Source organism: Ammodytes marinus (assembly GCF_949987685.1).
Source record: "Ammodytes marinus genome assembly, chromosome: 10".
In the NCBI taxonomy this organism is placed as follows: domain Eukaryota; kingdom Metazoa; phylum Chordata; class Actinopteri; order Uranoscopiformes; family Ammodytidae; genus Ammodytes; species Ammodytes marinus.
The window spans coordinates 20,493,496-20,565,160 of NC_137214.1; the positions used below are offsets into that span (position 1 = coordinate 20,493,496).

The following is a 71,665-nucleotide window of genomic DNA, read 5'->3' on the forward strand; positions in this document are numbered from 1 at the left end:
TTCATGTTATGTAGTGTGTACTGATTTCAGTAAAACCCTGTCTGAGTGGTTGCCCTACAACATGTTCTGCTGCTGCTGTTTTCAGGTTTATAAAAAGACTTCCGCGGCTGTCTGCGAGCGTCCCCGGGGGTCCTGAACTTTGGACAATAAGCTCTATTGTCTCGTCTCCTCTCTCCCACAGTCTGACACTGAAATAACAGATGTCCAAAAAGTTGGCTTCCTCATGCAGTGTGTGAAGACGTTGAGCTGGGCCAGGGCCTCTTGCTGGTTCCTTCTCAATTTTAACTCTATGATTTGTGATATTCGGCTGCTATTACGTTCCAGACTTTTGGGTTTGTACGTGGCCCTCCCCCTTTAGGGAGAATTAAGGTTTTGGGGTTTGGAGTCACAAATCTGACAAAAGCCCATGACATGCAGGCCAACTGGAGGGGAAATAATCTCTAAAACAGATACCTCAAGCTTGTCATGGTACTGGTGTACATTCTGTAGGCCTACACAGAAAACATTACCTAACATTGAAGCAGTAACAAGTGGTCACATATGAATATAACAACTTATACTACTACCAAATAGCACTCTCCTCTAGCAATAGTAAGGAAGGCAGCTAATAATGATGCTCTTATTTTCGGATGAACTTTCTCATCGATTCATCTTCAAATGAACAATTTTTTTTAAGACACACGTTAATTAAACTACAACAACCTAACCATATCTACAGAATTGTGTCATCCGAGTTCGGAAAGTCAATACGCTGCTCAAAGAATGGGATGCATAAGCGCTTTAGAGCTCCAATGATTTGGTCTATTTTCACTATACTTTGGCCCGGGTACATCCCTTTATCCTTTTTTAATTACATTAGTTTTATATGTACAGCAGCAATGAAACAAGCTCTGTTGTTGCTTAAGTGACGATTTCCAAAGAAAGCAATGTTTGTTTACAGAGCTCCAAAATAGTCTTAAAAAGTCATTTGACCTGTGTTTGGTGTGGTTCAGCTCCAATTCAGTCTTCACATTACTGTTTTGTGTTTGATGTCTAATGGAGGCTTTTACCGCGCTTCCTGGGAGCTGCGGCCCCTGGCTTTGGGTGTTGACAAGCGGACAATGTGCTGGTGCTGGGACGCCCTGGAGGAAGGACGCTGGGTCTTCCTGAAGAAGCTCGAATCCTCCTCCTCTTTCCTGCAGGAAAATGGAAGCTATTACCACATCCATTTATATACTGTGCTGCCGCCGTGTGTGTGTGTGTGTGTGTCTGGCACAAAAGAATGTCTTGAGCCAGGAGGGACAAGGAGGGAGGGGGGGAAGCGAAACAATGGTTTAAGTGTCTGTGCGGGGATGATGACGGAGGTACGAGTGGAAAAGTCAATGGCACCCACAAAAACATTTCAATTTATATTTGAGGGGTGACACATGATCAAGGTCAAATGCTCCCCGCTGGCCAATTTCAGTTTCACTCATTGTTTTGCTCTCAAATATTTGCAGTGAAATCAATGTGACGTCAAACTCAACATGTTTTAGGAATTAATCATCGGCGTGGAATCATTCCTGAATGATCAAGTGATAGGATGAGTATATAGGATAAGTCTGAGGATATTCCATAATATGTTTTGAAGATTACTATGTCATCTTAAAATTAAATTAATAAACATTCAGTAGTTCCAGCTTCTCAATTGTGACCACTTTATACATTTTCTCTCAGTGCAAACTAACATAATGAAGAAAAATTATATAATGTTGCACTGCTGATCAGACACAACAAAGATCGCAGTATTGTAATATTTGAAAGAGGAATGGAGAAGGACCAGGCAGTCTGTTGGATAATCAGGTTAGAAACACACAAAAAGTCCACGGAATACATTTATTACAATCTAATATTACTTTTCAAATAATCAATACAAAATGAACCTATCTATACATATTGTACGTATTCAGCAGCATAAACCAACAGCATCTTCCATACTGTGACTCTCTGACAAACATCCTGCTGCTTGGTGATTGCTGTCACTTTCAGTTACAGTTAATGATTCTCATCAATTATCATTTGTTCTGGGCAGTGCACTTCCTGTGTGGGCCTTTGTTGAATTACACTGCAAGTTATTATGCTTTTAATTTGATAGCTGAGGCGGATAGACAACAAACAGTATCAAAATAAAAGCTCCTGGAGCTGTAACTACTATCCCAGCTTCTCGTCCACTAATTGAGCCAGACAGCCCTAGGGGGTGATTGCCTCTCATCGGGATGCAGCTGGCATCAGTCCTGAACATCACTTTGCAGTTTGCATTCCCTGAATCAAGTCATTACCCTTCAGCTTTGCAAACATTTTCTCAAATATGTCAATACTGCAAAACATAAAAAAGCTTGTGTACAGTCTCTCTGGGGTATGAACACAAACAGCCCTCTCATGCCTTTTTGATAGAGTCATCAATAATGTTAGGGGGTGAGGACAGGCTGCATTTACCTCCGGAGGTCCTCCCTTGCTGAGAAGTCTCTTTTGTGCCTGGCTAGGTATTGGATTCTTGCACTTGGAATGGCTCCGAGTGCCGAGGCGGACAGGGGCCATATTGGCTCCTGGTTGCCCCAGCTCAGTTTCTCACTGATCGATTGAAGAAAAAAAAAAGGTGAAAAAGAAAGTTTCCAATGAGGAGCTGCATGCCAGGATGAAAATGTCGCCGTAGGAGTACAGAGTAAATGTTTTTCCAAGCAGGCAATTTCCTAATGAAAGATTGGTACTTTCAATCAAATGCAACCTCTGTTCATTTCCCCCATTGTTATTTTGCCCCTTTTTACCGCACGTCTGAAACGTGCCAGGCATCTGTCTTTAATTATGTCGTTTAAAGAAATTGCACCACACCGAGGAAATACTGACCACAGAGGCTCCTGAATTCTTGGAGTCAATTTCACAACTGGATCAATGAAGCAACATGCAATTGTAACGGCTGGAACAGTGCAACAATGGACTCTAAAGCCTGGGCCTTTCCTTTTAAGCAGAGTTTTCTGTGATACTTATTGTGGTACCAAAAGGTTCTGTTAATTTTTACACAGGCTATACAGTACAAGACAAAATCTCATTTAATCAAGAGAAATCAGCTACTCACCAAGGATCCGTGGCCCAAACAGTTTTTGAGGTTGTGTGCTGTGCAAGATCCAAGATTCTGCCAAAAAAAACATAACATTCCCCAGAAAAAATACAAATCAACGTTAAATTTGCGTGCAACTCAAGAGACTTTGGTCCAGGGGGAACATGCAATCATTGGGTGGGTTTCCTGCCTCTGTTGAGGTTTTTTCTTTTCTTTCTGGCCTTACTCTTCAGTTAAAAAGTTGGCTTCAAACTCTAAACCTCATTGGTACCACTAAACTCAAAGACACAAACGAAATTCATCTGAGAGTCAAATACATTTTCATGAAATAATTTTTTCATTTTGCTTGACTCGCCGAAATAGAAACCTTAAGATTTTTGGGATTTTAAACATTTTCTTTATTCCACAGTGAACAAGGAGCTATAGACATTTTAACACCAAAAAGAGGTCAAATAAACCATTTATAACACATAATAAGGTCAGTATCAGCAGACATAAGGACATTTGAAGTGTCTTGTTGTACAGTGCAGTTATATTTCACCTTATGAAGACATATCTTTATATAGTTACTGTTTGTGTCGCTTGTCATGTTTATACTGTATAGCAGTATCCGTTTAAACAGTTTGATGTAGGTTGAGCCATAGTAGTTGCAACTAAAACAAGGAAAAGATTATTATATATTAAAATAATTATGTTATATGTTACCTCACCTTTTTGAAGGAACACATTTGGACTGAACCCCTGCAATAATCAACAATATAGAAATTCAACTGAAATTGTAAGACTGCACAAATGTGAAGACTGTCTTTGACTGATACAAAATTGTTAAGGTTTACCTTGTTCTCCAGACACCATCTCAACTTGCAGGAGCAGCAGTAGGCTGGATGTGTCAGCCTGTTAATGGTGTTACAATATTATCCTGCTGTTGCTCTGGAGCCAGGAGTCCTTAGCAACCAACTCCACACCTGAGGACTCCTTGAAACTGGAGTCCACACTCAACCCCATCCATCCCGCTTTCTCTTAAGACTTCCGAGGCATGAAGTTGATACGTCTAGGTCAGCGGTGGAGTATTTCTAGAGAACTGGTGTTGTATTTGAATCAGATTCCACATATAAATGTGCCTTGATTGCCTGACGTCAGGGTAAATCAGGAGCCATGATAGCACAAGATTCACATGGTAAGTTGACATGCATTCCCAGATAAGCTGTTATTATTTTATCCGCAGAAATGTGAAGCCGCAGGGTGTCCTCATAAGACTTCTCTGTCTACGGAGGATCATAGGTTCAAATCTCACCAGTGACACTGACACCACAACAAGTCACACCAAACAATTTAGTGGAAACAGTTTATTAAAGCATGACAAAACTTTGTATAAGGCTGTATGCAACTCTGTATGAACCTGTTCACACACTACCGTATGATGGACAGGTTTGGATATTGGAATAAAACAAAAACATATGATTAATTTAACAAAATAATTGTCTTTTAAACTAACATTCCTCAAAAATCGTACATGTGAAGGCCTTGCACACATCACATTCATCCCAAAGTTAACAGATTCCACTAAATAAAACAGTCTTTAGACAAAATAACGAGGAGCTCATACCTGTGCTGAACAGCAAAAACACTATCGAAAGACCAAAAAAATAAGAATAACAGGTTTATATTCCCTTATTTTTAAGGTAAAGTCAAAACACTTATCAAAGCACTTAGCAATTAACTTGTTTCATAAAAGCAATACAGTATTTAAAGCTGTATATCGGAGTGGTATGGTGTATGAACTAATAAAGCAAACAGCCCTTAATATGCACTCAACCAATTTTTTATGTAGACATTAAATACTTGTTAATTTGAACAGTTTTGATATTAACAGGCCACTGCAAAGCTTTTTCACCAGTTTCTAAAAGCTGTAATAGTCAGGTTTGCCTGAGGTCACTGTTGGAAAATTTAAATAACTGTAACATTTACCATCACTACTCTGAAAGCAGCAGAATCTCCCTAAGTTTTGTGTTTTTCTTTAAAATGTCAGCCACTGCAAAGACTGGACACATGGTAAGTAAATGTAATAGATCCTTATCAGTGGTAAAATGCACACAGTAACAGTCACCATGGTTATAAATAAATATTTTTTTCCTGAAGATCAAATTTGAAAGCAAGATTTTAGGAGTGTAGTTTTACACCTTCACATTCCGTCTCAAGCAGTTTCATAATCCTAACTACACCGTACCAAAACAACGAAGAACTTTTAACTTTCGAAATAAATATATCAAAGAGATTCAGCCAACATGATGTAGTGAAAATTAACCTTTAAAAGTGCAAAGTAGAACCTATTAGATTTTTTAATCAAAAACACATGATTAAGTGACGGCCACCCATCCGGTGTTCTTATCTGCCGTCACTAACCATCTGGATGATCATGTCCCGAGCATCCTGAACACCTGAGCTGAGCTGGGCCTCTCCCTTAATCACATGGGTGCCGATGAGGAACAACTTGCGCCCTCCGATCTCAGACAGTGACAGGGCTTCGTGGAGGTCTGTAATGCCACAGGCTCCTGGAAGGTCCTGGAACCACAAGCACGAGCATGAGGAGACATTACAACATACCCCAGCCCAGAGGATACTTGCTTTGTAGTTTAACCTCTAAAGATTCTAGACAAAGTGCTCCTGAAAACAGCATGGAAATGTTTTTTGGTTGATGTCAGTAAAGCTGGCTTGTCCTTCCTTTCAAACGTGCACACGTGGGACTCAACAGTACCTGCTCAGTTTTTTCGGAATTTTAGATGTTCCTACAAACTGAACTTTCTTATAAGCTATTGTTGGATAACAACGCCATTCTGAATATTTACAGAAGCTATGGTGGCCTTTAAGGACAAGAAGCTAGTTACTAAAGATGGCTTCAGCCACCACTGCCTAAAGTTGTTACACAATATCAAGTGATGAGGTGAAGATGTACAGTATTTAGTTATTTATTCTAGTACTCATTATTCGTCTTTTCAAAGGGTGCATTACTGGCGGATACCCAGTCTACATGTATATAAAAACGCAAGGCTGTTAAGTGTGTCCGTTCTGTGCTACTGTAGAAATATGGTGCCGCAACATGGCACTGCGACCTGCTACAATGTAGTTATAAAGGTAAAAAAATTAAATAAAACATATTTTTTAAGCTAATATATACTAATGAAAACATACTAAAATGACAATAATTCTAACCATCTGTAAATAAAAGTTAAAATTACAAGAATGCACAGACTAAAGAGATTCATCGATGAGTCGAGAAAATAAGACCTTGCAGCCCGTCTGTAAATACAGTGTCTAATTATAAACTGGGCAGGTTTCTTTGAGGACAAGAGGCTCAGAGGCTTCTGTTTTTAAAACAGTGTGGAGTGTTTCTGTCTGTCATGCTCACCTGTTTGTTGGCCAGTACCATTAAGGGCAGACGGGGGTCGGAGGCCAGCAGCTCATGTAAATGCGTCTTGGCGAGGGGGAAACGCTGTGGGTTGGAAGAGTCCACCACAAACACCAGCATGAGAGCCTTGGACGTGTACTTCTGCCAGTACGTCCGCAGCTCCTCTTTACCTCCGACTAACAGACATAGAGACAGACAGACCAACATATGACTATGACACCAACTCAATGTGCAGAAGGCTCTTTTGTTTTACTGTCAGGCTCAGGTGTTAGTTCAGTACTGACTTTCTAGGAACTCGATGTTCATGTCCTCTCTGTTGATGGAGACAGCGTTGAAGCCCTGTGTGGGCTCGATGTCTTGCTCCTGTGTGCCGGTGGCCAAACGGAGCAGCAGGCTGGTCTTACCGGCTCCATCCAGACCCAAAACCAAAACCTTAGTCCCCGCTGACTCCACAGACTTGGACTACAACACACACACACACACACACACACACACCAGCAATGAGGAATAAGACAAGACAACATTTCCTACAATTATCTTTTTTTTAATTAAGAAACACAAGCTTAAGAACAGAAATCATAACAAACTCTAGGGGACAGTTTTGCAGACATTAAGCATAGTTCTAGGCTAACTTGTACTTTCAATGGACAATCTCTGAAAAAAATCTATTTAGTCGAGGACTTGGCTTAATCCATGTCTGGCTTCAGCCACCAAATTGTCCATCATATAGGCTAGGCCTATTCAATGACCACAGGGGATATAGGCTATTCAAAATAGATTAAAGCCAAACATGCAAAACTTACTGTCATTTAAAACAAAACAAACAAAAACATAAAACATTCAGATAAGAGGACGAGAACGAGTATAATGTGTGCATTTTCGCTTGAGAAAGGGGAAAAAAAGACACAGGCGATAGAAACATGTTGCAAATTAATTCCTACATTTCCCAAAATTCCTCACAGCAGAAGTTGCATAGCTACTTGTAGCAAATGAAGGGTAAGCTATTTACCTCGTTTGAGAACATTTCGACTGATACAATATCAAAAGGACAAAATATTACAGTGCGAACCGTATGTTTGCAGAAAAGTGTGTCCGGTGAAGTCAACGTTTTACCTCGGATACTTTCGGAGCCTCAACGGCGACTACAGGCGCAGCAGCGACTGCCTCCACAGTTTGTTTAACGATAACTTCTCTCTTGTCTCCTTTCTCTTTTTTCCCCTGTCCCTTCTGTCTGGACCTATTATCGTCTTCTCCAGGCCGTGTTTCAGGCTCCGTGTCCCCGGTAGAGGACCATGAAGACGCCGCGTAGTTCCAGATAAGATAGGCGAGTCCCCCAGCAAGAGCGACGGAGGCTCCGAGGACTCCGGCCTCTCTCAGACCAAACATGGTGCTCGACCTGCCGCTTCTTTATTTACCCGACCGCCTGCGACATTGTCCGGCGTTTGGTTAAGATTTAACTTCTTTTATCCAATCTCCTCGTCTTTCTCCTCTCATCAACAAGTGGATTAGACAGACAGGAAGCTCCGTCTCGGAGGAACGGCCCCAAACGAGATTTCCGGGCTGTTTTTGTTGATGCAGTGGAGTAATGCACCGCTGGATGGCGCCATGATTCCAACAATATTTTCATGACGCTCACTCTTTTACCAAATGTGGACGAATAAAGGAAAAACACATGTCCAGGTTTTACATAAAAACAAGTAGCATAGAGCCTAGTATATTTAACTAGACTTAAACACGCTACAAAAAAGGATAAACATTAGTTAAATGCTTTAAAAAAACTGCTGTGTAAAAGTAGGCCTGTTACAAAATCTTACAGTAGGCCTATGCCTACATAAAGTAGACTACTAAAAGTATGCTATTCATTTAGCAAATTTTGTCATTTTTGTCAATTATGTCAGAGTAACATTGTATCAATGTATATTATTTAGCATATAGGCCTACTGTAGGCCTAGGCCTATGTCTAAGCATCCTTAATGTTGCACCTGGGAAAGGCCGAGCTCATTTTAGCAACTATACATTCAATACACTTTCTATTTGAGCTCTTTACCTGACACCCAACATGTTACAGGCAAACTCAAGAGCAATGTTTCTCGATGAGTAAATACTCTTTGTTCAGTTCCAACACACTGTACAAAGGCATACAACGTTGGGACACTCTGGAAAGGCGTGTCTATGTGAAGGCCTATCCTTGGCAAATTGCACATTAAATATTTAAATTAGGCTACTAAGATTTTATTTTTGAATATTTTGCACTGATTAAGAAAACCTTTACCGTCACAGATACTCCTCTTTTGGCCCCAAAGGCAGGAGTGAAAGCAAGAAGGCTAGAGGCAAGACAATTGTGAAAGATATTTATTAACAAATTAAAGGATTTATTAGCAAATGAAAGGATAAGCCTCCTAGGCTACTAAATGATTGGATTCATATGAATGCATGATAAGTGGAAATCAAAATCAAACTGTTTGTCAAACTACATAATCATTTTCCATGTCTTTTCCCCCAAATTTCTTTCTAAACGTTGCACAACCAAACCAACATGAGGGAACTTCTTTGCATTGCACAATAAAGTCCTCCTTCTTCTCCTCGCATCATGGCTTGTACGGAGCATTCTGGTAGACCCTCTTCATGGGCACCCTCTCCTCTTGATCGGGAGCGCTCAGTAGCCAGGCCTGGAGCTTGCTCTCATCCTGCGTCACCCCAAAACTCTTCCAGGTGCGAGCCCGCAGCGAGAGGAACTGCTTCTTCTTCTGCTGAGCGGAGGCCTCCTGGTCGTGATGGTGCTCCGTCCCTGAGCTTGAAGACACCACCGTCTCGGACTGTCTGTGCCTCCTGGCCTTGGACGCCTCCTGGAAGCTGCTGTAGCTCTTTTGCTTGATGGAGGACAGGAGCCTGGCCCTTCTGCTGCTGGAATCGGCTGGTGTCTCCTCATCATCACCACTAACATCTTCCTCCTTGTCTTTGTTCTCATTTGAAAAAGTATTATGCTGCCAAGTGACAAACTCTGACACGCTGTCTTTCAGGTGTCGGGTTAGGTCCCGATGTGTCATGTTGGTGACCTTGCTTTTGACCTCCGCCGTGGCCTCCTTCATCTTCTCGTACTGGCTCTGGATGTTGCTCAGCTCCTCCAGGATCTCCGCTGGGAGGAGCTCCTGGACGGCCTTGACCCTGCCGAGAAACCCAATGCACACGGCTTCCTGCTTGGGCTTGTGCTGCTTTTTGAAGGTGAGAAAATGCGGCATGGCGGCATAGTGTATGGCTTTGGCAGCCTCCAGCTTCCCGTAGATGTAGACTATGTCGTGGTGACCGGAATCCACAGAGTCCTGGAGGAACTTCTGAACGTCATCGTAGTCCCTCACAGCCAGTCTGATAGGCACGGGAGTAACACTGGGTTGGGTGTGGTAGAAGGAAAACATCAGATACAGGCCTGCCACGCGAATCTGGTAACTGTGCGGAGGCAGGAAGTACTTGACAGCCGTGGCCAGAGTTATTCTGGTAAATCTCTTCAGTTCGCCAATGCTGTTCAAACCTATAAAGACGTCCGAGAAGCCCATCTCCCTCCAGACGGCTGAAAAGACCTCGAACCGGACCGAGTCCGTGTGTTGGAAACGAGCCAGTAGTTCCTCGACATCTTCTGTCAGAGGATCGTAGAATAAGTCAGGGTAAATAGGCAGCAAACGAGGCATCCTGTCCACTGTGTACAGACCTCGGATAACACTTCCAACTCTCAAACCACTATCAAAGTGCTCTGGACAGATTCACATCAGGTGAAGCTCGTCATTGGTAAATTGCATGCAAACTGCAACCACTAGTGGAAGGAGTGGTTATGTCGATTAACCAATCAAAACTGACGGTCTATAGGCCTAAAGAGCTCCATGGAAGAATGGGGAAATAATGTGGTTGGTTGATGGGAATTATAATGAACCGTCAATGCAGAATCATTGTTCTGGTGGATAATACCTGTATACCTATAGTTTTTCATTCTGCTAAACTAGTTACACGAAAGCACATATTAATTGGTTGCATAAGTAGGGAGCCTGTCTTTGTATCCTGCGCACACTGGACTGAAATCATTATAATCTCAACCAATAACATGTGAATTGGACGATTGATTCCAAACCTTTTCTTAGTGTATAACCCCTTGTTAATAAAGCATTCACTATTTTTTTATTCCAGTATTTTATTTTTAAATTGATACTAAAAAAGATAAATCAATAATCTACCCTTTTATAAAAAGAGATGGATCAAATTCAGTTAAAAATACAGTCCGTCCAGAGATCCCAATGCATGTCAAATAGCTATGTCAAATAGTAGGAGCCATATAATGGACTCAAATTTATGATTAAAAACAGGGGTCATGTGTTGCTGCCAAGAATTTTATTAAGACTCAACAAAACGGGACTTCCTGGAACATGCATCTGGAAAACTAAGATTGAAGAATTTCAAATGACTTTCTTGAACTGAGACCAACACATGGATCCAAAAATAAATAATTATTTAACACTGAATCTTTGCAGCTGATCTGTTTTCCAGATCTCAAAGCATTTAACGCTTTTACCAAAACTTTAAGTTACCTTGCTGAAGCATTTTTTTCTTACTGTTGGAACTGATATGTGTAAGAAGTCCGTGTGAGTGATTCCTTGCTATAAGAAATAAATGCAGTACCAATATGACATTTCCTAGTGCCTACAGTAAAATGTATGGACATTTAATTGACGGTTCATCTAATAGAAGTTGGCTGGATGAACCCAACAATCTATTATCACATTTTATTATAGTAATGTACAGTTGTTTCTGAGTGTAATGCCTGGGAAAACCTGACACCTTACAGAGAGACACATCTGCGTCACTTCAATGAAAAAATACATTACATTTGGCATATGTCAATACACCCATAACGGCACAGAAAAGGCATTTTTCAATTCTCTGAAACTTTTAATGACAAAATGTAGCAATATGTGTTTTTGGGGTATTTTTTTACTGTAACCTCAGATAAGGTCACAAATTAAAACAAAAGTAAAAACAGAATCAAAGAAACCAACAAAAAAATAGTTAATTTCAGTGGAACTGTCCTTTAAATATTCTCTATTCTGTACTGTTGAAAAGACCACAAATTCATGACGTAGAAGGAGAGGAAAGGGAAGCTTTTGGTTTTACATATTTAAATGAATGGCCAAGACATTAAAAACGTGAACATAAACACAGAGAAATTCTTATGCTTTCTTGTGTCGGCCATCAGTTTATCCCACGCCCTACCAGCCTCCTTTGCCACTCTTCTTCTTCTTCTGTGGTGCCTTCTTGCGTGTGGCCCCTGGAGCGGCTGGTTTCTGCCCTCTTGGTGGGACCACGTTGCTGGGTGTGGCTGTAGATGAGCCGGACGCAGAGCCTGGTCTAGGGGAGGTAGGGGGGCTGCTGGCTGTCTTACTGGCATCGCTGCAAACGGAGGAAGAAGCCAGAATAATACCATTAGAGATCGCTCCATTTGTTCACCTGGGAAACATTTTGCACCTAAACCTCACCATTAAACCCTAACACAAACGCGGAAGTAATGTGTTCCATAGGCCTATATGTGACCCGTGAGCAGTCTCAATGTCTGGTACATGCTGGTAGTTGGTGTATTATTTGCATTTTGGACAGGCCAAGCTAGGCTAGCTGCTTCCCCGTTTCCAGCATTAATGCTAAGCAAATGTCCCTCTAGCTTGAGTGCTATACTTGTACAGACAGGATAAGCATATTTTCAAAAATGTCAACTTAGGCAATTACTGATTATGTTAGACAGTATTTACTTTATAACAGTCTGAATAATTTCTATGGTGGCTTTATTGTCCAACACCTAAAAATAAGTATTTGATCTGCAATGCCATTAGAGTGAAAAAAAATAATAAGAAAGCAAATGAGAAAGCAAATGTCTGGTAGTTTAGCTTGAAAGTTCAATTGATTAATTAATTAATCAATCAATCAAACAGTAAAATTACTTTAAAGTATTTTTCTATCAATCCCCTTGCCTATACACTATTTTCCAGCAATACTTTAAACATAACATTATCATTCATGTTATACTGCCTCACAAGCGTTTTTCTGATTTCTGAGCACATGGACTTGTACTTCTATTGTTCTGCTTTATTCTGGCCGTTTGGTCTGCACAGCAGCTGGATGTCTCTCCACTGAGGATTCATTGGCAGGGACACAACAGCACAATCTCACAGGTGCTTTCCCCCCCATTAATGGAGTTAATTGCTTGGATTCAAGGACAGGAAATTGCAACCAGACCCAGACAGCTCAGGTGACGTGTGTTGTGCTTCTGGAGAGATTGTGTGGAGTTTACTTACAATTCGGCTGAAGCTGCTGCCGTTGCTCCCTGTGTGCCTTTTCCTATCTGCTCCTTCTTGTTCTTGCCCTTCTTCTTGCCTCTGTAATAGGTGCGTTCCCTCATGGGCATCCACCGCTCTATATCAGGGGTCGCCCCGGGGTCACAGTTCTTGGGTAGTTTACCTTAAAAAGTACATCAGGAATTAGCTTAAATTGTTGAATTGTTTAAACCATTAAAAGCCACTGCAAATATGAGTGATTGAGTCTTTGTGACTATGACTGGGAAGCCATTTGATGTGTTTTTTTCCAGTCTGTAAAGTGTCAGTATTTATTAGTTGCTGTTGCAGAAGAGCAAATAATAAATACTGATGCATTTGATTTACTGGTGATCCATAGAAACAGAATGCATTTTCATTTATTTATTTAATTTTTTTTTACCTTTACCACTTATAACATTTTGGAGAATAAAAAGCAATTTGGTATACCTTTCTTTTTCTTCCTCTTCTTTTTGATATCGCCTTGGCTGTAAAGAAAATGCAGGCATATTAGCACAAAATAAGTTAAAAATGTAGCCCCCTGGGGGCTCTGCTTGATACGTTTCCAACAAGTTAATTCAATAAAGGAAATGCTCTGAACATCATAATGCTGGCGTGGTTTACCCTATTTCTTTGGGCAGGTTTTCTCCGGTGACCTTAGCAGCTTTCTTCCGGACGTTGGTCGCTCCGTGGGAGTTCTCCAGCTCGTCCACGTCCACATTCAAGGCCATTGTGTCCGAAGAAGGTAGGTGTTTGCTCAGGCTGGAGAGGAGGGCTAAGGACATACCATATTTGCATTGGACATTTCCTATGTACACCTTCATTTGCACCATCATAAGACCATCTAAGAATTTTGCCTTACTCATTTCCACAAAGGTTTATTATGGTTAGGAAGTCAATGGTTTACAAGGGTTTTAAGCGTTCTGGAAATAAAATTATTACATGGCTGATGATACCTGATGGAGCTAAAATGCTAGCATTCTGTTGTCTCTGCAATTCGTTTCATATCAGTCTAAAGCACATTTTATTATGTATCAGCAATGTCTATGGTCATGGGCAAGTTTTTATTCACAACTACGTAGGCAATAAAAATAGAAAAAAAGAACAGTAGACAATATAATTTCCCAAAGATCAAGATAGCTACTTCACATTCCTCGTTTTATCTGATCATTGATTCAAACAACAAAGATATTCATATATAAAATGCCTAAAATAATAATTTACGAGCTAAACTAGAAGTAAAGATAGAATAGCTATAGAATATTCCATTTCAGTAGGTGCAAGGATACGATTTGGCCTTTTCCGTGTCCACCAGGGAATACGCCGAGATGAGCTGTGCCAGTGTGTGGATATCGTTGGGGTTTTGCCTGTTTTGGGAAAAAAATCTAAATAAGCTTTATCATCGTAAAAGACGGAATTCCAACAAGAGTTGCAGTAAAAACGACCATCTGGACATCACCTGAAATGGTTACTGGTTGTTCATACACTTACAGATGTGCTGCATAAATGAAATAAACATCATAGTAAGTATAATATGTGTTAACCAAGCTTTGTAAGCACCCTGTAATGATGCTTCTCAAGCTGTTTCAGAACTGAAATAAATAAATATTTGAGCTACAGAATCAACAGTGAGACCTCTCAGGAGCACATTAAGTGTTTTCTTTCTCTCTTTTTTTTTTACCCCAAAATACTCAACACATGTTGGAGTGGAGTGTTTTGCAGGGCTGTAACTCACTTCCACAGCTGCTCCAAATCACTAATGGCTTCTTTTTTCCGCCCGTACTTTAGTTTGAAATTGGCAGCTTCTCGTACCAGGGCCAAGTGTGTAGCGGATCCGGGCTGTGGAAGGGAAAAGAGCAGGCTCATTACACAGTGGAAAACACAGTCTTAACTGTGACTGCTTATTGCCAAGATTCTTAAAAAAAAAAAATTCAATCTGACTTCAACTTTGTTTTGACTGTTTTCTCTGAAACACTCAACATTTTACACATTACATGCAGATTACCCTTTAATGACTAACATAAGATATTGTTGTGACATTGCAAATTGTCCCCTGAACGTTCTGCAGCTATCTCCGGATTTCGTTTGTGAGATCAAAACTAAACATCAGACACTAACCTGTTGAGACTGGCAGTGCTCGATAGCTTGTTTGAAAACGTCAATAGCGCTGTCAATGTCCTCTTCGTGGGAGTACATCGTCACCAGAGCTGAGATCTGAGGAGCCAATGACAGTTTAGTGTTTAGAGTTGACAAAAACTAAACTAAAATGGTCACAAATCCAAACTGAGTATCAGTTGTGGACAGCTTCAGTAAATTAGTGTTTTCATATTAAACTCACCATTCCCGATTTGTGCTTGAACTCTTCAATGGACCTTAAGACGTCACAAGCTTTTGTTACATGACCTGAAGAACATGAACCAACAAAAAGCTTTTATTATTTTAGAAACACAAATGTAGCGACTTTTTTCTAAAATAAAAAAATAAAAAAGTAAATTACAAAGTTAAACAACAAAATATGCTTCCATTTGACAAAGACAGGCACGTGTTTATTAAAGTGAGCTAGTCACTGATCACCTGTCCTGAGACAGAAGGGTCTAACTGAACGAATCAAACCATAATCATTGTAAAAACATGACAGTACCTTGTACTAAATACAGTTGTGCCATTGTCAGTTTGATGCCAGACGCACTCTCTGGATGTTGGTCGGAGAATTGCTGGAACATGAAAGAATAGTCAGTTAGCATGGTCTAAGAAAATACAAAAACAGAGTCCTAGAGAGAGGAGAACAAAAAATCTTGGGCTCATGCTTAAATGACTTACTCCATTCAGGTCTTACATTAAACATTACCCTACATACAGTTACTTACTCCATTCAGGTCTTACATTAAACATTACCCTACATACAGTTGGCACCAAAGTGGAATAAGCCTAAAATTCATGAGTGGTGTAAACGATTAAAGGCCACTGCAAAGATGTGTGAATGAGTGTGTGCCTGTTATGCCCTTGCTCAAAACAATATATACATACATTTTTAGCATTGACATTTAAAGTGCATAACCAGAAACAAAGCAGGGGGGGGATTGTGTTTGTTTTTAGGATGTGATTCAAGACTTGACAACAAGCAAGGGGCGCCCTTAGCTCAGTCGGTAGGGCATCCCCCCCATGGGCCTCGGCCAGCAGCAGACCCGGGTTCGATTCCAGCCCGCGGTCATTCCCTGCATGTCACTCCCCTCTCTGCCTCATTTCAACTCTGTCTCTACACTATCAATAAAGCATATAAATGCCAAAAAAACATCTTAAAAAAAACAAAAAAACAAGCAGCAGTGTTGGTCCATTCAATACCTGCAGCAGCTCTATGGCTTTGGGGTGCTGCTTCTCTCTGCACAGCTGAGCCACCTGGATGAGGACGGGCCGAGGGTGACCCGGGTTCTGGGACTGAAGACTTGATGACAGTTTCCTGCACTGGTCAGCCTGTTAACCAGCAACACAGCAACAATATCGTGATCAGCTATAAACTCGGGTGTGTGAAATTTGTTGCTGTCTTTGTTGTTGCTGCTGCTCCTACAGTACCTGGTTGGTGTACATGGCCAGGAGGGCTTTGTTGAGGTCAATGGCCTGCAGCTGCTTCTTCGCCAGCTTGTATTCAACGCCTTCGGCATTCGTCAATTTCACCTTTTTCTTGGAGTCAAACACGTTTTGGTCCTATGAAAACAGAGCAGAGTTTTAATGAATGAACACATACAATCCAGTTGGGAGTTTTGCTTCAGGCACAATGATGCTTTGATGAAATATGTTGTAATTGGTACACCCACCTTGTTTATTGTAATGATATTGTTTGCGGTCACAGCCAGCAGCCCCACATCCGAAGGCCTGCATTTAAGAATATATTATGAAATATCTATTTGACATCTGCTCCGCTGAGACACGGAAAAAGTACACCTTGGGTATTTGTGGCCTTTTGATTGCCTGATAAACATTTTCCCAAAAGGTAAACAGGTACTATCACACAACAAACTTAAAATAACATAAAACAAAAAATGTTCAACCAGTGCTACATTGTCTAGTTTTTAAAGTAAATCTAATATGATAAAAACTGCACCCACTTGAGCTTGATGACCTGGTTGTAGAGCTGCAGCGCCTCGTCTGTCCGACCTTGTAACTGCATGACATACGCCATCTGAGAATGAATGACGGCCAGCTCCGACTCGATGTCTTCCTCAGTCACATCCTGAAAGAGATAAACCAGCAATGACTGAATTGAGACAAATATAAGTTTTGAAATCCCAATGTTAGGGCACTCATGGCCTAGTGGGTAGAGCGTGTACCAGATAGGCTCAGTCTTTGTCGAAGCGGACCCGGGTTCGAAACCAACCCAGCCATTTACTAAATGTCATCCCCCTATAGCTCCCCAGTTCTACTCTATCTGCTCTTCAACTGCCAAATAAAAAAAGGTAGGTATACACCTAAAAAAAAAATAATAATAAAAAATAATAAACCCCAATGTTGACAATATATTTGAGGAAACTGAAGACGTTGGTAAATGTTCAGTAAGAATAGCACCACTTTACTTTCCACATTAAAACTATAAACAAGATGATTAAAGCATCCATAATTGTCCTGCCCCATTCAAATCTACAAATGGCACTGTACTTCTTTTCAATTCATCCCGTCATTATTTTTTATCTTGATCTTTGAGGATAAATTCGCAAAAATCTAAAGTTCCACAAAGTGTGCATCACATTGTCCCTGAAGCATCTTCCACTCTCTAACAGGTGGAACAGTAGCAAATTACAATACAGCCAACAGGATGCATAAATGTTTTAAAAGCAACACTCACCGAATCCTCTGCCAGAGAGACTCTGCAAAGCTCTGTGAAAGAAAACAATCGGGCAAATTAAAAATGGATAAAATATCAACTTGACTTCTGGAGGAGGCAGAACAAAAGTGGGACTGACCCTCTGCTTGTTGTAGTTTATCGTACGCCTCTTTCAGCTGTCCTTGGCCAATCAGAGAGCAGGCAGCATTGTAGCACAGCTCATACGTAGACTCAGGAAGACCTAGATCTTCCTAAAAAAGGAAAAAAATGTCAGAAGGAAAACTGTATTATACTATATTGTTTATTTTGTTAGGCTCAGCTTTCAAGTTGACTCTGCTCATTCAAACTTTCTCCAACAGTGGCAGTGCAAAGCAACTGTTTGTGTGGCAAACATATTCATTTTGTGCAAGGCGTGCTTACCAACGGAGCTTCCTCCCACTGACTCATAGAAGCCACTACAGCAGCCAGGTTGGTTTTCCTCTCTTCCTCGTACTCGTCCTGGGAGTTCCTGATCAGATCTGTGTACACGGACTTGCAGTCGTCGTAGCGCTCCAGTCTGTACAACTGGGAAAAGAGAAAGGGATCCGTTAGCTGGTGTCTTTCAATTTGTAGAAACATACATATCAAACTCCATAAGCTTTAAAGGCGCACTATGTAACTTTATGTGTGTCTGAGAAGTGAACAATTTCTAATGTTTATTCTCATACCAACCTTATAACAAACACGCTTCCTCACAGAAAAATTTAAGTTAGAAAACTACCATAAAAGTTACTGTTTCACTGTTTACAGAAGCAGGGCCCACCATTTTTACCACGTTTAAAAATATATTCTAGCCTTAAGTTTGGATCAAGTTGTCTTAAAATAATTTGATTTTGATTTTCTTTTTTTTCTTTTTAGATTTTTATGCTTTATTGATAGTGCAGAGAGACAGAGGTGAAATGGGGCAGAGAGGGGAGTGACATGCAGAGAACGACCACGGGCGGGAATCGAACCAGGGTCGGCTGCTGGGCTCGGCCCGGGTGGGGGGACGCCCTACCAACTGAGCTAAGGGCGCCCCTGATTTTGATTTATGATAATACAATTATTCAATACTAAGAATTACATGTGGAGCATATATGTTTTGTTAATTAACTGCTGGCCCTGCAAGTGTAAACAAGCCCCCATCTCCTAAAACCGCAAGAGATTTCAAAGGTTTCTTGTTGAGTAGACTGATGCAGAAACGCGTTCAAATCTTAAGCTGACCATGACCATTTATCCCTGTCCGCCCTAATGCATCGCTGACCAAAAAATAAACTGGTCATCTATGAGACAGTAATGCCTTACCACTTGACCGTAGAGCTCTTTCAGCTTGTCGGTTTGTTCGGCAGCACTTTCGATGGTCTTCAGTGCGCTTTCCACTCGGTTCAACCGATACTCACAGTACGCCTTCTCAAACACAACCTCACTGAGAAATAAAATAAATGAAATCTGTTTTCAATGTGGGAAGCATAAGCACTGCATTCAGTTAGATTGTAGTTTTGATGACATCAAACTTAAAGCATGGTTATTTATTAGTAGAGGGCTGCAACAGACTACAGACTATTAACATTAATAATTTGAGACAATAACTTCATCATATCAGATAGAGCTTCAATGCTTTGAGGTGTGAATACACAATAGTGTCTATCTTGTTGAGTAAAATTCAAGCAATTTTTGTTTTATATGCTTGGTATAAACCTGTTTCCAAAATGATTTTCTATACTGTAATTTCTGATGTACACGACTGGGCACTACACATGTCCTTAAACTTGAATAATCAATAAATCATTTAGTCTATAAAAGGACAACATGTCATAAGACTTTGTCTGTCCAAAACCCAAATATATTCAACTTACAATGACTTAAACAGGGAATAAACCTTAATATTTGAGAACCAGAGAATGTTTATCATTTGTGCTTGATATATGAAAATTGAGCACACAATCAGCTGATTACCTGCCGAGCAGCTTCGAGTGGGTGTTCATGACATTCAGCGCCTCTTTGAAGCTGCTGTTCTGAACAAGGCACACTATTTTACACAGATAGGCCGTCACATCCTCCCTGTTTTCTTGCAGAACTGCGACACACACAAGAGAAACTCATTAATACATACATATTACAGAAAAAGACAGTAGACACGATTATCAAAGGTATTGTCAACAGTAATCAAACTCGTTGATTTGCTAACAGCTGACTGAAAGCTGATTGGTTGTCAGCCATAGTAAGTTAGCTGTGGGGCTAGGGACACGTCACTAATCGGGAGCTATAGGAGCATTTCTTAGGCTTAATATTGTTTAATTACTTGGCATACAACCTCCATGCACTAGCTGGCTTTGTTGTTACATCACATGCGTATATGGTTACGAACAGATGTTTGGTATACAAAGCCAAGGCGATGTTTGTGAGACTTGACAAGGAGCTGTCTACTGCTTTAGCCTATAGCCACATGCTAACGACTGGGCATGCAGCGGGGCTGTCCCTAGCGTAGCCTTGGGAGTCCGCTAACTGGAGCCAGGACAAACTAACAGTCTGTCGTCTGAGACTAACGGTGGACGACATGATTTCTTACTTTTAGTCAGAGCTTTCAGGGCTCTTGTGTAGTCTCCATTCTGTCCACAGCGGTTCACTTCAGTCCAGAGCGAAGCCACTGAGACACCTCCGCTCGCCATCTTCGCTGAATTGGCTTACAGAGCGGCGGAAGCAGACACTGTACTAGTACACATCCGGGTCATGTAGGATTGTTTATTGCATTTAGAATAAAATAAATGTAAAGGCATCAAACAAGCTAAGTAATGACATACGTGTTTAATGTTAATGAAAAGTTAATGTTTCTAGACATGACAGCATTGTGGTTTCTGATTCAGAAGTGACGTTTGCAAATGATGCAGCACAGCGGGCAGTCTGGGAGGTTGAGTCGGATTCGGCAGTCGAGAGGAGGGGGGCACTGTTGTCATCCGTTGGGGTTGTGTGAGTCGAGCTTTTGTCCAGGAGAAATGGCTGGGATTAAAGGTGAGACTATTTCCATTTTTCCCTTCCTTTTTGAAGCCTATGAATTCCCGGCTCGGTTATTATAACTGTCGAAACATCCCGAATACAGATGGATGCATTTGCCATGTCCAGCTAGCTAACGGTAACGTGAAGAAGTAGCCATCCGCAGGGCCAATACAATACAGTCGTTAGCATTATCTGAACAGCCCGCAATACTTGGTATATAGGCAGTCACCCACCACTCTTGGTCAACACAAATGAATGCATATTAAGTTCAGAAGGGCGAAACAATGCTAATTGCTATGTTATTTTATTTCATTCTCCGTTTAGTGTTATTACATTGTTGTAAGTACCGTTATAATGCTAATGCTAACCGCACCTTGACTACACAGTCGCTGACTGAGATGCTGTGCTTGTTGCAAGTGAGCTGCATGGATTAATCGCTGTCAACAAGAAACTACAGCGACTGTACTGCTCTCAGGGTTTAACACGAGCCCCCGTTGACATGGCTTAGACATTTAATGTAGCTGTTACACGTGAAATCAGCTGATTCATCACATGGTAGCCACAGTAGACAAGGGGCCCTGCTGCGACGAGGGTCTGAGGAAGATGCGCCGCACGGATTCAGTGAGGATAATGACACCGTCTGTCCATGCTGATATTCTCCCTCCTCCTTTGTCCCTCATGCAGCTCTCATCAGCCTGTCCTTTGGAGGGGCCATTGGCCTCATGTTCCTCATGCTAGGATGTGCCCTCCCTGTGTACGAGTAAGTACCACCATCACACACACCATGTTAGCCTGTTTGTGCGAGTGAGAGACAGGGGGGATACTGTTAACACTTGGCCCTCATCTTGGCTGATCCCATCACAGGTTTACTGCTTAAAATACAAGTGTGAACCTTACTATCTATGGTGTGAACGCATGGCTGGATCGTCCTGCTCCATGTTAGCAGTGAAGTTAAAAGTGGATTCTACAATTCTGGACGCTTGTTGTCATAGTCACTTTTGTGTCAACAACTGTGAATATCTCCCTAACGTTCTGCTTCCTAGCTTTGGTGTGCCCAAGATTTATTTTTCAGCTCACACACAGTACAGACAGGTAGCGGGTTGTGAGGACATGTTCTGATATTGACAACAAGCGTTCTCCGGATTCACTGGCTTTACCCTTTTAAGTTAACATTTTCCAAGATAATTAGAATAAATATAACTATTTAAGTGCTGTAACTGTAATGTATTTATGTGGCGCAGTCACACAGTACATTACACTTAACAGTTTTAAAGAACCTGTGGAGCATCCATCTCTATTTTATGAATGTGGTGTGGTGGACAGTGGCCAGGTAAGTTGTAAGCTATATTAGAAGAAGACTTCCCCATCTTTAGTCCTGCAAACAAAGCTCTAGTTAGTTGAGCGTTTATCTTGAACCCCCTGAAACAGTTCCCAGTGGGCCAAAAACCAGGCCTGTTTTAAATCACTGAACTAATCTGAGATGTGGGCGGCCATTCAAAGGTCTGAAACCAGGCTACCATGTATGGATCTATATCAGCTGAAATAATGAAGCTTTTAAGACTAGATTTTGACACCATACAGGAACACAATTTTAGTTATTCACCTAGGAGTTACAGTTTTATAGAATTACCACACACATACCATTCAAACAGAAAAGCTTGTGCTTATGGGGGCCCACTTTTCACTGTTGGTTATCCAGCCATGTGTAAATGTACAACACATCATGTACAGTGTATCAAAATTCAATTCAGGGATGGTATATAAATGAGAGAGCCTTGTCAACTTAGCAGTGTATTTGTAGCATACACATCTCCAGTTCAGCTGTTTACTTTTGATTTGCCTATTCAAAACAGCTCAGACAAGGTTTTACAGTCCCTACAAGAGATTACTCGCGACAGCCTGAGACATGTCTCTTGGTATCTAATCTCATGTTATGTCATTATATCAACTGACAGCCTTAGTGTAGGGGACGAGGGCTATTAGAAATTACATTGTTGATAATTTTTGGTAAAAGATTAGTTTTAAAGAAATTAATTTGATGTTCATATTACAGGCTTGTCCTCACCAAATCGTATGTATAATTTAAATGGAATAGCGTATTGTTGTGTACTAGTGTTGTTTATGGTTTCTGAAACTAATTTAATTTCCAGTTATGTTAAAAAAAAGTAAGAATGTGTTTCCCCTTTTGTTGGATAGTTTTAGGCAGAGTTGAAAGCAGAATTATATATTCTGTTAATGTTGAAACAAGTTTTATTTTTCAACTGTAACCTGTAAAATGTCAGACTAGGTAAATATGGCCACAACTCTATGGTGACAACAAACTGTATGGATAGTTTTCAAAATGTTTGTCTTCATGTTCAAAACACAATATTAATCAGATTGGGCTTGTCCTCTAGTTGTTACTTTATTGACTGGCTGTAGGAATAGGCTAAATTGCTAAAAGAGTCCTTTTATCCTTCACTTGAATACATCCTTTATCATCACATCATGTGTGTTTATCTCTTTGTATCACTCTCTCTCTCTCTGCAGCAAATACTGGCCTTTGTTCCTCCTCTTCTTCTACATCCTGGCTCCCATCCCTTACTGCATCTCGCGGAGGCTGGTCGATGACACAGACTCGGCCAGTAACGCCTGCAAAGAGCTGGCCATCTTCCTCACGACGGGCATCGTCATCTCAGCCTTCGGCCTGCCCATTGTCTTTGCAAGAGCTGATGTAGTAAGTGATGGAAGCACACATTTTACGAACTTAACACCCATCCCATCATTTTAAACCTGGAACTTCACCTCTTAAATGTTTCGTTAGTCATTGCGAGTATCACTTGTTGGCTCAATTCAACACTTGAAGAACTTGTAACGCTCAAAGCAGGTGTTTCCCATTTTGTGTTAGGTCTGGTCGGAATGTTTAACTGTGTTTCCTTAGGTTCTGTTTCTCCTGTTTTAACAAGAGAGAAGTCATTTAAATACAGAATCAAGACAGCATTAGATGCTAAGTGTGGAACGTATGAGTTTAAGATGACACATTAGAAAGTAAAAGCATAAAGTATGTAAAGTTTGCGAAGGAGAGAAATAATCTGGCGATATTCCATGTTGTATAACAAATCCCATGAAAAGAGCAAAACCAATCATAAATTGATCACACTAACAATTGTTCTCTGAGGAATTAAAGCCTGATTTTTTTTGATTTTTTTTTATCTGTACCTTAGCGCTCCATTGTTGTCCAGAACATGTTGGTACCAGTAAGCCACCCCATTGCACTGGCTGATGTACATTACCATATACAAACACGCTGCAGTCTATTTTATCTGAGTCCAATATACACTGCCCTGCTGCCAGAAATACTCACTAGAGCATCAAATGTGGTTAAATCCACCACTGCAAACAGTCCCCTATAATGCACTATTTCCTCCTGTTTGAGTTAAAGTTTGCTAAAAAAAAGTGCCCAGCTCTTATAGGAAAATGTTTTTTTCATGGGATATGATGACAAGATTTAGAATTTCGCCAGCCATATCTTTTGATCTAACGTTAACGACAGTCTGATCGATGTGATTATGTGGAGCGAGCATATGGCTAATTTGACCAGCAGGAACAATAAAGGAAAAAAGGAAAACAAAACAAGCAAGGCAATTTAGGAAAAAAATTACTTTAAAAACTGATGTTTGGCTACATAGAGGAGCTGACAGTTGCACCAGCTACAGCCCAGGATATGATTAGATTGGCATTTAGCTGTTGGCTGCCGCAAGTGTGTGTGTGTGTGTGTGTGTGTGTGTGTGTGTGTGTGTGTGTGTGTGTGTGTGTGTGTGTGTGTGTGTGTGTGTGTGTGTGTGTGTGTGTGTGTGTGTGTGTGTGTGTGTGTGTGTGTGTGTGTGTGTGTGTGTGTGTGTGTGTGTGTGTGTGTGTGTGTGTGTGTGTGTGTGTCCTGAATGAACAACTGTAGAGCAGCGCGTGGAAACAATTCTGTTAAACACTTGATTTTGGCCTACATATGCGCTTTGACCTGGCAGAATGAGGCAACATTTGTTAACCTGAATTATGAATGCGTTTGCTTTACAGATCGCCTGGGGGGCGTGTGCGCTCGTGCTAACGGGTAACATAGTCATCTTCGGGACCATCCTGGGCTTCTTCGTGGTCTTTGGATCCAACGATGATTTCAGTTGGCAGCAGTGGTAAAACGGCAGGGGGGACCTTAGTCTGAACTGTTTTTAGCGTTACAATTATTATTATGGTATTACCGTTTGATTCTTGTTGTTATTTATATGATGACCGCCCATCCATCCATAGACTCACACCAAACCAGTGCAATACTTTCTTTTTTTCTTAATTATTATTTTTTTTGATCCCCTGCATCATATTAAACTGACACAAGTGGGATGGAAAACGCTTGACTGCGAGTTGGCTTTTAACTGGTTTTAGTGATGCTCTCTGACTTCTGTGTTTTTGAGCTTTCTCCATTTGTGTGTCCCCTTTCATTTTGAACGCTGTATGCTGACGAACCGCTTGTGTCATCGGTACAAAAGATATGTGAACAATAAATCCAATTGAATGTGAAATAACCCTTAATCCGACCCAAAGAACAGAGCCACACCTGTCTTGCCCCTTTTCTCTATTTAGTAGACACCACTACACTAAGAAGAGCAGTTGATTTAAGCTTTCTCTATCTATACTTAGAGCAGAGATGGGTGTGCATTTCCAGTCAAAGTGCTGACTTGAGTGTAAATCGGCTCCAAACCGATGGACTGAGCTCAGATTTCACCCCTCATGATGACGGAACAAAAGACTCTATTACCACTTTGCACTGGTCTAATCGATTGAAACTTTGTCTATTTATTTATTTTTAAATATTTGTCACAGTAAAGGTGAAACCTCAAGGGACAGGATGCAGATGAGAATTAGCTCCTTGCTAATATTGCTAAGGTGTAAAAAAGCCTAAAGGATCAGTGTGTGTGCTTGTGTAAGAACTTGGCTGTTACTGCCACCATAACATGTAATTTTACAAACTCTGTTACATGTGTAAATATGATTTTAATTCAGTTGTCATTTTCTATGTCTGCAGTCCACAAAGACCATATGTCATCACACAAAGTAGGAGACGTTGTTTCAGCTGGATGCGAGTGTTCTGTTTCATCAAGATAGATCATCATGGTCTGTCATGAGGAAACATTGATCACAAGAGGACAACAAATTAAACGGGTTGCTGATGTCCCAGGTGTCAACTGCTTATTCACCCTGTTGATTTGCACATTATATCTCGTAACTTGCTGTTCGGTATGGGTAAGCCTTGCCTATTCAGGTCAGGAAAGCATGACAAGCCTATATTAGCCGCCAGCTAGCATAGGATTAGCTTGAGGACAGTAGCCTCGTTGGAAACCCAGCCAAGCTAAGAACCGGGCTACTTATAATCAAGGCCTGGTCAGTCACTAACAGCCCGTAATCTTTTTAAGTGTCAATCCTTCACAATAAAAGCATCCAGCGTCAGCGTTAATGTAGTATTTCTCTCTAGAAGCACATTGGGTCCAGATTGGGCGCAAACATGACATCACATTTCTTCACACCAGCATTTCCATGATTTAAAACAAGCCCACAGTTGTTATTATTTATGATTGCTTTGGTTTTAAAATGTTTTTCTGTTCTCCGGTCTGTGTGAAGGAAATGTGGTCATTGGTTGGTGTAATCCGTTGGCAGCTTTGGGATCAGCACAGCCTGCAGTCAGTCAGTCAGTCAGTCAGTCAGGTGCAGCTGTCCCGTTTGCTGTGTGACTGCATTAGTGAAAGCTAAACAAAGGAGCTTAGCATATGCTGTCTAAACCTACTGCAGGAATGGAGTATTGAATATATTTCCCTTTTTAGATGTTTATTTTGTTTTTGTTTATTGTGGATGGCTCTGTTTGAATATGTGCTCTCTGGAAGATTAAACAAATGTGTTGGACGTCATTTTTTTAACATGGATTTCCATGCACAGCATATTTCCAATGAAAGTTTCGAATTGTGTCAAAGGCAAAGAATCTTAATATGTTTTGTCCCATTGTATTATTTCAGAATCCCTTTTTTTTTTTTTTAAACCACACATACAGTAAGTTAAATTGCATTAAAGGAACATTTCAACATTTTTAGAAATACACTTCTAATTAAACTCTTTGGAAGAACGCAAATGAGCGTATTTGCTAACATTTTTAAATATTCCTAAAAGTGAACCTGTACCACTTGGTTCACTCTTCCTAGGTCACATTTAAAGCAACTATTTCTATAGAAGAGCAAATTGTAAACTTCTAAACAACAATTCTTATGGTATTTCCTACATAGATTAACAACTCAATGGCTGACTTCTTGGTTTGAAGCACTACAAATCTGCATCAACACTCCACACTTGGCTTTACATTTTTTTTGGAACTTTCTTGTCTGTTACGTGTCGTCTTCCAGAGACCACAACCTCAGTGAAAGCATTGATTGTATGAAAAGCTCCACAATGATCACAGCTTTTTTTTTAGTTCCACTTATTTATTTAATGAAGTTACTAAATACTGAAAACTACTGACTTGATTTGTGCATATCCTTATGTTTTTGAATCTAATTGAACATGCTCTTTGACAGATTGACCTTCTGGTGGTAGTGTGTGTAAGTCAGTGTGTGGTTGTACAAGCAGGGTATCTCCGTACTGTGTTCCTGGGCTTTGTACGTCTGTGTGACACTGTATGCATTTTAAACTCAAGTTTTTTCAAATGTTCTCTGACCTTTTTCTGTTTGGTGGTCTAATGTGACCTCCCCGATGTGATGTTTTGAAGAGAGATGTTACGCTTTGATTCTCACAGATTCGGGAGGATATTGTATTTATTTATTTTATTTGGACGCTTCTTGTCAATGTCCAATGCCATTTTCTATCTACAGCTTTTGTGTTAAAGAGGCAGAAGTCAGCATGGTGGTTTTTCCTTCTTTTTTTTCTCTTTAAAAAAATAAAAATAAACGCAATTTTTAAACATCCTCTCCTTTTTGAATGACTTGAAATGCATTTGCTTTGCTAGCGAAACTGGATCAGATAAGATATGTCATTCTACAAGACTTCACGGGAAATAAGCTTAACTGATATGATCTGCACAGCCTGGTTATTTTGTCTTGGTGGAGAGCAGCAGCAGCAGCAGCAGCAGCAGCAGCAGCACTCTTTGCCCTCAGGAGAATCTGACCATTACTGGACAGAAAAAAAAAACTCAGTCAAAACATCATGTTGAGCAGAAGGAATCCTTTTTCATCATCTTAACTCTTTTATATTGAAGATAAGTTGATTGATTGTTCTATAGCTACATCAATTTAGTGGTGGATTTAATTTCAACTTCTTGGCAACGTTTTTGCTTTATATCCCCACATGTAGGCTAGCATGTATAAGCAGTATGTAAACATGTAATAAATGGTTTACAACATGTTACAATGTAATGTCTTCAGATATCATTGGTGATTAATATATGTCGCAGCAGCTTCTCCTGTGGTGCTCATAACTGCGGGCTGCTGTATAAACTGATAACAATATAGTTAAACATAGTTTGGTCTTGATTAAAATATGTCCTAATGGAGAAGTTATGTCCTTATCTGCATAGTAAAGGAATTATATTCTTGTGAGGACGAAAAAGAACTTAAAAAGCTAATAATATCTAATTGCCATACTACAGCGACATTAAATATTTGAAGTTTGATTTGAAAGACCTGACGCTGTTTAGATCCTCAAATTGTTTTAATAGGAAGATTGATGACCAACATCTCATGGTTGATTGGTGTTACTCTGGGATACATTTATGCCTTTACACAGCACACATTTAAAATGCACTTTTTCTCCCTCTGCTGGCCTCAAATATGATCAGCAGCTACATTGACACTGTCAACATCTTCAGAAGAGATTAGAAACTAGTCAAGTAAGAACAGCACAAGAGACAGCATCTAATGTATAGACACCAATATTCTGCACCAATGACCCCTTACTTCACACTAAGTAGTTGAGCTGGAGTTACATTGTATAAGAACACTTCATATGTTTGAGTTAATGTACTTCATTCCACCAGTGGATTTACTTAAGCGAATTTGTCGCAAATCTTGTGAGAAATTAGCAAAAATATAAATTTTCTGCAAACAGCTTTTAGGCTATATGCCACAAACAAATAACTAATGCACATTCCCAAATGATACATACAATTCAAAAGGCTACTAAATGCCAGTGGTATCTCCCTGTACAAAACCTCCTAAGCAATCTTATATTGTAGAAGTACTAACCTGGGGCTGGTGCCATGAAGAGGCCTGTCTGCTAGACACAACATGCCCGACCTTTACCAGCTCTCTCCTGCACCACTGGAGAATTTGACAAACCAATTTTGCACCTATCTTTGTATCGAGCATGCACACACACCCACACACACACACACACACACACACACACACACACACACACACACACACACACACACACACACCAGCACGCCTCACCTCGCCTCTGTGTTATGAAAACAGCAGCTTGGATTAATGCTTAAACTTGTTCTGCGCTCCAGGTACAATTTATCTTTAAGACAGATGGACATACTGTACAGGAGGAGTGAAATGTTGCGGGATACGTGCAGACTACTGTGCCCTATGTGACCATATGGGACACACCCATCCCGCCCCAAAGATCACAGGAAGGTGAAGGAAGCTTTAGATCGGAGCCGTTCAGACACAGATGAGATGAACATGAGGAGGTTTTTCCGAGCGCACAGGGAGGAAGACTACAGCCAGATCCAGTATCTGACGGCCAAGTGCACCCGCCTGGCTCATGATAAAGGTACGTCACGGAGGTCAAGAGTTTGACCTCCAAGAAAATTGAAGTTACACGTTTACTGTTTACTGATTGAGTCCAGAGTTAACTGTCAATCCTTCTGTTAATCATGATGTCACCATTGATTCACATACATTGTATTATTGCACTCAAGGCACTGATATTTTACCTAGTTTAATGTTGATTTAGGAAAAGCTCCAGATTAAGTTATACTGTTTTTAGGACTGAAGTTACATGGTTCCCAGATTTTATGGTATAAAGTACCAGAGTCTTTTAAGTCATGTAAAGTAAAACACACACACACAGTGCTGTGGTATCTAAAAGATCTTGCTTCCTGCTAGATAATAGGTTACTGAATGCCTTAGGTTAATGTTTAAATCTGGTGTTATGCCATACAATTAGCCATTACTCAGAAACACTGGCCACAAAGACTCACGGTACACGCTTTTGTAGTAACATGTTGTAGGTACCTGTGAAGTGTCCCTCCCTGCATATTGTCTGCGGTAGATGATAAAACTTTACATGGTTCAAAGGTCAAGGCTTGAAAGTGAAAGTGTGTGTCTGTGGTTGTATTTATCGCTTTAATATTGTCAGCGTTGACGGAGAGGAAATAATGTGGCTGAACGAGGGCATACAAGCTATGGACGTACATCAACTTTTTTTCTTTTCTTTTTTGCTTGAGGCTCCTTAATGTGAACCATGAGTTGTGGGCACACTTTAGTCAGCCAAGTAATTTCTCCTCTATATCTGTTTCATCTGAAATATATTTTTAGAATCTGCTTGAGATATAACACTGTAAAGTATTTAACAAAAAAAAAGATGAATTAATTTGATGTTACATCAAAGCTGCTTCGAGGAACTTTCAGTTTGTTTTGGGGTGGCAGTGGCGAAGTGGGCAGGGAGGTCGCCTCTGGAGTGCAGGGTCAGAGGTTTGATCCCCCGCCTACCCGCCACATGTCGAAGTGTCCTTGGGCAAGACATTGAACCCCGAATTGCTCCCGATAGTTAGCTTGCACCCTGCGTGGTAGCTGCTGCTATCGGTTTATGAATGTGAGTTTGATTGGGTGAGTGTGTACAAAACAATGTAAAGCACTTTGAGTCTGTGAAAAACCAGGGAAAAGCACTATATGAGTGGATTCCATTTTAATTATTGTACCCCCTTTGGACAAAAGCGGTAGTGTTTTTACTATGCCAGCTATAGTTCCTGCATGGATGAGCGTACCCAGGACAAAGGCATTAAGAAAACTATATAACAATAGCATTTATTTGCACTGATGGTCCTGTTTGCTGTTACATGTCATTTATGATCATCAGAGGAAAAATTAGACGGTTTCAGAAATATTTAAAATGTCCTCGTAGCACCTTTAAGTTTAAAGCTGAACAGTATACCTATAACATTCATAATATTTAAGTCCAACCCTGACTTTGCTTTCTTATGGCGGCAGTTGTGCTGGAGAGGGAGTTCCTGCTGTCCAAAGAGCGGGAGCGGAAGCTGCACCATGATGTGGAAGCTGTGTCTGCTCGACTCTTTCACCACGAGCAGCTGAACATGGAGCTCAGGATGGAACAGGACACACTCCTCGGCAGGATCCACCATCAACAGGTGATGAATGAAACGTCTGTCATCTAATCTCATTGTTTGGGTTGAAAACCATGGATAGGGCTCATTTATTGATTGATTTATTATATTTTATTATATTATATTTCCTTTCCATGAAGTTAACAGTTCATACCATAGATAGTATATAAAATAATTCATACTAGCCCCTAAAACCTCCAATAATATATTTATTTGGCCACATGGGGGCAGTGGAAACAAAGCTGTGAAACACAGCACATAACGTGACATGATCTTTCATTTCTCAGGCTCAATTTGTCAGCAAACAGTCGCCTCTTTAGATTTCCCAGCAGACATTTTCTGGCTCATTTCCGTCTAACGTTCCACTTTTTCATTAACTATAAAGTAGTGAAAAGGTTTTTTTTAAACAGAGGCAGAGCTTTTGTTTTTGCTGTAAAATAGGTTGCTGGGAGTACTGAGACTGAACCACACAGTAAATGTTTCATAAACACCAAAGCTAGTAGTTAAAAAAAGTAAAGAAACACCACAGAACTGCACAGTTAGCCTACTCTGGTTTGTGCACTTTCACCAAATCTTGATCCTCAGACGTTGTTATGGCAATTAGTGTCTTGTAAGGAAATACTTACCTTAAGGCTAACCAGAGTCATTTTTTAAAATTGTGTGCCTTGCAGTGTTTAACGTCAATACTAGCCTATCATTTGAATGCACATATCCATGACCATTCTAACAGGCCACCTATGTGTATGGCAATTACTGAAATTACAGTAGAATTAGGCTACCAGTAAGTGCCAGTGTTAACACACTGTAAATGCAGGTTTTGGCAGTAGTTACCAATCTTTTGGGATTTTTGGCCCCAAGGCACAGGTGCATAGGTGTAAGCAATGAGCTGTGAACAGTTTAACTAAAGAGAGCTCTTGTGTTTTTTAAATACTTGTTGAGGTCTGCAGCCAGTCAACCACTGGAAAAAAAGGTGAAAAAAAGAACAAAGCAAAGACTAAAAACTGAAAACATGTCCCATTAAATACATTTAAAGCTCTAAGATGTATTTTGTGAGCCAAACCCAGTTGGTTATAGGTGCCTTATGGAGTACAGTATATTTCAATAGCTGACCATATGGGAAGATTTTTTTTCAGATATTTACAAATGGTATGTTTCACTAAACAGTTTTTTGTGCCCTGACATTTGTCCTGTGTTACACTGATTCTTCTTGGGAGCTCAATGGTATTTGGTAGAGATGTGGAGAGTGAACACTTGCTCTCACCACACATAATTTATATAGTGTCAGGTTTGGGCTTGTCACAAACTCTTTGACCTTTACAGTAGGTTTGCTCAATAGCACTTGTGCGGTCTGTACAAGATCATAAAGCTCTGATCAGGACGTCTCCAGTGTAGAGCTTAGAAAGTACCCAGTAATAGAACATGAATATTGTTAATATGCGACATTTACGTATATCTTGTATATGTTTGAGTGCATGGGCCTTCATGTAGTTATCAGATGAGAATCATTTATTATGATCTGTATGTAACAGAATTCAGCAGAGTAATAAAACAAAACATATACAATAAAATGTAGAATGCATTTTATAAAATGTTGATGAAACCATAACAAGCAATTAAAAGGTAGTGAAAATAAAACACTCTATCCATTACTGTATATTGATATTCTGCAAACGTGTACGTGACTTAGTACTTTTGTACATTCCTGTGTACATGTGTGTAGATGAGGATGTGTATGTGTGTGTGCATGTGTCAGTATCTCTCTGTGTCTTCTCTGCAGGACCTGGTGGACTTGTTGCAGCAGCGTTTGGTCCTGCTGGCGGAGGAGAGCTCCCAGGATGCCGAGCTGTGGCGGCAGGTTGGCTCAGACTTTCTGAGCCTGCAGAGCTCCGAGGTAAAGCTGGAGGGCCTGGTGGAGGAGCTGCATGCTGAGGCCCAACACAGAGCCGTGGTGGCAGAGAGCCTCCAGGAAGAGCTGCACGCTGAGGCCCATCGCAGAGCTGCACTGACGGAGAACCTGCAGGCAGACCTGCACAGGTAGGCCATATAGCACGCGTCATCTCCTTTGCAACATTTGCTGGTATTTCACCTATGGTGTCTACCATCTTTACCATTGTGTTCTTGAGCAGCACTTAACCCCAGAACTGATCCAAGGGCGCTGTACTGTGTCTGATCCTGCACTAGGACCTCCTCTGGAGTGTAGTGTCTTGAAAGGTGATATGCGAAACGACAAATTTCAATGTAGCCATTGATCAATAAACTAACAACTTATGCACTTATTGTTGTAAATAAATGCTGATAATACTTAAATGATAGTGCATGACTTTTGAATTAAAAGTTCAGCACAATTATTGACTGTGCTTCAGACGAGGAGGAACAGGTCCCAGTTCTGAGATGGGGAGGAAATATCTGCAAAATGGTTGTGGTAACTTGTCATTTTCCTTTTATTTTCTTCACCATGTTAAATTGTTGATAGCTGGATTCAAACACATTCCTCCATGTTCCACCCAGCTGTTAAAACTGTTATACAATTACAAGTACAAAAATGAACATTCGCCCAGATAAGGCTGCAGACCAAAAACAACAACATTCAAATGAATAAAGAAACACCAGTGCTAGATAACCATCTCCAGCAAAACTGAAGCAGAGCCAGCCTGTCACCAGCTGCTCTGCAAACCCACAGAGGAGAGCTCCATCTCAAACTGTTGTCTCAAGACTGAATAAAAACATTGAGTTCAGACCTGAGATTTCAGCACGGCGCCTAAATCTGCTCACTTTAAATCCCCCTGGAGAGTTTAGTGTCAGGCCCACATGTCAGCGGATGGAAGAAATCGCAACATTAGCAAAGAGCTCAATAGTTACATTTTCACATTTTGACTCTAACTTTGCATTGACTTGTGACTGTGACAGAGTAGATTTAGGTGGGTTGAAATTGAAATCCTTATGAATAGATAGTTCTGTGCAAGAATAAAATATACCGGTACATATTACACTTGAAGTTGCAATAGTGTTACCAATGAAGATTTAGCTTTTTTAATAATGACTGTTTGAATCAAATCCATTTCCATGGGTTAAGAAATAAGTTGTACGTTTGGAACACAATTTCTTTTTAATAATTATAGGCTATTTAAATTTTTTTTTTACGAGAACAGTGGTATTAATGCATCATGTTTCAGGTTTGTTTTTGTGTATTCAAATCCGAAATGAGATAGATGTCAATAAAAGGGTACATATGAATTAGATTTCTGTATAGAAACTTACAAACATGATGCTGACATCTACATTTGTATGACTATATTACAATCAAACATAGCTACAAGTAAAGAGTATACATGGATGAGATGTTTTCTGTAAATTTCACCGACAGTAAGACGGAGCAACTGGAGGAGCTACTGGACACCAACAAAACCTTGAGCGAGGAGTTGAAGAACGTACGCGCTGCTCATCAGAAGGAGGTAGTGTTTTAGCTTGATTTATTATGACATTTGTTGCCCATTCATTTTTCTTCAGCTGTATTCAAAACCCAGTTATGTGAAATGAATAATGTCTACTTGCAATGAATGGTAAGGTTTGCAGGAGTTTAACTATACAATTAAACTCATATCAAGTCACTTCTAGACTAACAATTTTTGTCGGTGTCCTTTCTGAAGAAAATAATTGGTGGGATAAAAAATAATATAATTTTCCATCACAACATGGACAAACAGTTAAGTCATGCTTGTATGCCAAAGTTTCTAAGTGATCTCAACATCCAAATCAACGCTTTGACTTTGCATGCTGAGTTTGTGTGACTATGTTATATCTTATCTTTTTTTCGAGACATTTACATGACCCATCCCCATCTTTGATTGAAGTATAGAAAGCAAAACCTATGTGTAGAAATAAGCAGTTGCAAGCAAAAGTCACGCAGTAAAACCTTTGTTTTTATAATTTGCTGCTCCCTTGTTGTAATGTCACTTTAGTCCAGCAGGTGTCAGGACTGGGAGACTTTCCGTTCCAGACCGCATATGGAGCATAAATAGAGAAATAATGGACTTTTAATGGTTTTATTATGAATGTGGAGTATTTCTCTTTTGTCAAGCTTGCAGCCAACTCCCCCAGAAACAATGCATCACAACATCATCTCGCTGCCAGCTCCTCCAATCAGAAGTAATGGATTAACATTGTTCAGGCTTTTTCTCAGGCCAGTTTAGGTCATCAAGCCAGTTAAACACAGTGAATAACATGTCTGCTTTTGAATTTCTAGTAATTAATTTAATGAAACATAAAACCCCCAAGGTTAAGATTCATGTACTGTGGCCACGTTTTTAAAAACTACAACCACCCAGGAGAGCGCACTCACTCACAGATTGTACTGGCATTAGTTTTAATATTAATGTGTGTTGAGTCTGGGCATTTGTGAAACATTCCTTTACACACTGTCAAGATTTTTGCTATTTACACTTAGCCTCAAAGACTCACTCCCTTACTGGCCCCTGTTTCAACCAGTCCATCAAAGCAGCAAACAATCCAGGTCTACAATTATCTGTCCTAAGAGACAAGCTGCACAAGTCCAAGAGAACCAAACATCAGGCTGCCCTGTCAGTGAAACACTTAATGAGAACATTTATCTGTGGTGGATCTTGTCAGCAAAATATTGTGAAAGTCCTTGGAGTCAGAGGAGCGTAGGCCTACATCCGACCCTGAATTGCATTCTCTCATCTTTCCAGATGACGGCAGCGAGTTCAAGAGTCGTTGTGCCATCAGTCACACACACCGCAATCACCCTTTTATTATTTCCTGCTTTCTAGTTGTCCTGATCACATCCTGATTTTGAAGGGGAGGGGAAATGATGGGATGTTGTCTTGTCTTTTGAGGTGAGGGAACTGCAGCAGGAGAATGAGGGGAGCCTGGGGAAACTACAGGAGACAGCTGAGCAGTTTGAGTGGCTCTGTCAGCAACAGCGCTACTGGATGTGTTGTGTCAAAAGGTCGGTCATTTTTTCTCTGCAAACTTTCGACCTGATCCAACACACACACACACACACACACACACACACACACACACACACACACACACACACACACACACACACACACACACACACACACACACACACACACCCCCCACACACACACACACACACACACACACACACACACACACACACACACACACACACACACACACACACACACACACACACACACACACACACACACACACACACACACACACACACACACACACACCATCTAGAACACAATAGCTGATGTGCATAACTTTGGACCTTAAAGGCACTGAACAACAACTTTTCTTTTTAGTAAAATAAACACACTGTTAACCATCAATGTCAGACCAATACTGGTTAGTTCACATGGAACACTTCTGTATCTGTTTTCTGTCTGTTCAATTCTTACTGGCTTCAACTAGGCAGGCCTATGCTTGAAAAAAAGGTGATGTCGCTATTTACATTTTTTGTGTGGACTAGTTCAACATTTTAGGAAATAACAAAAAGTGTTACAACCGTCCCTGTTCTCCCCTAGACTTAAGCATTGATGCCACCTATTGCATATGTACCTGAAGCGACTCCTAATATTCACATAACACATTTCTTTTTTACTTTTTGGACAGAGACAAGTTAGTCGTTTCACCCGTATCAAGTCTTGATGCTAAGCTAAGCTAACCAGTTGCAGCTAAATATTTATCACAAAGATGTGACAGTTGAATCTATTTTGTGATGTAATTCATATAACTGTTTTCATAGACATCTCTCCCACATAACTATACAACTGGAAAGATCAAATCAAATCAAGAAATGCTTAGTGTCCATTGTATATGTGTGTCTGATTGTTTTTATATGTGAGACACAAACAGGAGCGCAGGGTTTGGAGTAAAAAAAATCCCCTGGCACAATTAAAAACAGACCAACTATGAACTCAACCTTAGAAAGTAGGATGTAGCGCAACGGTTTGCTAAGAGGCATTAACCTGGCTGCCAAATATTCTCCCTAGAGCAGTCAGTGTAGGCTAGGTACTGGAGCAGCACAACATCCTTATTGTGGCCCTTCTTCTTGCCAGTGAAGGTCGTTAATCAATCCGATCTCTGGGAAGCGACCCATTTGACAGACCCTCCATACTTGGCCCAGCCTCATATTAAGATGCTGAATCATATTCACTACAGGACCATAAAATCTATTTCATCGCCCAAATCGTTATTAATCGTTCACAGCTGTGTAACTGCGTAAATAAATAAATAAAAATCTCCCTCTACATACAGATTCAAAGACTGCCTGTTGGAGGAGAGAGAAGCTCTGCTGGGACAGGTCTGCATGTTGGAAAAGAAACTGAAGAAGAGATTACATGAAGTCAGCCCCACACAGAGTGTCCCCTGTCCCCTACTAGAGGGCACTAAAGGATGTGACAGGTGAGGGAGAATGAAAAGTGAGGAAGGAATATGGCCCATAAATGCAAAAATAAAAACAGTCCCACAGACAATTCCTCTTCATCAACTATCATTCTTCTGTTTTCTTTTTGGCACACCCGGCATGCTTTTCAGTACAACATGGCTTTATAACAAGTCTAACTTGCTTTTCTTCCGAGGCAGCATGACACCGTGGGATGCAAATGTAGTGGCTGCCATGGAGACTCAGCTGGAGAAGTCCAACACACTGTATGAGGAGCTCTTTAACCAGGTACCATTTAAATTTTCTTCCCAACAGGTTTCATAATTCACAGTCACATGTTGCAAAGTGCTCTAGAAATCTTTGGGTGGAAACACTTGAAAAACCAATATATTGGACATTTATTAGGGAGGGTTGATATTCATCTGAGTGTGGCTGCCAGTCCGCTGTCTTGAAGTGTGCTTTTTTTTGTCTCCTGCTGTGGTTAGAAGTTAAGCGGCTTTGAGCGACCTGTAGGGGTTACTGAATGCTTTTTGGCAACCAAACATGGAGCCATAACGGTTCAGCGCTCATTTGTGACGTAGGGTTGCAGCTAATGATTATTGTCATTATCAAATAATCTGCCCGTTATTTCTTCAATGTTTGATTTTGTTTATTTGTTTTGGTCCAACTTTTTTTTTAAAGAAATTATGGAAAATGTCTTTCCCACAGACCAAGATTTATTTAATCTCCTTATCTTTGGTCTAAAAACCCAAAGTTAATCAGTTTCCTATCATACATGACAAAGAAGAGCATCACATTTCACTTTTATTATACTCTTTGAATAATAGTTACAGCTCCAATGTCAAGGTTATTCGATGAAACCTGTAAGCTGGTTCTCTTTGTGTTTGACTTGAACTCTCGGATGAACCTTTTATTTAAAGAGCGACCACTTCTACACTGAAACCCTTCTGGATCAAACGCAATGACTGATCTGAAGACGAAGAAATAGAAGAGGTCCAAATAATAAGGCTAATATTCATCTGCGAGCGACTGCCAGTCCCTACAGGGGTTGCTACACTGTAAAAAAAAATACTGTAAATTTACAGGATTTTACTGGCTACCTAATTGCATTACTTTCACAGTAATTTCCTGTACATATTTTCACAGTAATTTACAGTAAATAATTCACAGTAATTTACAGTAAATAAATCACAGCAAATTACAAGGAAAATACAACTGCATACAGTATATTCACAGTTACCATGCCCATGGAATTACTGTGATTTAGCAATATATAGCTGTGTTATTACAGTACCTTGCAGTACATAAATTACAATTAATAGCTGTGTTTTTTAGTTTTTACTGTGAAAGTAATGCAATTAGGTAGCGAGTAATTTAGTGTAAATTCACAGTTGTCGTACCCAAATACTGTGATATAGCGATATACTGTAACTTCACAAACATGCATCCAAAGTAAAAGGAAAACAAAGAAAACAGGCAATTTGTTCAATTCAATATTTATTTACACATTAATACATTTAACTTTTTCAAACAAGTTGGAAGTACGATTCGGAGAACCTTATAATCTGTAGAAATAATTACATTTTTAAGCCTAAAAATCTGAACTTGTGTTTTTGTGACGTAAACATTTGATCCAAGTAGTTTTGTTTTCACATTAACTGATACAATATAATTCTGTATGCAAAGTAGTGTAATGTTTCTGTGTGTTTCACAATTTCAAGCACATTTCAAACCTTGAAAACACAACATTTTGAATCAAACTTTATGAGCATGCTTTCAACTATAAATGTACAATAGTTATTCATCCTTCCCACTGAGTAGCAGTTCGGTTTGGCAGGGCACGGTAACCCATAGGTCTGAGTGGCAGAGATCCCAAATCAACCTATGGCAGCTGTCACTGTGACATGTGGTATGCCATTTAATTTCATATGCCACAGGATGTGCTGTGCCCTGCCATTGTAATAATAATTTAAAACTAGAAAATTCACGGACATTTTAAAAGTGCAGGCCCCCCTAAGGGCAAAAAATAAATGAATCATGGCTGACCCCTATGGTCCAAGAGGCTTTATTGTGGTGCACCATGATCTGTACGTGTGTTTCTGAGCTATGGGTCTCACATTTGTGTCGCCCCCTATATGGATTGGGCTTTAAAAGCTTTGGGAGACATGCTACCACACATGTTCTGCCATTTCCAGCAAGTTTCATGATGATAGGACCTATGTTCAATGAGTTATGGCCAATTAGCTGTTAAGCCCAGCCCCTGCGTAAACGTGTTGGTCAATGGCAGCCATATTTTTCAAGATTAGTAGAATAGCTTGCAAAACATGGCCGCCATTGACCAAAAGATTTACGCAGGTGCAGCTGAGCTGTCTCTGCCCCACCCATCCCTTCCTTTGCATAGAATGTTTAGTAGTTGCGTTTTGATTTCATCTAAGGTCGCCTCTGGCCGCGAAAGCGGGGCTGGCGGTCGGCGCCGGGGGGCTTGCACTTTTAAAATGTCTGCAGAATTTTCTAGTTTAAAATTCTTATTCTATCTGCAAAGATTGGCGAATAGGAAATACATCACTGTCATTTCAAAAGCATGAGAGACAACAGAATAAACAGATCGGCCATTATAACAACAACATGGACCAAAGAAATGTAGCCTACACGTCTAACAGCTAGATCTGGCTCGTTAGCACCTTTACATGGTAGACGGGTTTATGCTGCACGGAAAGAATATATACAGTCTATGGATCAGAGCCGTAGATAGGCACTGGCCACGGCAGCAACGTAACTAGTGACATCATATTAGTGGGACACAGTGTAGCCAGCTGATTAATTAATTGAAGAGGAAAAACACCACATTTACACTTTTTTCTAAACACAAGACACATTTTACATTGATATCCATTCAAAGTTCAATATTTTCCGTAAGAGTGTGCTCACTGCCTACATGTGGATTAATCAGTCCACGTCCTTTCTTGACTTTGGAGCCCGTCTCTGGGTTGATGCTCAAGAAGCACCTGTGAATGAACCAAGAAAACAACTTTCAGTTTTACATTGATATATATTGCATAATTTCAAGACAGATGGAGTAAACCTTACACCAAAGAAAGAAGTTACGGGCACACTGATAGTATCAACAATTAGGGGCTGCTGTTCATCACAGAGATGAAAGACAATTTAAGTCAATGTACTTTTTTTGGTTCAACTGTAGCCTTAAAGTAGCTACGAGGAACTTTGGCATTTGAATTTGGGCTTTCTAGCTCGTGCCGGGGGTGCAAGTGTCAAATGATTAGGGCGCAATATAGTGCATGTCCGTGTGTTGAAAGTGTGAGGGCACAGACTTTTTTCGTCTCTGTGAGAGTGGTTAGTGACTCTGCATCAACTAATGCTGGTCAGTGCCATACACACCTGATTGCAATGAGTTGATGCAGTGTCAGCTAACTACTCTCAAGGAGCTGAAAGATTCTGTGCCCTCACAAAAAGCGAATGAACGAGAGACAGCAGTATGGATCACGATGAGGTAATGTGTTTATGTTGTTGTAAATTATGACTATATCAGATGAATAATGGTCGTCTGATGATGATGAATGAAGCAAAGTAAACCTTGTTTTAGTACCCTTCATTCACTTAAGAGGAATTTTTTTTTTTTCTTTGATGGTCCAGCCCCGTTATCAGCCATATGACGATAAATAACTGTCTCAAACAAGGCTCCCGCTCCCCTTCCCTTACCTGGAGGGATAGGCTACTCAAATCGCATTGCTGCGCTACACTGAAATCTGCAACCAATACGAATATGTGACAATAGGGCCTGCATGCGCAAGCCGAAAATCGGACTGGGTGTGCGACCAGACCAAAGGCATTAATAATACTAAATAAAAACTGCTTTCTTTGCACTGATGGAGTTGTTTGCTGTTAAAGGTAATTTATGATCATCAGAGGAAAAATAAGACTTTTTTAGAGATATTTAAAAGAGTTCTTCGTATCCGCTTTAACTAGAAAGCACTGTGGGAAACCCTGCAGTACAATATTCATTTGAGTGTTAAAATACCTTTGGATAAACTCCAAAGTGGAGGGGCCCTCCTCCGGGTACTGCAGGTTAAAGCAATAATGGCTTGCAAGAAGTGCAGCTACTCCATTGCCGAAGGAATGGTGTGGTACCACGACAACCTTCTGACAGTTCAATGCTGAGCATCCATGTGGTTGGCTTCTGCATGTCACCTGAAAAGAACAGAGAACACACATGCAGAGCTGTTGTAAAGAAGTTGGGTGCTAAATGAACAAGGAAAGAAGTTTCAGCAACCTTGAGTATTTTCACAACTGGTTACCCACTTATTGATAATTGTTACTGATGTAATTGATTGTCTAATGGACAACTCAAACAGAAAGCACTAAAGAATATAAACAATATGTTGTTTCATATTGCATAGTTAGTGCAGACACATTTTGCAGGGACTATTTAAATCATATTACTGGTGTGATGTTATGTAAAAAAATTAATTAAATAGAGCATAAGACATTTGAAAAATATTGAGATATACTGTATATTGTGTATCAAGATATAGTCCAAAAATACAGAGATATTGATTTTACCCCATATTGCCCAGCCCTATTACAATGTATTGATATAATAATATTTGTAATACTGCACAGTTTTAAGCTAACAAGTTTACCTCTGTGCCTCTCTGGCCAGAGAGTGGTGAAATACAATACGATGGCGATGGCTGCCTTCAATAGATGCTCAACAAAACACCTGGGAACAGAGAAAGACACATTAACATATGCCACACACACACTTAAAATGCTATAATAAAGAATATCTCAGAATGAATGTGTGGAGTCAGTGCAACAGACAACACCTGCTGTGTTCATTCTAATGGCATCACATTAAGCTGCCTGAATGAAAGCTCAACTAGATTCAGATAAATTTAAAAGGTGGAAAATTAACGTATCTTTTTCAACAGTCAACTGTGCAGCCTGAAGGGGCCTTCACACCAAAGCCATGCTTATTGGATTTTTTTTTTGTTCATCTCTCTAGTGTGCTGGAACATAACGGTAACATAGTGAGTGTGTGGTTTGGCGCTGATCTGCTGTAAGCACTACATTCACTTCAGGTGTGTCGGCCAGAACACCACACACATTTCAAAAACCGTGAAAACAGCAATAGCCAAAAGCACATAACTAATTTGAGGTGACGTTTTCTGCAGTTACAATCCGCAAGTCGCGGCCGTTAATCAGCGTGCATAAAGCAATACAATCGGCCATATAAAACAACGGTTGGAAAACTCAGTGTACTTATTATAAAAGTGATTCATGTAAACTAAGTAGGCACATTTCCACGGTAAAATAATAATACTGTGGCTTCTTGCACGCTCCGAAAACTTGCAGAGAGGAGAAAAAGTCAACTTCCCTGCAGACGCTCTGACTGACTGATGTCACCGCCCATCAGAGACAAATATAGGTTCTGATTGGCCAAATCACCGTCAACGCACATATGATAGGAGTTACCATCTGTCACTCATACTCACTCAGTCGCTATGGTCACTACACACACACACACACACACACACACACAGTGCTGACGATATAGGGGGCCAATTTTGTTAACAAAACGGCGAATTTCGCCGAAAGCTGACTAGTTTGCATGCGTGATAAATTTGCACACCGCTGGCAAATACATAAACAGCAAATCAGCATCATACTAAACACAACAGCATTGTGTGCGCAGCAGCAGAACATAAACAGGGCAAGTTAGAGACAGTTAAGGCTTTTTCACACCGCCGCGCGGTTGCCCCCTCCTTACCGGAGGACTCCACCCGAGAGCCCGGCGCTGAAAAGCATCTGCTGCCGCGGCGGCAATGACAGCGAGGGGCTTCGGTAATCATACACGAGTGGAGGCCGCCAAAGTGGAGCTAAAATACCACAACCATGATCCAAAATAATGTCGGATCATTTAGTTACTGACACGACCAACAAGCTGTAACAATATTTTAGGCTTCAGGCATTTCAAATGTTGAAAAAACAACAATGAAGCTAGCCTATGTAATTCTCATCAGACAACACTGCTGGGGAGGACGTTAGCAAGCTAGCTAACCAATGTGACACGATCAATCCAATAACTTGTACCTCACATCAAAAAGTCGAGCTAAAATAACCCAGTGATCCAAATGAATGTTGGTTAATTTACCGACAAAATCAACAGTATATCAAGTCAACAATATTTGGAATAAAAGCATATTTTAGGCTTTAGAAACATTTCAATTTTCATAAAAAAATTAAAATATCATGGAAAAAAATTTACACATTCTATTTTCAGACTAACTGTTAACACATTTAACCACAATCATTTAAGATTAACCACCTATTAATGCTAAAACTGAGAGGGACTTACCTTATCAGTGAAGCTTCTTCTTCCTCTGTCTTCACTTGGCGCCGAATGAGCTAACTGCTCGGTTACAGACGGTTAAAAATTAAAAGTCGCGGGACCTCCCACAATGCAGTGCGTCAACGTAAATTACTGTGTTTTCACAGGGAATGGTCTGAATACAGGATTTAACTGTGAAAAACTACAGTAACATGTTGTGAAATCCTTGTAATGCAAATATCACAGTAAATAACAGTGAAATTTGAAATTACTGTATTATATTGTGAACATTACAGTTAGAGCCTGTAAAGTGATTTTCACAGTAATTTATTGTGAAATATTACAGTTAAATATTGTGAAATCCTGGTAATTATTTACAGTGTATACAGCCAGAGCTACGAAACCACATAGAAATACTGGAGTCTCATCTTTGTTTTTGTATTCTAAAGGTTCCCTTTATGCAACCATTGGGTTACCGCAGAATTTCCCTTATAGAAAACCTGAATGAAAGTTCTACATTGCAACGCTCTGTCTAGCCCTCCTGTTTCGGGAGAGGTAGACAGCTAGTTGTTAAAGCTAGTTATTAAAGATGGCATCTTCCAACACTGCCTTAAGTTTTTCCACAATATCAAGTGATGAGGTGAAGATGATGTATTTAGTTATTTCTTATATACGTATTCTTGGTTTCCCACTATATCTAATAACGCGTAAGCCCGTTAAGTTTGTCCGTTCTGTTCTGCTGTAGAAACATTGCGGTGCAACATGGCTGTATATGTAAAACGTCTGGCTAAACTGTTTTCCTGTTTAAAAACGGTCTCACTGTTTGACCCTTTGAGACTTTGGCCCCATTGGACTCACCACGTTAAATGGGTTAAATCAAGGAATATGCCAGATAATTATTATCTGTATTCATGACCTGCTTCTAATACTGAGTAAACAAGCTCTAATAATGTTATTTGATGTCTTTAAATAATAAATGTAGCGGGATCATGCTCTTCCTCTGATATGTGGGTTTATTCATTCATCTTTCAGACCTCAGGTGTATAAGCCACTTTTGGATTTTAGAAAAAGACTTCTACCTTAAAAGCGACCAGTTCAGTTTTTTTTCTTTTGCAAATGGCTGGATCAGAGAGTGCAAATCTCTGGGGTGAACTAGAAATGCAAAACACAGAGATATTCATCTGAGGACGACTGCCAGTCCCCCTGTGGACTTGTGGGGGCTGCCAGAGCATTCATAAAAACTGATACTTCATGGGCACTGGAGTCTAATCAGTCTATTATTTTCTTTTCTTTTCTGTCTGCTTTAAAAAAAGTTAGAGGGCTTTTAGAAATGTTTGATTGCAAAGCCATTTTGCAATCAAACGGGAAACCTCACAATGTCCCACAAAGAACTCCTCAAGGAGAAGGGTTCACAAATCCTGACAGGACCTCAAACGCTTCATCCTCCTGGGGGGATTTAGAAATAAATGAAGAACCCAAAAGGTGCTCGCTGCTGGCCGCTCTGGGATTTATAAAAAGCTCTCACATCTTCAGAGTGACAAGCTTAGTGTTTAAAAAAAAAACCTGTGGAAAAGAGGAAGCCTGACAGACAGAACATTGGGCTGATACTCGTGTGCTGCCAGTCCCCTAGAGAGGAGCCTGGTGTGTGAGCCAAAAGCCTTGAGAGATCGCTGATACTTTCTGGGCACTGGAGTCACATCAGGCCTTTTTTTTCTTCTCTTGTCTGTTTGTCTGTCTGTCTGCCGGCTGCACATCATGGCTTCCTCCCAAACCGTCCGGGTTCCTCTTCCAAAACAGCAAAGAGATGACTAATAATGACTGGAGGGAGGTGATTGCCAATAGCCTCTGTGCTTCATTCTGCTCACCTCTCACAGGCTCTGCGCGCTGCATTTCTTGGGATAATTATTTTGATTGAGTGCAGATGATGCAGGCCGCTTTATTTTTTTTTCAGTCCCAGAGCAAGAGCAGAGCTGAGAGAGGGAGGTAATGTAGCAGGAGGAGCAGGGACCGCCGGAGACAAAGAGGAAATAACCATGATAAAAAACCCATAAACAGCTTTGAAACGATATAGAAGATATGATCTGTATCAATTGTAAGATTTTTTAAATAGGCTAGCTACTCTATTCTTTGGTTTTTGAAGAACACAAACACACAACTGAAAAAGTGAACACACAAACAAAAGACAAAATAAAATAAACAACTAACATGGTGTACTCTACTTTACAGGTTTCTAAGGACATTGTTTAAACTATAGGTAAATGTTAAGCAAAAAAATAAAAAGACATTCAAATCTTTGATTGAAAACCCCATCTCTTTTCATCATCGAACATTTGAGAATACTTATTGAACATGGACAATTTTTTTTCACATGCTTTTTTCCCATGCTATACATGGGCTTGCCCCACATCCTTTATATTAAATTATCAAACAAAGGGTTGACAGGAGCATTGGCACCAGGGCCACCACTAGAGGGGACTGTGAGGTGCCATACCAAATTTGGCCAAACTGTGCTGTCAGTAAAGGGAAGTCAATACTGGAATAGCCTCCCTCTTGCAAAAAGAGAAAGCCCTACATATTCAACTTCTAAGAACATTACAAACAATTGCTCAGGACAGACCAGAACTATGACCAATTTTAACCTGACATGTTAAACCAAATTGAACCACTTAAAGCGGCAACGAGTAACATTTAAATATCTTTTAAACAGCCTAATTTTTCCTCTGATAATCATAAATTACCTTTAACAGCAAACGAGACCATCAGTGCAAAGAAAGACGTTTTTATATAGTTTTTATTACTGCATTTGATCTGGTCGTACACCCAGTCCGATTTTCGGTTCACGCGTGCATGCTCTATGGTCACATATCCGTATTGGTCGCAGATTTCAGTGTGGCGCAGGAACGTGAATTGAAAAGCCTATCACTCCAGGGGCCTCATTTATAACGGTGTGCGTAGAAACCTTCCCAAAACATTGCGTTCGCACAAAGCCAAGAATGTGCTGCGCAAAAAAAAAGTTGAGATTTATAAAACTGTGCTGCGCACAGTTGCACGCAATCTTCCCTTTATAATTACCCACCTGCGGTGATTTGTGCGCGGACGATCTCCACCCGGTGTCATCCCACTTCACCTCCCAGTTTCATCCCACAATCTACCATACATGGCGAATGCTAAATAGCTCCTGAATATGATGACGCACTTAATAAGCACGGAATTTTGACTGACATGAGGAAAAAAGGGAGGTAACCGGCCACAAAGAAAGCGACTGGGAAGGAAGAAAGCCCGTGCCATGCGTCGCTGTAACTGCCTCAAAAACACAAACACACACGCGCGCGCTGATCACATATCATGATTGGCACAGTCGTTATAGTCTTTGTTAAGATGTTTTGCCCAACTTTGTACTGTATGAAATATCACGTATTAGCGAAACTGTAGGACTAGCCTATATGTAGGACGATATAAAATGTGTTGTGAGAAGTGAAATAATGCATTAGCCTATAGTATATTCCAAAGCATTGCTTCCCTTCCATAGATCAACACATTTCCAACAACGTCAGATTATAGGCTAGTTTAAACTTCGAGGGTTAGTTGTTATGGGAAAGAGATGCATAAAATAATTTGCTAAATTCATAACATGATTTTATCTAACGAAATATATAGTTTTAATTAATATAGTTGGCCTTAACTTTGTACAAAACTACTTTTTACACACAGCCTAAAATATAGACTATTTGCTCTCCCGCTGGCCACTCAGGGACACACCTCCCGACGTATATGATATTATTATAGAGTAGAACTATAAGATTCAATTTCAAAATATAATCAAAATATGTATAGACCTACTTGATAAGTAAATCAACCTACATCATTACTGCATGCCATAGACAACAGTAGCCTATATTCGCAACAATAGGTACGCACATAATTGATGAAATATATTGGGTGCCAAGGATATGTGTTTTTCCGATGACAGAGCTTTATTTCGTGGTGTTGCCATTGAGTGTCGCTGATTCCCCGAGTCAGCAAAACCTTGCGTGAGCTCTACGCATGGTCAAAAGTTTGCGTGGGAATACGCACACTTCTACGCAAAGAATTCTTTTATAAATACCACCGTTTTGCCACCGCACATTTGACCGCACATTTCTGCCGTCTACGCAAGGTTTTTGTGCGTAGAAAGCTTTATAAATGAGGCCCCAGGTGAGGGAAGGGGAGCGGGAGACCAGATCCCAATTCACCAGATGTGGGACAAAGACTACGTTTGTGCGGGACAATGCGGGACAAAGTGCCGTTTTTTTAGCAAAATAAACTCGTGTCACCACCGGTAATGCCAGAGACACGGCTTTCTAAATTAAAAAAACACTATCTTTAGATCAGCGTGCAGCAGTTAAGTTAGCTACTGTTAAACAAATAGAGCATTAAGGCTGCGGCTTCACATTAAAAGCATTTCACTGGCTTCACATTAGCATTTCACTTGACAAACGTGAGTTGGCTTTTATTTTGAAGTAACAGGAAAGTGAACGTTGAAGCACTGCAGGCAGCACCTTCACAGAGCCACTGAGCCCAGCAGCCCGATACACACACACAGACAAACACACACACAGACAAACGGAGACTGCTGTCTCCTGACAGCTATCGGATAAATGCCAGATTATAAAACACGCATTTAAAAAGGGGGGCTCACTTTCAATAACAATGCGGGACAACGTCTCAATTTGCGGGACGTGTGAAAAGTAATGGAAATGCGATCTGGTCATCCTAGAAGGGGAGCGGGAGCCTTGTTTGAGACAGTTATTTGTCGTCATAATGACTGATAACGGGGCTGAACCATCAAAGAAAAAAAAATGAAATGCAATGAAGAAAAGCTCAAAGGGAGAGTGATAGGCGGGCGGGAGGGCGTTGCCAAGCAACGTATACACAATTTCACGCAGCGAACCTAGACTGCAGTGTTTACTCCTAAATGAATGAGCGGTAGCCTACTAAAACAAAGTTTACTTTGCCTCACCAGCATCATCAGATGACCATTATTCATCTGAAATAGTCATTATTTACAACAACATAAACACATTACCTCATCGTGATCCATAACTAACTGCCGTCTCTCGTTCATTCGCTTTGTGTGGGGACACATACTCGTTCAGCTCCGTGAGAGGTGACAATGGATCAACTCATTGCAATCAGGTGTAGTTGATGCTGTGTCACTAACCACTCTCACCGAGCCGAAAAGAGTCCGGTGCCCTCACACTTTCAACACACGGACACGCACTATATTGCTTCCTGATTATTTGAATCTTGAGGCCCTGCACGAGCTAGAAAACAGCTTCACGACAGCTGGCGTCGTAAAAATACTACCGCTTTTGTTCAAAGGTGTCGCCAACGTGCCGACTTACTCGTTGTACCTTTAACCACGCATTAATATTTAGATGTTTTTTGACCTGCCATTACTTAACGGTACATTTTTCCTAAACGCCATTTTCACTCCGATTTCCCGTCTTTCACACACTTTATGTTTATTGTCTTTGGTCATCTTCACTTACAGTTTATTTTTCTGTCCTCAGGCAGGGAGCCTTATCAACGGATACCAAAAACCTCCTTGAGAACAGAAAGCCTGGAGCCTGGATTGGTCATCTTTTCTCTCTTCCCACCTTCTGCAAAACCAGAAGAAAACTACTAGATGTTTTTGTGTGCGGTTAGCATTGTGGTCATTGTCAAGAAATCCCCCAAACCTTGGAAAAACATTCCTATGAAACCATGCATTTACAGTTTTTCCTTCACTATTGTTCACCTGTCTTGAGAACAATGTGCCTTATGATCTATGACTAAATTAAACATTGTACAGAGTGCTTCTGTCCTCAATTTGCTGTGACACATGCACATCTCATGTGCCTGACGTTCCTAATGTCACATTCTCCTGTAATTGTCCATTATTCAGACATTGTAATCAACAGGAACAAGAGCATAAGCACCTGAGAATGTTCTCTTTTGTCCTGCCAGTGAATCCTCACAGAGGAAGCTACAGCTGTTATGCAGAGGAAACAACAAACGTGTTGTTAGGACCAAAATGAAGCCCCACTGATTGTTCCCCCATTGAGAATCTGGTACATCTCCACTCTGATAATCAGATCCGTTCACTTATCACATGGCTTTGACTTGTCAACGAGTATCTAAAAGGTATGCGAGGCGATATTGGCTTCAATGAATGACGACAGGCTACATCATATGTAAACCCTACGATGCACACATGGCGTGCAGGGAACAGGCTTATATGTCACACTACATATTAACTGTGCGTTCAATATGCTGACACTATGCATGTTTGGGTGATGTTGCATCCAGCAGTGAGTTAGTCCAGCATTAAATGTATTCATAAAACAGACATACTTCATCGACCTTCAACAGGAATTAATCAATACAATTAGCAGAGTCCTTCCATTTTAATGCATCTTAATCATTTTCATATCATTGATTCATATCATAATTTCAGATGGTTTATGGCCGAGCATTTGCTTTAATACCAAATACTTTCCACTCACTCTTGTAAACAGTTCTCAAACCAGGGTTTAGTTCAGTATGGACTAGAGAGAGAGAGACTTACATGCTCGAAGCTGACTTTGCACAAAGAAGAAACACGCTCTTTGTTTGTTTATTTACACTATATGCCTTAGCAGTGGTTCGATGGGTAACAAAGGTGCTAATATCTCATAAAAAGTTCAGAAAACACATATCCAGTGCTCACCATAAAGAAAGGCATAGAGGGAGAAAAGGACATTAAGAGGCGTTTCAATAGGGAACAACCAATCCCATGAGAATTTACTCATAAAAATAACTGCCCGGGTAAAGTGTTTCCTTGAAGGGTTTTGTCTGGTGACATTTAAGGATTCAAAGTCACTACTGGTATGTTTAAAATAAATAAATAAAAAATGTTAGGTTTTAGTCCCATCTCTATTAATTGTACCACTCAATTTGGTATATGTGACCTTGCCGCTGAAAGAGCATGAACACAAGTATTTGAGCATTATGTTATGCTTGTAGTAAATACTTGTAGTCTAGTAAATTATCCAGGGTTAGATGTGTTAGTCTGCATGAGTTACACAAGGGTGTGACCCCAGATTTTTGTGGCGGCGCTCCCCAACCACGAGGGACATGGGGGGCTAGCATAGCATCGGCAGCTTGCCCTCTGACTGCCAAGCGCTGAAACAGTCTGACCTAAATGGGCTGTGCATGGCAGAGGTGTAGCCAGAGATTAACAACGTGTGGCAGCTGGAAACAGGTCGCGTTTGCACACAATAAATACTGTTGCACCCTTCCATGCAGAACGCGACTCAGACATTATAGGCGTTATTAATAGAACAATTATAGGTACAGCAAGAATAGCATGTTTATGTACAACTGTCGTCACAGCCAGGGAAAACACCTTACAGATCTTTAACACCAGGATATACCCATTAAAACAAAAAGTGAGACTTGTTAAAATGGAGACCGGCAGACTTGTATTTCCACGTGTGATTTGTGTCTGTGCACTTGCTTGTACAAACACAGATTGTGTGGTACAAGAAGCTAAGCACTGTATTCGTCACTTGTATTAATTATGAAAAAGCACCGTATGGGTTTGGAAAAGGTTCAATTATTGTGAATATAAAACGTGTATTAAACATGAGAACCGGGGTACATTTTTAGAGAATAATTCCTCTGTCTCTGCAAATAAAAACAACAACAAAAAAAACCTTCCGTGATGTTCAGCACGTAGTTGTTTGCGGTTTTGGAGCTTAAACTAAAAGGCAAAATGTTATTGAAACATGGAGTCACGTCTTATTTGTTCCTCACGGAGATGAGCCTTCCATCCGCCTGAGTTGAAAGCTGTTTACTGCCATGTACTATGTGTGCACTGCTGTTTGGTTTCATCAGATTGATTACTATGGACGTTTTGGGACTTTTCCCTCCCTTCTCGGAGGAAGAGGCAAACTGCTCAGCCGCATGCTAATGGAAAACAGAGCTGCACTATATGCGGTTTTCCCTCTGACACTGTTTGGATGTGTATGTAAATGTTTAACAGTGGCGTGAGTAAACACACACAAGGGTTAGGTGTTGGGATTTTGAGAGGGCCTTGCTTGGCGGCCGAGAATCATAGCTGTTGACGCCCGCATTAGCGTAGCGCAAGCAACCTAATGGCACAAAGACATAAGTAAACACCGAGCTATTCTCGCCTCAACGAAAACATTGACATCACACGAAGAGGAATCCTCCCCATAAACAAAATGAATGGCCAAGTCAAGTAAAAATGCAAACCTGGCAGCGCGCTAAAGAGGGAGTTCAGGTTCTCTGCTTTGTGTTTTGGCTACAACATTAAAGCAAACACTGCACATATTAGATGTCTGTGTTGTGTGTGCTTTGTTTCAGAACACTCATCGTGGATGGAGCTTTTACCTTTTTAAGGTGGGAGTTTGCAAAGTTGTTACTAAAGATATGTTCAAGTTTCACATAGCCAAGTTACAAATGAAGACTGTTGACCAGTAATTGACCCTCATAAAAGCAGATGATGGTGGTCGACTTGTTTTGTTGCTTCTTTGTTGGGCGAATGCATCTTTTAGAAGATGCACTGTGACACGATGGCAGGACAAACTGTGCCTGTTTATCCTAGGCTGTGTATTAACACTGGAACTTTTGTCAGCGTACACACTGTACGGACATGAAGCGGACTGTGAGGAGATATTCACTGATTTTGAAAAACAATGTTTTGACAACAAGCATTCTCCAGAATCGCTGACTCCACCTTAACGTGTCAAATAGTTTTAAGGCCCTCTTCCACTGTGTCACTTTGAATATGTGAACCACTTCATTGCTTCCTGGCTTATAGCCTTCCTTTTGTATAGACTCTCTGCAGACACAAAATGATTGATGTGAGCACCATCTGAGTGGGTGTGCCTATCCCGATTGTTTTTCTATCCCAAGGAGTTGAGGTTGAGGAATGATTGTGGACCTCAAAGGCCCTCCCAGCTGTAGCAATGCAAACCATTGTGGAGCTGTCTGTGTGTTGTGTCTGTGCGTGTGCATTTTCTCGCTTGACAGTGGCAAGATGTTGACACACCATTGACCCGTGGTTGGCATGTGGCGGCAGCTTACTTTACAGCACATGGGGTGACTGAAGGGTGACTGTGTGTGCGTGTGTGGCGGCAGCCTCAGCCACCCCGGACCATCAAGTGCACAGGTGAAGCAAAGCTATGAGGTCGTTCCAGCGTCGGCCAGCCAGGAAGGAAAAGCCTCCCTTTACTGTCGTACAAAGCCTAATATCAATGGTCTGGAAGACAGATGTGTTTTATGCTGAGCAATATACTGTACGTTCCACTCTTTGGACTGTTTACACTGGCAAGGCATTTTGACTGTTATTATGGAGGCCGTTTCTCATTGTTATTAGATTGTCAATATTGCCAATTTAGAATTTTGATAAATTGCTCTAAAGAGATTTCCAGGACGACCCGTGGACCAGATGGACGAGGCTGAAAGCTGTAACATTAATTTGATTTTCAGCTATTAAACCCAATGTTCATGAGGTCATTCATGAAGCGGGAAAGAGAGCTTTTCTTTCAATACAAAGACACAGAAATCTTGAAAAAGATGGTGAAATTTAAACTTTTTAGTACACGTCATTGATTGTGTGGTTTTCAATATTAGATACATGCTTTGCAAGTATAGGTTTTACACATCATATAAAATTGACAGTAAACATTTTGGCAAGAGTTAGAAGATTGATGCCATGCTCATAGAGTCAAATCATCTGGTTCACTAGCATCTGAGACACAATGTAATCAGCGCATCTTTGATCAGTAACCCTGAATACATTGAGCAAGTTTTTCTGGGTTTTACTGTCCATCTTCGAATACAAGGATTATTTAGCATAGAAATAAATGGAATTCCCATGAAAAGTGGAGCAGCAGCACTGGTAATGGCATCATCGTAACTCAGTTCTGTCCATATCCATAAAACTCAACAATAAACTCTTGTAAAGTATTTTCTACATTTGTTTTGCTGTTATCTCTGCTTTTGATTTATGTTTGCAGTGTGTGCTCCTCTGACATGTAACCTGCAAAGGTAGGGGCTAATGCGAAATGGTGTTAAAAAGGGCTAAAAAGGGGGCACTCGTGGCGCAGTGGTCAGAGCACCCAGGCCCCGCAGCAGACCCGGGTTTTCGAATCTTGCCCGGGTCAGTTCTCTGCATGTCTTCCCCTCTTTGCCCCATTTCAACTCTCAACTGTCTCTCCAGAGGCTGTCTAATAAAATCAAAAATGTCCATCATGATTTTTAAAGAATATAAGATTGTTCTTCAAACAAATCATATCTGGACATGGAAGGCTGCACAGTACTGTTGAGCACTGCTCTGGTCCAGGTTTAGATAATAACCTTTCCAAAATGTCAACTTTGACCCTCTATAGGCTTTTCTACTCTACTGTTCATATTCATAGCATCTATAGCTCACTTTTAACACGTTTTATCTTCACCACAAAACTTGTCTTTTTTACATGTCATGTAAAGGACAGTTTTGTATTTATGAGCTTTTGAGTTGCTGGTAGGCACATTGTGTTACCTTCAAAGTTTACTAGTCTCACACAGGAAGACCAAACTACACATTTCAGCATGGACATATAAAGAAATGGACACCGTATTGAAACATGGCGCCCATTCATTCCTATGAAAGCTGCTCATAGGCGCAGAGAAGCAACAAGGAAGCATAATCCAGAAATTCCATACGGCCCAAAGCATTACGTAGCATGGACGTAGCGGCATTATGGGCCTATCAAGAAAGAGGGCGGCAAGCGTAGCGGACTGGAGGCGGGTGTCTCGTTCTGTAGCATCTAGCCTGGCGAAAACAAACTGAAAGCCGTTAAAAGCCGTTGGGCTAATAAAACGCTTGAGGTGGCGTTTTGAAATGAGAAAACTTACATTTTAATAGTATATGGTCTAAAGATAAGTATGAGCCTATGATTGATATCCAGAAAAAATGTGCAGAGACACAATCTTGTTCGCTGCTTGTACTGTGTGGACAGGGACATCTGCCTACGGGCCGCATGAAAATAAGCTCCACCCCTTACCATGCAATACCATTGGGTTGGCCACATGTCCATGCTGGCTGCTCGGAGAAGGCAGCATCCTGGGGGCCTGCATTTCAGGGATTGGGGGGAAAACTGGGCTCGCTTGCTTAATTTCTTTAAACCAATCACAATCGTCTTGGGCAGCGCTAAGCCCAGGAAGCCGCAAGATGTCCTTCAAAATAGTGCAATTTGGTGCCGACCATGGACCTATTATAAAAGGTGCAGACCGCCACTGTTAATGATGCAGGCTTTGTGTGTGCAGCAACAGGCTAGCTGTTTCCAGTCATTGTACTAGGCTATGCTAACTAGCATGCAATACGTACCTACAGCTTTATTGTTGCAGTACGAACCTGGCTCTTGGACATCTGGACGTTGGACTTTGCCTGAAGACTTTGTTTGCATTGCTTGATGCTAATGTTTGGAGACCTTGTCAAGTAATGTCATCATGTTCTAACTCCTTTCGATGAGGCTGTGCTGCTGCTGGCACCAATTTGATGTACAAGGTGCACCAGGTTGTAAACATTTCCTCCTCAGGTTTTGTCAGCAACATCTGCAATCTATTTTCTTCTCAGACCTGAAATGCCTTTTTCTGTGCCAGGGCAGGATTATTTTGGAGGTTTACCCTATCTCTGTTTATTCTCCCTTTTCATCTTCTCCTCCCCTCTTTTTTTGTCAGAACCCAGCTATTCTTTTGGCACCTTAAAAAACAAGAAGGGAAAGGCCTGTGAAGGATCCTCGGAAGAATGCCGGAGGTTTCTGTCAGATGTCAGCAGTGAAGGAGCCATGTCTTTGTTTGGTCATTCAAACATCAGTTGAGCTTGCTGCCGCCTGGCTCCTGGTTGGGTGATATATCAAGTTGTGTCTTTAAATCAGGAGGTTCTTCCTCAGCATGTAAAGCCACAATGAAAGCTCTGCTGAAGCCAGCCAAAGATATGCTCTGTCAGCTCATATTTCTTAACCTGCCAAAAACCAGAGGAAAGAACATCTGCAGCGACAGAAGAACTAGGGATCAGGTTGGTTTTCAGATAACCTGCGGAAATGTTTAATAACAGGTTGACTGTTTACAAAATGAATTATCACATGTAGTTCATAACTTATAATCAATACTCTCCTGTCTTTCTTTGACAGAGAGACAGAAAATAATAATAAATTAAATATGAAAAATTCATAATCAAGAAATTTTACGTAGTTCATTTCCTCTTAGTTTAGGAGTCTCCTCTCCACAGAAGGGAGTCCTGGTAAATATTATTGAAGAGCTTCAAAAAATACTTATGAGTAGTTTTTTCTTAATACAATTGTCATCTGCTGAGTGGTGCATTTTTCTGTTCTTTCTGTATTATAGTGTCCTTTTAAATGGTATTTAGGTTAACCTAGTTGTTTCTATATTAGTTAGTTGTTTTTCTCCAATAGTTTTTATCTTTAGAATAGCAATCGTAACTGACTCCGAGTGTTAATGCAATGCTGTAGCCATTGATCTATTCTTCATGAGGCTACAATAAGTCAGACATACTGCACTCCATGGTCCAGATGTCAAATTCCCATAAACTGTCGATGAACTTGAACCATCCTGACATACTCTAAATTTACACCACTGTAATGAAAGCCAAGGCAGCGGAGGCAGGTAGGCTACATGTCTGTGTTTGATTTCTAGAGAACTGTGCTCTGTCATGATGCTCTACAAACACCACATTTTTACACATGGGCGGTGTAGTTCTTCATGACTAACCCAGCCACTGGAGGTCCCTCTTGCTCCAGGATTGCCTGATCAGGGAAAGCCCATTGGGCACACATCGAGACATCTCTCAAATGTGTCTTCAATTAGCGGGCTGCAGTCAACACCATCCTATGACTGGGAATGTCAGCTGAGCTGGAGATAACCCTTCTTGGTTTTCTTTTATCTCCCCATAAAAACCCCAAGTGAGGGACATCTGTGTTATGGATGTCCTGCACACACTTGTAGCAGCAGATTCTAAGTTACAGATAAGGAGAGAGAGAGAGAACAAAGCCAGTTCTAAGGAATTATTTTCTCTTTTTATTTCAGTTTTGATGTGATTTTGTGTTTGCACGATTGAGTTATGGGCTGCTCCTGCATGTAAAGTTTTCTTTCTCAGTGTGAAGCAGCCGGCTGGTTCGTGCCTCAGTATCAGGCTGGCATCTCTGTAATGAGAGAAGATGAACTCGGTTAAGATTCTTCAGCAGCAGGGGGCATGGATGAAACACAAGCATGCGTTACGGTTTGACCAGCAGCCGCTTTGAAAGCTGTTATGGCTATAATGTCCTGTTATTCAATATTCACACATTTGACAAATTGAATGCACAGAAATGACAAGTATTCACAGTTTCCCCAGGAATTTTATTAACATCCCCGTGGGAACGTCTCGCAACTTTAAGACTGTCGCGGGACACTTCAAACTCCAGACTAACCAAACTATTTTTGGTTCTTGCACATTTTTTAGAGCATGAAAACCCAGCACACCTATGGAGAGGGAACTGGGATTCATAACGTAGCGTTATTGCGCTTGTTATAAAATTCTCCCAATGTTTTGTTTAAGGAAATGTGAAAATTTGTCATGGACTGGATGGTTTGTTAGCGTTGTATTGTAATGTTACGAATACCACTGTGTTCAGGTATATCACGTACATGTCATCAGCTAAGACGTTTTAAAGCTTGTCAATCACTCCGGCAGTAACAATGATTAGTTTGGGACAACGTTCCTGTGATCAGTGGTTGAAAGCAACTACGTATCTTTCACTTAGAGGGAAACATTATAGGGGAAGGTGGGGTGATTTGTGCAACTTTTTACTCAAAGTGATTTTAAAGTGAGGCCTTGACAGTTATGTCTCCAACTCAAATATGTACATATATTTCAGGATGTTGTGCATCCCTGGCAATAAAAACTTTGGATCTGGAATAAACTGTTTAAGAAATATAGCTTTCGGAAAAAAAGTTGTCTTGTCGCACAAATCACCCCACGTAGTGGGGTGATTTGTGCGTCATTGTGTCACAATGACAAAGTCACCATCATCATCTTTCTGGCCATCTGAACTCTCATCAGTGGTGTCGTTAAGTGGAATTGAGATGTCACTCTCTTCTGAGCTACTGTAGACAATCACTTTCTTTTGGTGACCAGCGTATACAGCCATGCCACTGGCACAACTCTCAGAAATGTACTTTGCACTAGTTGCTCCGTGCTTGTGGAACCAACTGCCACCTGACAAATGTGATTCCCCCTACATTTCTGCCTTTAAATCAAGGCTCAAAACCCATATGTACACCCTGGTGTTTCCTCCCCATTAACTATCTTACCTCTGCACTACTATCTGTGTTTATGTGGATGTATGGGCTTTACGTCTTTTATTTTGGTTATTGTTATTGTACCTTCATTGTTTACCTACTGAATGCACTATGTACAGCACTTTGGACAGTGCAAACTGTCATAAATGTGCTTTTATAAATACATTTTACTTACTTACTTACTTATAACTCACCCAGGCCCTTGCGCACAAATCACCCCATCCCCAGAATTTTGGATAATAGGCATGATGCAGCAATTTAGGGTTGACATTGTGCTAACTATATAGACTCAAAGTGTAGCATACCAAAGCACTAAAACATGTGTCAAATGTTTTCAAACGTGTCTATAATTGTTCAGACACAATAATCAAAAAACCTTGATCATGGAAATTTTACTTTGAAAGGCAAAACACAGTTTTTTGAGCTTAAACGTGCTTATATCTTATTCCTTGTGTCTCCCTTCTTTACAGGATGAGTCAAATGGACGGCTCTTCTTAAATATGTGGTCACATTTCCAATTTCTTCCACGGTTTTCTAGAAACAAGGGGTTTTGCAACTTCCAAAATGCACAAATCACCCCACCTTCCCCTACTATTGTACTATTTGAAAACATGAACTACTAGTTACTTTTCTGATTCAGATTAATAAAAAAAGATCTCATAAACTGTAATGCTATATAAAAGCAAGACAAATCCATTAGAAAATTACTAATTTAAAGTGTATTTAAAGTAAATATGTTACAAAGATTGAAGGTACATTTTCTTAAACAAGGCCTAGCAGGTCTGTGGTTTTACCTGCAAAGCTCACAATGACAAAGGCACCAGCAGACTCATCATTCTGGTCATCTGAACTCTCATCAGTGGTGTTGTTAAGTGGAAAAGAGATGTCTGCCTCTTTGGCGCTACTGTGGACAATCACTTTCTTTTTGGGGGCCAGCGTATACACCCCAGGCCCTTTGGAACAAATCACCCCAACCCCAGCATTTTGGAAAAACTAGCATGATGCAGCAGTGTAGGGCTAACATTATGCTAACTGTATAGACCCATACTGTAACATACTAAAACACTAGAACATGTGTCAAATGTTTTCAAACTTGTCTATAATTGTTCAGACACAATAATCAAAACACCTTGATCATAGAAATGTTACTTTGAAAGTAAAAAAACTGTTTTTTGAGCTGAAATGTGCTTACCTCTTATTCCATGTGTCTCCCTTCTTTACATGATGAGTCAAATGGATGACTCTTCAAATAATTTGTGGTAACATGACCGATTTCTTCCATTGGTTTCTAGAAACAAGGGGTGGCACTACTTCCCCCCTTGCACAACTCACCCCACTCTCCCCTAATATTATGGATAATGGTAATACTTGTTCATCTATTAGCACAACATGATATTTACATATCTGGTGTGACTACAAGGCTAATCAGTGGGTATAACTATCTCTAAGAGAACACTTGAATCCTGAATAACGGATGTGGCATAATGTAACTCTGCCGACATTCCATTATGCAGCATAGGTAAGACGATTTCAAACACACACAAATAGAACATTATATTTTAATTCTAGGTTCACTTCAAAAGAGAAAAGTGGGCAGAAGCATTTTTCCCCAAGTTTGTATGCGTCTGTTGTCATGGTATAACTGTCCTCTCTTTCCGGCGTGTGTTAGCCTAACTGGTATCGTTTTACACATCAGCTGACATATGAGTACATGCATTCAGTCTGACACACATGCTTAGAGCACTCACTCCATCACACACACACACCCATTCCCTAAACTCCTGTGCAATATTATTGTAAGGTTTCCCACCTGTCCGCAGCTGTCAGCAGGGTCTTCTTGCTATAGATACCTCCCACCTACTGCAACTGCACACACACACACACACACACACACACACACACACACACACACACACACACACACACACACACACACACACACACACACACACACACACACACACACACACACACACACACACACACACACACACACACACACACACACACACACACACACACACACACACACACACCACATATGCAGTAGTCTCCACCTCAGCAGGAGAGGGGCCAAGATGAGCGCAATGACCGAGTTGTCCACCACAGGAATGCAGCCCGTTCTTCTGCCCGAATTAGGTATGACAACAGACCATTCAGCGAACACTTTTTTTTAAAGCTGAGCTGCCCTTGACTTGTAACGTGGCCCATTTTGTTAATGAAAACAAACCTAAACCAAAAAAGTAAACCCCAAAAACTTTTTTTTTTCTCACAAATAAGTAATTCTTGGGTTTTTCCAAAATCTTCCTCCCATGCAGTTACATGACTTCCAAAAGTATGTTTTGAATGAAGTGAAAATGTGGTGCAAGGCTCAGTCACTGTTGATATAATGTGAAAAACATGCTTGTCATAATTAGGTCAATATTGGTAGGTTCATATGTGTGTGCGTCATGAGTGCATATTGTTGTGTGCTTTTCCACAGCATGGTGTAGACTACTGTTGAGCTGTATGGGAAGTTTGCTTTAAGAATGATAGGACAAATAGTTGATTAATTAAATGGTTGACTGACAGAACTTTAAGTTTCAAAAAACATTTTACATTATATATAGCAGACGCTTTTATCCAAAGCAACTTACATCTGGAGTTGGCAATTAGCATTTAGGGTCTTTCCTAAGGACTCTCACTTGCCCCGCCCTGACCGGGAATCAAACCCAAAGTCAGTGGTATTACCTACTGAGCTATCCAGCCATGATCATTTTCAATACTTAATATGGAAAAGTGCAGTTTCAACTTATGTAATAGCTTAGCTACAAAATGTGAGTGATTATTACAGTAACACGTACAGAAGACCAGTGGAGGTTTCTTACAGGTTGCTCCAGTTGACCTGAACAAGAACTGCCTCATTTCATCTCATTCCCTTAACAAGTTAGTAATAATGGCACAAATATAGTTTAATACTATTTATTTCTCTGAAGACCTTAAGCACAATTGCAATCACAGTCGCAAAGATTCATCTAATCATTTGTTTTTTATGTTTATGTTTATGGTTTTCCCATTTTGACACGAACAGATTTGCGAGTGGAAAAAAATGTTGCACGTATACATTTATACCTTTGTATATCTTTGTTACCCTAAATTACCCCTTTATACTGTACATGTTGTTGCATCTCTGTTTTGTAGTCCTTGAACTGAAGCTTAATCTAATGCTGCATTAAGTGTCTCTGGAAAAGAGTGTTGAGTAAAAAGCCTGCGATGTAAATGGAAAAAATGTGTGTGAGAAAAGTTTTCCACACATACATGCGTGACTGTGTAAGCACTGGGTCCTGTTTGTGTGTGCATCCGTATGTGTATGTATATACGTGTTCAGTGTGTGTGAGTAAATCATTCTCCACTTGCTTCCCGACGTCTGTGCCAGGCAGACAGGGTGACATGAGAATTGAACCATCTGCGCCCCCCCCCCCCTAACTCGCTCCAGCTGTCTACGAATGGAAAAGACCATCCTGAGACATTCAAAAAACGAATTGTAACCGCAATGAACGGTGGAGAAAAAGAGGAGAGGGACGTGAAACCAGGCAGATGCAATATGTTACTTTCTCTAAGCTATGTGTCTTAACTGCTTTTTCAGTGGCTGAGTCAGCTGTGCAGACCAAAAGAAAAACTCACTTGTCTTCCAAACTCCAGTGGCCTCTTTAGAGCCCAGACAAGATAGGACAGCAGGATCAACCCGTGTTCTCAATGACGGGACTGTCAAGAAACCCAGCAGGTTCCTATAGTTGATGGGAAACATGAAGCGGGAGATGAGCTGAAGGCAATAAAATGGAAGACAGGCCCCACATACCAGCTGTGTCTCCTTGAACCTTTCCAATGCTTGGCTTCGTAGTTTTGCTCTGGACAACAAGGATCATGATTTCATTGGTTTTCGTGGTTTTGATTCATATTAGTAGAGTCGCAAAAAATCAACAAGCAGACTTTATAGACTTTGATGTTTAATTTGTGTGTATAATGAACACGATGACTCACGTGCATGCAAGCAATACACAGTCCTGCAAGCAGCCAGCTTTGCAGGAAGGAAATGCATCAATCACAGTTGAAGAACTACAAAAGCAAAAAACACTTTTTTGGTGAGAAACACTGAATGGAAACACAAGTCTTGTTTGTTTAGAAGAAAAAAACAGCGTGCATCTTCAAATGACGCACCACCATATCTACCAAAGCATGCCGTGTGAATGTATTATTTGGAGTCGGCCAACATGTACAAAGTTGATTAATGCAATGCTCAGAATAAAGTAACAACAAAGATATTGGCACCGCTGAGCAGATGATCCCCACGCAGACACTAGAAAGTGGAAAAAAGAGTTGAATGGTTGAAAAGTTTAGTTTAGCTGAGCCATTGTCAAAACAGTTGACTCAACGCTGTCAAAACAAGCCGCTGTGAGTAAACTCTTGATTACACAGCGAAATGTGTGTCTGCTGTATTGATATGAAGACAAAGACTGTTAATAGTTATGCTATCTGGGCACAAGCAAGGTAGTCTTCAGCAAACTTGCTAGCGCGATGCTATCACTACAGAATTGGGCACTTTTTCTGTTTTATAATACAGGAAAGGAGAAAAAGGGCAAAATTATTCATATCATCACATCCGCCTCAAAACAAAAATCTTAAAATGGTGGTAATGCGCAAGAAGAAATCTAAGTCATTGCAAAATAACTATATTTTCAGCATCACGCAAGAACCTGAGCCACAGGCTCATGATCAGCTCAAGTGTTTCCTGGCTACAAAATGTTCCTTAGTGATTGTAAGAGAGATGCTGAGGCAAGTAGATGCCGTTTCTCAATGCCATGGCCAGAAAAGCTGCCCTGCGTGTCACTGCAGCAGGCACGTTTCTACGCCACTGTGCTCTATAGCCTGGAGCTTGCCTGAATTTGGTATCAAAACATAAGGAACATATCTTAATACTACTTCTGCACAGTGTGGGCTTCTGTACATCCATCAAATTGCCTCAGAGCTGAGGTCCAAAGCACTTCAAGACCGCAAGCTCCCCGAAGAAAAACAACGCATTGGAGAAGAAGAAAGAATACCCATTCATCTGAACGCCAAGGTATTTTCTTTTTGCGGCACGCTCGTGACTTTTTTCAAAATAATCCTATATGGCAAGGTTTAAATCTTGAATTCATAAACTGCTGTTTTCCCTGCAGGTATTTTCATTGTCAATTAACCTGTATAGATTGGTGTCAAGGGGTGGTGGTTGACTCCTGGGCCCCAGACAGGTTGGAAAATGTCTGGCCGTGTAAAATAAGGAAGGGGAGTCTGGGTGTGGAGATGGGACTTGTGGGTTTTGGAGTCTGGGGGAATATGTGACCAATCCATAGCCTACTGCTGCTTTTTCACAGTATCTGCAAAGCCAGTAAAAAACAAAAATGAATAAAAAGCTAGCTTTGAAGTTCATGTAGTATTTCGGGACCTAAAAACATTGAAAATGGTAGTGATATTGTTTTCCCAGGGTGGCCATGCTGGGTTCCACTATGTGCCTCTGGAAGTTACAAGATGAGGCAATGTAAAGTTTATAAACTCAAGTAAACACTCACTGATCCTGTTAATATTCTCCTTTCGCTAATGAACTCCAATTGTACTGTACTTGGACTCTCTCCTCAGGGACAATTTGGCTGAAATGGAAACTAAACTGAACTCAAATCTGATTAACAATCCATGATTACAGAGTACAATTTCCACAATCTTAACTCCAATCTATAATCTCCAATTGTATATCTATGAGAGAGTTCTGCATTGTTTGTTTTTAGCACACCATATATGGTTTGCACAGTTACCAAAGAAACAAGTGTTTTCAAACAACAGACCATCTCCACTAAGCTGTGGAGGTAATTAGTGGGGGGATTGAATAAAGGCCAGTGCATGCTGTAGCATATTGTACACTGGGAGGGGTAGAGGACATGCTGCTTTGATGTAACTTTGGATTGCAGAGGATTGAAGGGTGGCTGCATTCCCAAAATATGGTGTGACCTCTATAAAAAGACCGGTCAGAACCTGTGTTCAATCTGCTCTGGGATCAGTGCATGGGTCACAAGCCTGCACCATGCTGATTATGACTATAGAAGCCAAAAAGTGATCTTAGATCCCAATTTCTAACAAGTTTTCCTTTAGAACATGGGGTAAACACCTAGATAGCTGGTGGGGCTTCAAATACTGAATTCACTGTTGAAGCATGATGTTAAGATGTTGGAGACGTGACGTGAGCATATAAATGGAAGGTCACAGGGTCAAACCTACAGGCCAGTAGGAGAACTCCAGTAGATTAACTCAATGGACAACACCAAGCCTCTTGTAATTGTGACAGAGACATGAGTCCCTTCTGCTGCTCCTGCTATACCATAACAAAGCAAAGTCTAATGCTGAGCACTTTAGGTAGTCAACAAGTAAGAATTTTACTGTTTGTTTAAGTGCAAAGATCTCTGCCTGGGTGAATGACCTTGTTTTTTTTCACCATGAATGTCTGTACCAAAGTTCTAACTATGTAATTGTTGAGATATTTCAGTCTGTCAACATTAAAATAAAGCAATTGCGCTATCATGGCAGAAAATAAGGAAGACTAATCAAAATACTGAATAGATAAATACAAATAAAGTACAACAATCTGAATAGAAGAACACAGCATACACCATGATGCACAATATACACATGACGATACAGTCACAAATAAGACACTGTTTATGTCAGATACTTTGCTTGCCATTGACTATATGTACATGGCAGATAATCAAAAAGTTATTTTATTCTGATACATTTTAAATACAGCTAAACATGCAATGTTTCTATATTGTTTCAGGGAACTTGATCCACATTTCCAAACAAAGTAAGATGATAATAGAATATATGGGTCAGACAAAAGTATATATTGGTTATATTGTTTCAAAATGGTTTTATTGCCCAACCAGAGCATATGAAAAAAAATCCCTTCTGTTTTTTGCAAAAAGGAAAATGACTACCATACAGAGTCTTACAGACATGGCTGGAGAAGATGGCAATAGTGGTCAACACCAGGTCAGGTTACAGAAGGATTAAGTGAATGATCGCAGCTGAATGTTATATAATATGACATTTTCAAATAAACAGATTGCATTTTGCTACTCTGCATCACTGATTACTAAAACACCATCGTGACTCAAAATACAGCCAGTTCGTGGAAGCTTTTACAGTCGCTGTTCCAAACGCACAATGTTTGATTGGCCTCTCTCAGGGAAAATGTATTGGCTGACATACAGTGATGCGATATACTGCTCCAGCCTGTTTGTACTGGACAGAAAAGTGAGCTGTGAAAGTCACCATATCTGAACACAGACGGAAAAGGAGCGCCACGTACAGAAACTCCTCGTCAACCCAAAATGGATAAGACGACGCATGACGGCTGTTGATCTCTTGGAGAAGCAGTGCAGACACATTACAGCAATGAGTGCATGGCCAGATGACAAACAGCAGAATGGAACTTGGAGATAATTGCAGACAGGTCATTATGCAGAAAACATGAATAAATCTCCAGATTTAGTTTTAATTCTCACACCGTGTTTTGACTCCCTGACAAAGGCAGTACGGTTTTTCCAACTTGTCCAGTCTTAGAGCCAAAGAGCCATTAATGTGAAATCAGTAAGGCTGAGAACAAGACCATGTGTATCTGCAGCTGTAGTGTTACTATAGAAGCGCACAGTATTTTGTAATACTATATTTCAGTACGTAAAGCACAGTTAGCTTCTTTCTTTTTTTGTCAGGGAAAAATCCAAACTGGTTTCATCCGATATTAAGACCAAATGGTTTCCACTCCTGACTTGGCGTTTCACACCAGAATATCAGCTAATGGAAAAATATAATACATGTAAATGCAAGCTAGCTATATAATGAAACTGATCGGTTTGGCTGGCAAAAGTCTACAAGCTAGAATACTGTAACAAAATGAGCTAAACTGTTAGCTATGCAGTAGTCCTGCTTTTTCTGTGAGTTAGGTACTTTTTTTCTTTTTATCAAACTTTTCATGCACAACTTTAACGTAATGTTTTTTTCGTGACAATGGGGAAGTGAAATAGCTGGGCTTGGGGTTGTAAACATGTTTGCTATTGCAACTGACAAGCAAATGTGACAGCAACATGTTCATTTGAATTGAAAATCCCCCAAAACAGCCTATCATTTGCTGTTGTTGTCTAAATGGATTTCACTCATCACTGTTTCTATGAAGAACAGGAAGAGTTCAGTTTCACTTCACAAAGCAAACTTGGGAGACTCTCCAAATGTGTAGCCACTTTGAGTGAGGAGGCCCTCAAGATTTTTGTTCAAAGTCAAACCACGATTGAATAGTATTTTAAAGTTTGAATTAACAGTGACAGTTGAACCCTGCTGCCCCCGCGACCCGATTTCGGATAAGCGGTTGAAGATGAAGATGATGGGGCTTTCAATCCCTCATTTGTAAATGAGCTTACAACTCTTTAAATATATTATTGTCCAGCCTGAAAGGTGAAGAACCAATTCAAAATACAACACTAACCCAAATTGGCTAACAAATATAATTCTAAAACTTTATGCCACTGTCGCTCACATACTTGCCGTATTCTTGGACGTGTTTCATATGACAAACATTTCTGAGTAAGGGTGTAATTAAAAAAAAAAATCCTCCTTAGGTGATGTAATTGCAAAACCAGTTATATAGAAGCCTCCCTGGACAAAGGCAGGAGTCCGGAAACAATGAAATGAACACAGCCAACAGGCCATAATGGGAAAAGCAGTGCTAATCCGAAGACTAATTCAGCTGCATTGTAAACCTGGTGCTGAGTACAAATGATGTGATGGTGAACTTGCCTCCTCTGATTTCTGGGCATAAAGTGTTTACTCGCGTGCAGGATGAAGCAAGCTAAGGGTGAGTATTCAAGAGAGAGAGAGAGAGAGAGAGAGAGAGAGAGAGAGAGAGAGAGAGAGAGAGAGAGAGAGAGAGAGAGAGAGAGAGAGAGAGAGAGAGAGAGAGAGAGAGAGAGAGAGAGAGAGAATGGGAGAAAGAAAGGGGAAAAAGAGAGTGAGAATTCTTCCAGGGTGGCCTTTTCCTTCCCTCTTAAACTTTTTCCATCAGAGAGAACGTGTGAAACCGGTAGAAAACTTTCCAAATCTTTTATAACCCTTGGATCAGAACTGGAGAACAGATAAATTTCACCGTTATTATTGAATAAATTGCAGCGTGGAAGGTTCCACACGTGAAGATCTCACGAGCTGCATTGCTCCGTAAAAAAAAAAGAAAAAGAGTCAAACAATACACACATCTTTCAGCAGGTTTGATATACAAAATAGAAACAGAAACTTTTGAAGCTGGGCCAGATGACGGCTAATGGACTTCCCATCTTTTTTTTGCTCCTTGAATGCAAAGAACTTCACTACAACACTTGATGGATGTTGCAAATAAAAATGTTGTTCTTTGGGTTTATCTGGCACTCTGGAACTCTGTGTGATGTCTTCCTAACACCCGGAAAAGGGCAATGTGGGTTGACCCTCAAAGTGAGCACAAAAACCATTGGCTGAGACTATGTAGACATGATATTACCCTTGATGTTTAACTATATATTTGCTGAGCTACTGAAGCACTTTGGCTCCTTCTCCAAGAGGATGTTTGAAAAAATGAGGTTGATGATCGATCTATTCTGACTCTATACGACACATCCCATGAAAAGACCAAAACCAAAAACACATTTTGTTCGCCTCTCATATGATGTATGGTTTATTTATGGATTGCAGACATAACAAAAGATTCAAAGGCATAACATGTTTAAGTTCACATTCTTATTTCCATCATGGTCTGAAGATGCTTAAAGCCAAAACACAAGACATACAGCATTAAACTAGACAATAAAATACTGAAACCCCAAAGTACATCACCACAAACTAAATATGAAACACCCACATCACAGCACCCAAGTTCCACAAGGATAATTTGATGGCTGAAGCTAAAGTGTCATTGCACATTGCAGTGTAAATGACCATATAACATAAAAAGTAATGACCTGACATGTATGAGCCATTCCCTGTTTTATATCAACTGGATGGTTTGCGGACAGCTGCTCCACATGACACAGTAACATCCAGGACTAAGTACTTTCTTAAAACAGCTAGATGGAGTCAGCAATTCTGGATAACGATGGTTGTCCAAATCACTTTTTTTATTAATCAAAATCAGTGAATATCTCCTTATGATCCACTACCTGTCCATGCTGTGTTTACGGTGGAAAGAAATCCAGTGTTAATACACAGCCTATGCTCTGTAAACAGGTATGTAAACAAAGGGAATCTAAACAAAGGGGGACCACCGTAGCAAGCATCATGCCCATTTACAGAGCCTATGCTGTGTATTAACACTGGATTTCTTTACTTTTCTTTCACACTCAGTATTATTCACTGATTTTGAAAAATAAATGTTTTGCCTACAAGCATTCTCCTTATCGCTGAATCCACCTTTAAGTAACTCAGACAGTAAGACTTAAATCGATCATTGCATAGTCAAATATCAATTTATCGTTGGTTTTATTTGTTTAATGGAATTCATTGTCAACACACAACATCCATAGCCTCAGCCTTTACGAAACAAGTCTGCAGGATGTAGTTTAACTTTAGGGGGAGTTCAGCAGTGTTTTTAAGCAACAGTGATTGGCTTGGGTTAATGCAGCTGTAACATGATGCGAAAAAAAAAGCAACACAGGTCTGGGACAGTGAGCAAATATTGTCCAACCTGCATTTCCCTGATGGAAAAAAGCAGACTGTTAACATAGACCAACAGCTGCTACTTCCCTTTCCAGAAAATAATATTAAATACAATTCTCTGTTGCCTCTGGCACATCTAATAAACTCTGCAAGTTAATATTAAGCAGGGCAGCCAAAGGTATGGAAACAATTAATGGAAGAAAACAGACAGGCTATGGACTTGAATACATGTCATGCTTTAATTCCTTACTGTTCATACACATGATGTGTAAACAATAGGTCTGGGCCCTTGCAGTGCTCTTAGACAGAGCACGTCAATGTTTTCATGAGAAAGTCTTTTTTAGTGGAATCCAGATTAGATACACTTTTATTTTAGATTTGTTAAGAGATATTTTTTTCCCTCTTGATGCAATTCCAAAAGAGGGAATTCAAAGCTCTGATAACATTTCCATCAACTGTTCACACTTCACTTTCTGTATGCTTTGTCCATTCATCATCAAACCATTGGTCAATAGTTCATAACAAGACAGTGATTGCATCACGGAAAGGCTAAGAAAGTCCTAATGAAAGGAAAATATGAGCCGTTTCTGATTTCATACTGAGGCTTTTGAGCACCGAAATCAACTTCAGTGTCCAAAAAGTCACTTCAAATGAGGCAGAACATTCATAAAAGCAGTAATACTGGCCATTAGTTTAAAAATGCTACAATCCTCATGTTCTGAGGTTTTAATAATGCTTGCCAATATATACCAATTTATCCAGAAATGTCCAAGTGGACTATTTTTACTCTCCCTCTTTGGAAGTAAAACCTCCAGACCAACAGAATTGAACAATTTTGTCTGCAGAGGAAATTATTCGCCAGCTGTCTCTCTCTCGCTTAAGAATTGGCCTGTTTTTTGTTGCATATATTTAGTTAAACTGACCCCTGTGGTTAGGAATCAAGGTTCTGTGATCCCCCCTATTTCTATCTGAACTTCCTGCAAAAATACACAGCATGGAGGGTCTTCCTGTATTTTCCCCTACACTTTGTAGAGGGAAAGTTAAACATAAAGAAGCTGGATTCACCCAAGATTTGACCTGAATGCATTCACTGAACTATCTTAAATTGCACAGGTTTGACGGCTGTGTGGTCTAGCCGAGTGTTGCCTCGCGCCTCTCGCTGGCCCTCTGACCAGCTACGTTTGTGTATTCTGGGCCTCAGCGCGTTCCAGAGTCCAGCCCATGTCAAGGATTGGCCAGAAAAGGCAGACAAAACCTGGTTCAGCCTCCAAAGGAGAAGCACGACCCAAGACCAACAAACAGACCTAAATATGCAAGAGGAAGGCAAAATAAGCACAACACGGACGGCGTTCGCAGCATGTCGCAGGAGGGTTGGATCAACCTTGGAGGTAATCCTTGGGCTGCGGCCTAGGAAATTGATTGGCTAAGAAAAACACAGTCCACAGTGGGGGAAGCATTTGGGTGATAGTTTATCTAAGAAGTTGCTATAAGCCGACATTCTGATAATTAGATCAATGTGTTTTTGATTATTGCTATGAAACTAAACACCTCATGCCCCCACAGGCAAGTGACGACAATACCAGGTCTTTGTTCCTTTCAAATAGGACACATGCAAAGGGGTCAATATTATAAACCACTTCTTTTTGGCTTGTGACACTTTATGGCCAAAATGCCTAATCACAATGCCTTTACATACTGTACATTTGTTTGTTTCTGTGAGCTTTTAGGCTTTTTTAAAAAATGCTTTCTTTCAGCCACGCTAAGCCCAACTCTTAAGGTCCAAACTGAAATACCTCCAACTATTAAACAGATTTTGAATACGTTAAGGTGGCTGTTAGCATTAACCTGTATTCTTCTTTGAATATTTGTAATCATTTGATGAACCCTCTGATTAATTTTGTTACCCCTCAAGAGTCCTAACCCTCATGTTTAAAACCACTGTTTAAAACTTCCATCAATAAAAGGGCACTTATCAGCTTACAGAAACAGTACAAATAATGCCTACTTTAAATATTTGGCTTTAAAATGCACTTGTGAAAATAAAATAGAGTCACTCTAAAGTATCCATTCCCAATGTGTGATTCTGAAAGTATATCATTCACAGAGAACAAGATGGCCAGAGGATTAAGACTTGGAAAACCTTTTCCGATGTGCCTATCAGTTCTGTAAATAGTTTATAATGTATGGTCCAGCAGGCCACCTAGGATAACCTATATAAAAAAACAAGAAAACATGAGCGAACTGTATACTGTATACTTCGGATGTTTTCTCTTTTAATATTCCTGCTTTCGCTCTTTCGAAGGCTGCTAAAAGTTGCTGCAGCTTTCCTGCAACCGCTTTTCCTCCCTTCTGTTGTGCTGTCTCTACGGCAACAATGATCTTTGACCCCTCCAGGAAGAGGGGCAAGGTTGAGCTATGGCTCTAGTAACTTAGTAGGTCCATTTCAGTGCAGTTCAACCTTAAACAAATAACTCAAGGCCTGTATTCTTTGAACCTCACAGCGCCGCAGGTATCTAAGGTTAGCACCACTCTCGCTTTGCACAGTGATCTATAGTTTCATGCTTTGTCGTTTTTATCGAGCCCTCTGCCCCCGCGGTCACACGGGGTCATTGCAGACCACCACATTAAACCTTTAGGGGTAACACCATTGTAATTTCCCTCGCTGGAAACCTAATGGCAACACACTTCATAAAAAGGATTCTCAAATAGCTATTTGGTCAGAGAATAAACCTGGTGTGTACCACCCAGTCAAACTAGAGGTATTGGTCAGGATTTGTGGAAACTTTTCTGCAGAAATGTAGCCATCCCAAATGTTA

At 40.5% G+C, this 71,665-nt stretch overlaps 5 protein-coding genes across 5 annotated transcripts; 2 read left to right on the forward strand and 3 right to left on the reverse strand.

The window, feature by feature from the left end:
• Nucleotides 1–4,410: 4,410 nt before the first annotated feature.
• arl9 (ADP-ribosylation factor-like 9) lies at nt 4,411–7,999 on the reverse strand. The gene is made up of 4 exons (XM_080035849.1): nt 7,593–7,999; nt 6,764–6,941; nt 6,480–6,655; nt 4,411–5,635 (listed from the first exon to the last, which is right to left on the reverse strand). Exons 1-4 carry the CDS (start codon nt 7,863–7,865, stop codon nt 5,459–5,461), a joined length of 804 nt encoding a protein of 267 aa, XP_079891975.1. The 5' UTR covers nt 7,866–7,999; the 3' UTR covers nt 4,411–5,458.
• A 977-nt stretch (nt 8,000–8,976) lies between these two features.
• Nucleotides 8,977–10,271, reverse strand: LOC307256310 (snRNA-activating protein complex subunit 1-like). The gene has a single exon (XM_080035225.1). It carries the CDS (start codon nt 10,160–10,162, stop codon nt 9,068–9,070), a length of 1,095 nt encoding a protein of 364 aa, XP_079891351.1. The 5' UTR covers nt 10,163–10,271; the 3' UTR covers nt 8,977–9,067.
• Nucleotides 10,272–10,825: 554 nt separating this feature from the next.
• On the reverse strand, nt 10,826–20,332 carry srp72 (signal recognition particle 72). The gene is made up of 19 exons (XM_080036177.1): nt 20,224–20,332; nt 19,611–19,731; nt 18,960–19,080; nt 18,057–18,200; nt 17,776–17,887; nt 17,658–17,689; nt 16,924–17,048; nt 16,633–16,690; nt 16,391–16,522; nt 16,163–16,291; nt 15,462–15,534; nt 15,159–15,223; nt 14,939–15,034; nt 14,556–14,659; nt 14,110–14,187; nt 13,445–13,582; nt 13,271–13,308; nt 12,806–12,968; nt 10,826–11,909 (listed from the first exon to the last, which is right to left on the reverse strand). Exons 1-19 carry the CDS (start codon nt 20,321–20,323, stop codon nt 11,729–11,731), a joined length of 2,010 nt encoding a protein of 669 aa, XP_079892303.1. The 5' UTR covers nt 20,324–20,332; the 3' UTR covers nt 10,826–11,728.
• A 229-nt stretch (nt 20,333–20,561) lies between these two features.
• Nucleotides 20,562–27,599, forward strand: LOC307256436 (leptin receptor overlapping transcript-like 1). The gene is made up of 4 exons (XM_080035386.1): nt 20,562–20,663; nt 21,333–21,408; nt 23,178–23,364; nt 24,699–27,599. The coding sequence occupies exons 1-4, from the start codon at nt 20,648–20,650 to the stop codon at nt 24,813–24,815; spliced, it is 396 nt and encodes a 131-aa protein (XP_079891512.1). The 5' UTR covers nt 20,562–20,647; the 3' UTR covers nt 24,816–27,599.
• Nucleotides 27,600–29,139: 1,540 nt separating this feature from the next.
• On the forward strand, nt 29,140–49,576 carry LOC307256855 (uncharacterized protein). Its single transcript, XM_080035967.1, has 8 exons — nt 29,140–29,435; nt 30,875–31,032; nt 32,786–33,042; nt 34,373–34,460; nt 35,862–35,974; nt 37,264–37,410; nt 37,591–37,678; nt 49,292–49,576. The coding sequence occupies exons 1-8, from the start codon at nt 29,339–29,341 to the stop codon at nt 49,328–49,330; spliced, it is 987 nt and encodes a 328-aa protein (XP_079892093.1). The 5' UTR covers nt 29,140–29,338; the 3' UTR covers nt 49,331–49,576.
• The last annotated feature ends 22,089 nt before the right edge of the window (nt 49,577–71,665 follow it).

Coding starts and splice junctions, on each gene's coding strand:
- arl9 (XM_080035849.1), bottom strand. CDS start 7,865: ATGTTTGGTCTGAGAGAGGCCGGAGTCCTCGGAGCCTCCGTCGCTCTT. Junction 6,942..7,592: donor AGGCTCCGAAAGTATCCGAG/GTAAAACGTTGA, acceptor TGTGTGTTGTAG/TCCAAGTCTGTGGAGTCAGC. Junction 5,636..6,479: donor TGGTACTGGCCAACAAACAG/GTGAGCATGACA, acceptor TTGTGGTTCCAG/GACCTTCCAGGAGCCTGTGG.
- LOC307256310 (XM_080035225.1), bottom strand. CDS start 10,162: ATGCCTCGTTTGCTGCCTATTTACCCTGACTTATTCTACGATCCTCTG.
- srp72 (XM_080036177.1), bottom strand. CDS start 20,323: ATGGCGAGCGGAGGTGTCTCAGTGGCTTCGCTCTGGACTGAAGTGAAC. Junction 17,049..17,657: donor TCTCTCTGGCAGAGGATTCG/GTGAGTGTTGCT, acceptor TATCTCTTTCAG/GATGTGACTGAGGAAGACAT. Junction 15,224..15,461: donor ACAACTGTATTTAGTACAAG/GTACTGTCATGT, acceptor CATGTTCTTCAG/GTCATGTAACAAAAGCTTGT.
- LOC307256436 (XM_080035386.1), top strand. Junction 21,409..23,177: donor TGTGCCCTCCCTGTGTACGA/GTAAGTACCACC, acceptor CTCTCTCTGCAG/CAAATACTGGCCTTTGTTCC. Junction 23,365..24,698: donor TCTTTGCAAGAGCTGATGTA/GTAAGTGATGGA, acceptor TTTGCTTTACAG/ATCGCCTGGGGGGCGTGTGC.
- LOC307256855 (XM_080035967.1), top strand. CDS start 29,339: ATGAACATGAGGAGGTTTTTCCGAGCGCACAGGGAGGAAGACTACAGC. Junction 29,436..30,874: donor CCGCCTGGCTCATGATAAAG/GTACGTCACGGA, acceptor TTATGGCGGCAG/TTGTGCTGGAGAGGGAGTTC. Junction 33,043..34,372: donor CTGCAGGCAGACCTGCACAG/GTAGGCCATATA, acceptor TTTCACCGACAG/TAAGACGGAGCAACTGGAGG.